Genomic DNA, 72,089 nt, shown 5'->3' with positions numbered 1-72,089 from the left:
CGTGACCACCTGCCCGTCTAGAGACTCTTTCCCTGCTGTCACTTGCCATGACCACCTGCCCGTCTAGAGACTCTTACCCTGCTGTCACTTGCCGTGACCATCCGCCTGTCTAGAGACTGTCCCCGTCACTTACCGTGACTTCCTGCCCCTTCTACCCAGAGACTGTCCCTGTCACTTGCCGTGACTACCTGCCCGCCTTCCCTGGGAGCCACCCGCTTCCTTACAAGGACTGCCCCTTTGTATAGTTGCTCAGAGGTTCCACCTCCCAGACCCGTTACAGTACCATTGCCCTTAAACTGAATGACTTGGGTGAAACATTTGGGATATCCTTCCACAAGCTTCTCACAATAGTTGGTCGGAATTTGGGCCGATTCCTCCTGACAAAACTGGTGTAACTGATCCAGGTTTGTAGGTCGCCTTGCTCACACCTGCCTTTTCAGCTTTGCTCATAAATTTTCAATAGGATTGAGATCAGGGCTTTGTGATGGCCACTTCAAAACATTGACTTTGTTATCCTTAAGCCACTTTGTTAGCATTTTGGCAGTATGTTTCAGGTCATTGTCCATTTGGAAGACCCATTTCTTACAAAGCTTTAACTTCCTGGCTGATGTCTTGAGATGTTGCTTCAGTATTGTCACATGATCTTCTTTTCTCATGATGCCATCTATTTTGTGAACGGCACAAGACCCTCCTGCAGCAAAACAACCCCACAACATGATGATGCCACCCCCGTATTTCAGTTGGGGTGGTATTCTTAGGCTTCCAAGCTTCTCCCTTTTTCCTCCAAACTAACGATGGTCATTATGCCCAAAAAGTTAAATTTTAGTTTCTTCAGACCACAGGACATGTCTCCAAAAATTAAGGTCTTTGTTCCTGTGTACATTTACAAACATTAATCTGGTTTCTTTATGTTTCTTTTGGAGTAATGACTTCTTCCTGGCAGCGTGGACTTTCAGCCTATGTTGATACAGTACTCGTTTCACTGTGGATATTGACACAATCTTATCAGCTTCTGCCATCATCTTCACAAGGTCTTTTGCTTTTGTCCTTGGGTTTATATGCACATTTTGGACCAAAGCTCTGGGACACAGAGCCCATCACCTTCCTGAGCGGTATGAATGCTGGACATTCCCATCTTGTTTGTACTTATGTATAATTGTTTGTACAGATGAGTGAGGCACCTTCAGGTATCTTGAAATTGTAACTAAAGCCCCCGTCTCACATAACGAGATCGCTAGCGAGATCGCTGCTGTGTTACGGTTTTGGTGACCCAACAGCTACCTCACCAGCGATGTTGGTATGTGTGACACTTTGCAGCAATCAGGCCCCTGCTGTGAGGTCGCTGATCGCTCCAAAGTGTCCTGGACCATTTTTTGGTCGTTGCCCTCCCTCTGGTCAGCACACATCGCTGTGTGTGACCAGCGGGAGCAGCGATCAGGCTGGTAACCATGATATGCATCGGGTTACTAGGGGCACACGCGCTCCTAGTAACCCGTTGTTTATCATGGTTACGAGCCTGCTAAAGTAAGCAGTAACCTCCCGCTCACGGTAGCAGGCTCATAACCATGATAAACAACGGGTTACTAGGTGCGCGTGTGCCCCTAGTAACCCGATGTTTATCATGGTTACGAACCTGCTAAAGTGAGCGGTAACCTCCTGCTCACCGTAGCAGAGTGATAACCATGATAAACAACGGGTTACTAGGTGCGCGTGTGCCCCTAGTAACCCGATGTTTATCATGGTTACCAGCCTGCTCCTGCTTCAGCAGGCTAGCAACCAGAAGCAGGACATCGTGGAAAGATGCTTTCCACGATGTCGCTGCTCCCCTGATCGTTGGTGAGCCTCCCTGTTTGACAGCTCACCAGCGACCACATAGCGACGCAGCAACGATCCCTGACAGGTCGTATCGTTGTCGGGATCGTTGCAGCGTCGCTAATTGTGACGGGGCCTTAAGGATGAGCCAGACTTGTGAAAGTCCACATTTCTCTTCCTGATATCTTGGCTGATTTTTTTACACTTTCCCATGATGCTACACAAAAGAGAAGTGTGTTTCAGGTGTGCATTAAAATACATTCACATCCTAATTTTTTTTTGCTCTTAATCCTGATTATTTATATCTATAACGCCACTGCTTAACACTAGAACTACCGGAGGGGTCATTTTGACCCTTTTGCTATTTATTTTTCCTATAATTTCTAAAATTTTAACAAATGAGTTCTGAGTTTTTGTGACTTTTATTTATTCATGGTAGTGTATATTTTAGGACACAAAAATGAATTGTAATTTTTTCAGGGGCCCTGATTTTACAATTCATACCTATAAGTACTGAAGGGGTCAATTTGACCCCATACATAAAAGTAGTAGTAGGCAAGTCACCTAATATTACAGAGTACAGAAATCACAGTGCTTCTCCCTAGTTGTAGAGTGTAATTGTGTCTTTGCATATCAGGGGTGATTCAGCATTTTGTTTTGTCTAAACTAGTCTGAACATGTTTGATCCATGTTTCTTCTAGCGATTTCTGTCTGCACTTCAGTAGCAAACATTACAGTTGAAGCTACAACTCTGCATGTTTGTACAGTGTCGTTTTATTACTTCTGCGATCTTACAAGTCCCTTTTTGCGATGTATATTTGAAGCATGAGTAAGCAGAGGGGTCTGACAAGTGATGAAATTTTGAAATGTCTTCAGAATTTATCTGAAAATGAGTCAGAAGAAGAAAATCAGGAACAAATCGACTCAGAGTCTGATGAAGAATATTTTCCTCATGATATTTCCGAAGAATCAGATTCAAGCAGTAACAGTGATATAATTGACGATACCGAAGATTCTGGAGAGGATGATGGACATCCTACTACGTCAACAAGATGTACGGCCACACCCCAATTGCGTCGAGGTAGAGGAAGAGGGACCCAACCACAATATTTTGGATATGGAGGGAGAAAGAAAGGTACAGTGGACATTCCACCTGCTGTGGGTCATAAAGAGACTTGTCGCGATGGAACTGTGTGGGAAGTTGTCCCAATTGCTTCTGCATCTACTGGCCGACTGTCCCAACCAAACATTCTATGAGAAACAGCTGGACCCACCCCTTATGCCAAACGGGAGATCATCAATGGGAATGTATCAAGTGCATGGAGGTTGCTAATTGATGAACCTATACTTCGCCACATAAAAAAGTGTACAGAAATGGAGGCTCATCAGAAACTTGAAGATGATAAATGGACAGTTTCTCTAATCGAGCTTGATGCATTCACTGCAATATTATATGCGAGTGGCGCATGTAATGCAAATGGTCTTTCTGTAAAAACCTTGTGGTCAAGTACTTGGGGTCCTCGCTTTTTTCAAGACACTATGCCGAGAAGTAGGTTTGAAGAATTGATGCGATTTGTACGATTTGACATCAAATCCACCCGATCTGATACATTGAAGAATGACAAGTTTGCTTTATTTTCTGAAGTGTGGAATCACTTCATTGGAAATTGTATACTGTGTTACAAACCTGGACAAAACCTGACAGTTGATGAACAGCTTTTTCCAACTAAATCAAGATGTCCTTTCACCCAATATATAGCCAATAAGCTGGACAAATTTGGAATAAAATTCTGGCTGGTAGCTGACGTAGAATCCAAATACCTCTGCAACGGGTTTCCATATTTGGGAAAAGGTGAACAACGACCGGCTGAGATCGGTCTCTTGCACAACACATTGTTCTCAAACTAATGGATCCATTTTTGAACAAGGGAAGAAATGTTATAATTTTTTCACTTCATTGAAACTTGCCAATACACTGAAAGCCAAGAGAACAAGTACTGTGGGAACGATGAACCGTGCAAGAAAAGAGATTCCATTGTCGTCACTGCATTCTTGGTCTTCTATCCTTTGGATTACGATATCGGAGAGAATGAAGACACAGGACAGGATGTTTGTGTCTAAACATACTCTAAACTTTATTACAAAACACAGGGCTAATATACACCCTGAAGGCAGGAAACGGATTTGCCATATATGGTTCGATTATACAGTTTAGCTGAACAAGCGAAAAAAGCTAGTCTCTGTATGCTTTAAAATATTTAATTAGACGTATCTGGTTAGCAAGGCCATTTTATCTTCTTGCAAGAACACATTATTGCTACAAGAAGAAACATCTGGCCAAGGAGTACATGTTATCTTCTTAGCAAGGACACGCTATTGATACAAGAAGGAACATTTCACCTTTCTGTTGTTTTGACCTAAAATAACTGTCAGACTTATATAGCATAGATGGGGCCTTTAAACTTGAGGGACTCCATCTTCTGCTATAACACCATCTTTGGCAAAAAACCTACGAAAAAATACATATGAGACTACTCTGATGAAGAATGGTGACATCACTCTTACAGTTTACCAAGGTAAACCAAATAAGAATGTCATTTTGCTCAGTAGTCTTCACCCAGATGTAGCAGTTGGAAACGACAAGAAAAAAAAAACGGAAACGGTAAAATTTTACAATAAAACAAAGGTTTTAGTTGACACAGTAGACAAGATGGCTCGAAAGTACACCACAAATTCTGGAAGCCGCCGATGGCCTGTTCAGGTGTTTTGTAATGTACTTGATTTAGCAGCTATAAACGCAACAATACTCTATAAAACAGCAACTGGGAGTCAAATTAGCAGACGGGAGTTCATTCTTCAGCTGGCATTAGACCTTCGCAAGAATTATTTGGAATCAAGAAGTGGCCCATCATCTGCAATGTCTGAACCACAAACAAAAGGACAAGAAATCTGCAAGCGTCCAAAATGTGGAGTTGGAAGATGCAACGAAAACAAAACAATTAAAACTTGCTCAAGCTGTAACAAATTAGTTTGTGGAAAATGCACTGGGAAAGTGGAAGAAAGTACTGTTTGTGTTAACTGTTGTACACCGCATGCTATGACCATGTAAAAGGAAAATGCGTTTAAACTGCTGTACTTGATCTTAACACTGTTCCTACTAAGTTAAAATGAATGTTCTTTAATTTGTTGGCAAAAAAAAGTTATTTTTACTCCAGAGTCAGTACTTTTGAATGGGGGTCAAAATGACCCCTAATGGTAGTTATAGGTATTATGAAACATGCGGTAGTTCTAGTGTTAAAACCGTGGTCAGACGTGATGTGATATTACTTCTGTTATAATCGTGACATTTTTTGGAGCATGCCAAATATTACCCTCCATTTAAAGTCTGCAAGTTATGTGTTGTTCAACATATTCACACTTGGTTGCTGACCAATGCCACATCTATAAGGCCACTGCCTAAAACCATGGTCATCAGACATTATCCGATATCACTGCTATAATAATCATGACATTTTTTGGAGCGTGCCAAATATTACCCTCCATTTAAAGTCTGCCAGTTGTGTGTTGTTCATCCTATTCACAGTTGGTCGCTGACCAATACCACATTTATAAGGCCACTGCCTAAAACCGTAGTCATCAGACGTTATCCGATATTACTGAGGAGATAATCGTGACATTTTTTGGAGCAAGCTACATATTACCCTCCATTTAAAGTCTGCCAGTTGTGTGTTGTTCATCCTATTCACACTTGATCGCTGACCAATACCACATCTATAAGGCCATTGTCTAAAACCCTGGTCATCAGACGTGATGCGATATTACTGCAGTTATAATCGTGACATTTTTTGGAGCGGGCCAAATATTACACTCCATTTAAAATGGGCAAAGCGCTTGGCAAGGGACAGTGAAGTGGACATAATGGTGATGGTGCACGCAAAGGCCTATGCCGTGGGCAAGCTGAAATTATGCCTGCTGAGTGAGCCCAACAAGCACCCACATCATGGTCACCCTATCTTCCTGTCCCACTTTGTAGGGGGCAGCGGAACCCCACTCTTAAAGCCAGAGCAGTGTGAAAAGGTTATTGGTTGAATAGCAGATAATGCTTCCAGTCACTTTGCCACCACCACCGTCTTTCACACAGTCCAGTCTCAGTAGCCATGAGTATGGACCACATATTCCTCACACTGATCCTCCTTACTCCCACTATGCCGAGTGCCCAGAGACAACTGATCCCACACTTGAACGCTCAGAAGAGCTGTTTACTTTCCCATTTAAAGATTTGGGCCTCTCTCCTGGCCTGTTTCAAGTGGGGCAAGAATAGATCACATGTAGCTATGCCCAAATATTTGAGCAGCCATGGTTACATGAAGGCGACGGTCAAAAAGTGCAATTACTGTCGCAAGAGGTGGATGATGATGATGAGACACAATTGCCAGCGAGTCAGAAGGAGGCCCAGGGTGCATACGGGGAAGACGAGGTGGTGGACGATGAAGTCACTGACCCAGCCTGGAAAGTTGCATGCATAGCAAAGACAGCAGCACAGAGGGGGAGGGAGGCGTAACACCACAACAGGCAGGAACAAACAGTGGGGTGGCCACAGACACAAGGCGGGAAATGATTCCCCGGAACATGAACACGAGGAAAGTTGCCAGACCAACTGTTAGGTCTTCCAGAGTCTGGCTCTTTTTTAAAGACTGTCCAGCTAACCCCAGAAAAGCTATTTGCAAAATCTGCCATGCCAGCATCATCAGGGGCAGCAAAACTACCAGCCTGACCACCACCAGCAAGCTCAGGCACATGACAGCAAAGCACCCAACTAGTTGGCCCGAATGCCAAAGTCCAGAAACAGTGTCTAAGGGTGACAATACTGCCTGTACCGCTGTTGTGCGTGCACGCCAATCCTCTATCCATGGTGCAGGCGAAGATGCCTCCCGCCCTGCACCTGTAGTTTGACACTCACAACCACCACCATCAACAACCACGTCCACATCCTTGTACCAGCGCAGCGTTCATTTGTCCCTGCCCCAGTCCTTTGACTGAAATATGCAGACAACCACCCACAGGCCATAGCACTAAACTGCCACATTTCTAAAATGCTTGCACTTGAAATATTGTCTTTTAGGCTCGTGGAGACGGAATCTTTCTGCAACCTCATGGTGGCGGCCATCCCTCGGTACTTGGTTTCCAGCTGCCACTGTTTCTCCCGGTGTTGTCTCCGCCTTCCACAAGCACGGGTCCCACAACATTACCAGTGCCCTCCCCAGTGCACTTACTGGGAAGGACCGCCTAACCACAAACACGTGAACAGGTGAATGTAGCCAGGGACGGTATGGAGCCAGTCCACAGCTTTTTTTGCTGAGAGTTGTATTTAGCTCGGTGAAAGGTCTGGCATAGAGGGATACCATATCTATTCTGGGTGTCATTTCTCCGTCACCAGGTTCGGACATTGACACACACAACCATGCCTGGCTGTATGTTCAGCGGTGAGAGCCACAGATCAGGCTGCTGTGTTACAGCTTTCAAAAACTCTGCAGCGCTGGGCGGTTTGTCAATTAAGCATTAAGCATGTTATCTTCAGCACAGCCTGTTGCCACTTGGCCAAGACAGTGCTGCAGTGCTGTCAGCTTGTGACTGATGTGGTCATTTCGGAGATGGAGGAGGAGGTGCATGAGCTGAACAATGTGATTACATTGTTGTTAAATTGCTGACGCTGTTTTTTATACTAAAGAAAGATCCTATTGTTTTGGGTTTTTTTATGTATTTTTTTAAGACAAATGCATTCACCGGGAAATGTCATTTTAACATTTTACAACATTAGCTGGCAATGTGGTGTGTGACACATCATCAGACACTTCCTGTTTTATTTATGATGGAGGGACTCTGAAAGTCATAAAGCCTATTTTTATAGGGACATCAGACGGCCCTTACTATCCTTAAAAGGCCAGCAGTCGGCCCTAGCTATTGTTAGAGAGCCATCAGCCGGCTATGCTTTGTTGTTCCCATTATTAACAAATGGGTCTCCTATACTGTTATTGCGTATCCAGTGACTGCAAGGGCTGCCAGAAATTTGGACGCAACCCAATACCCCTTTGAAGAGACATAGAGGAGGGTCTCAGTAAAAAAATGTTCCCATTATAAAGGATCGGGTCTCCTATAAGTGGTAATGCCCATGCTGTGACTGCAAGGGCTGCCAAAATTTGGGAAAAACCCCATTAAGAATTTAAAGACACATAGAGCAGGGCCACAGTAACAAGGTACGACATGTTCCCATTAGAAAGGAGAGGGTCTGCTATACAGTTATAGGGTATGCAATGAGTCCAACGGCTGACAATTTTAGGAAAAACCCTACTAAGAATTTAAAGACACACAGAGCAGGGCCACAGTAACAAGGTACAACTTCTTCCCATTAGAAAGGAGAGAGTCTGCTATACAGTTATAGGGTATGCAGTGAGTCCTACGGCTGACAATTTTAGGAAAAACCCCACTAAGAATTTAAAGACACATGGAGCAGGGCCACAGTAACACGTACGACATGTTCCCATTAGAAAGGAGAGAGTCTGCTATACAGTTATAGGGTATGCAGTGAGTCCAATGGCTGACAATTTTAGGAAAAACCCCACTAAGAATTTATAGACACATGGCCCCGGAGCTGGGCTCACTGAGTGACAGGACACTGCTCCTGAACTCAGCTCCGGGGCCCGCTCGCTGGTGCGGCTCATTATCCCTGGCTCCTCAGCGTCAGCTGTCAGAGAATTAAAGCTAGGGACACATAGGACATGTGAGTATAAGGATTTTATTATTTTATTCTTATTTTTACAGGTGGACACTGCGGGAGCAGACACTACTACCCTCATCATGGTCCCCTGCTGGTGCTGCTCATGGGTGGCACATGGTTGCCACATGTGACACACGAGACACGGATATCTCTGGTACCGGTTTTCCGGTACCGGAAATATACGGACATGTGAAACCAGCCTAAATTGGCTGCGAAAAATCCTCTGAATAAACAAACTGCTCAATCGTCAGGTGAAATGATCTTTTGGCATGCACACAACATTATCATTCTTGGCACAAGACTTGTGCTGCCGAGAACAATGACAGCCAATGAACAATCGTCTAATACAGATCATTCAGAGTGTATCTGAAGCGCAGTATTCCTGTGTAAATTGTCTATTAACCCCTTAGTGACTGAGACAATTTGGACATTAATGACCAGGCCAAATTTTTGAATTCTGACCAGTGTCACTTCATGTGGTAATAACTCTGGAACGCTTCAATGGATCCCGCTGATTCTGAGACTGTTTTTAGTGACATATTGTATTTCATGATAGTGGTAAAAAATTTTGATACGACAATTTGGTGAAAATTTTGAAAATTTTGCAATTTTCAAACTTTTAATTCCTATGCCTTTAAACCAGAGAGTTATGTCACACAAAATAGTTAATAAATAACATTTCCCATATGTTTACTTTACAACAGCACAATTTTTAATACATATTTTTTTTTGTTAGGAAGTTAGAAGGTTTAAATGTTTTCCAGCGATTTCTAATTTTTCCAACAAAATTTACAAAACTATTTTTATAGGGACCACATCACATTTGAAGTGACTTTGGAAGGCCGATATGACAGAAAATACCCAAAAGTGACACCATTCTAAAAACTGCACCCCTCCAAGTCCTCAAAACCGCATTCAAGAAGTTTATTAACCCTTCAGGTGCTTCACAGGAACTAAAGCAATGTGGAAGCAAAAATGAACATTTTACTTTTTTTCACAAAAATTTTACTATAGCCCCAAATTTTTTATTTTCACAAGGGTAACAGGATAAAATGGACCACAAATTAGTTGTGCAATTTCTACTGAGCATGTTGATTCCCCATATGTGGGGGAAAACTATTGTTTGGGCACACAACAAGGCTTGGAAGGGAAGGAGCACCGTTTTGACTTTTTGAACGCAAAAAAGACTGAATCAAGAGTGGATGCCATGTCACATTTGGAGAGCCCCTGACATGAAAAACAGCAGAAACCCCCACAAGTGACAGCATTTTGGAAACTAGCCCCCTCAAGGAATAACACATTTAGATGTGAGAACAAATTTTTTTTTTTTTTTACAAAAACACTGCTTTAGCACCAAATTTGGACCCAACAATTTGTTCTGCAATTTCTCCCGCATGTGGCAGCATTCTATATGTGGATATACACTACTGTTTGAGCACCCGGCAGGGATCAGATGGGAAGGAGCGCTACTTGGCTTTTAGAACGCAGATTCCTTTTGAATAGATTATGGGCTCCATTAGCTGAGCCCCTGAGGTGCCAAAACAGCAGAACCCCCACCCCCAGGTGACCCCATCTTGGAAACTCCACTACCTAAGGAATTCATCTAGGGGTGTAGTGAGATTTTGAACTCATGGATGCCTCACAGAATTTTATAACATTGAGACATGGAAATTTGTTCTCAGTAGAGATCTGGGAGTCAGAGATGCATCCAGGGGTCTTCTCCATGCTGTTCTCCTTCCATTCAGCACTTTTACCATCCATTTCATCATTTTCAGTGCCCCCCAGACCTCCTTGTAGGGTCTTCTGGAAAAATGCTTTGATTTCTCATTGACGCTCATTATACTCGTTACTTGAAATGAGCACCCAAGCATTAGAAATTGTTTAGGTCGAGTAACGAGCATCTGAGCATTTTAGTGCTCACTCATCTCTAATTTTTACCTGAGGATTTTCAGCATTTTATGTAATGCAATGCAATTCTGACTTTAAACTCTGAATGTCCACAAGAAAATTGACATGTTGAGGATTTCAAACACGCACTGCTGGTCAGTTTACGCTATGTAAAAAAAAATTAAACAGTGGACCCCAGGATGGGGGACATTATACAAGGAATGGGCCTAGGATGGGGGTTATTATACCAGCAAGGGGCCCAGGATGGGGGACATTACACCAGGAAGGGGTTAAGGATCGGGATTATTATACCAAGATGGAGGTCATTATACCAGGAAGGGGCACAGTATACCAGGAAGGGGTCCAGGATGGGGGAAATTATACTAGGAAGGGGCTGGGAATTCTGTGACATGGTTATACAATGGAGGACATTATAACAGGAAAGGGTCCATGATGGTGTCAGGATGGTGTACATTATTACAGTAAGGGGCCCAGTACAGGAGACATTACACCAGGAAGCCCCCATGATGGGGGACATTATACCAGGATGGGTGACATTGTTACACGAAGGTACCAGAATGTGGAACATTATTACAATAAGGGGTCAAGGACAGGGGACATTATACCAGGAAGAGGCTCAGGATGGGGGACATTATTACTGGAAAGGGCTCAGGATGGAGGACATTTTACCAGAAAGAGTACAGGACAGGAGACATTATATAACCCCTGGCAAAAATTATGCTTGGTCTGAAAAAAATTCCCCTTACTGAGTACCACATTTTTAATCTTGATTTCTTTTAGTGTTTCTTAAAGCCCTAAAGTTGCCATTTGAAATGACTTTAGTTTTGTGCCATGTCTGTGATCTGCTTTTTTTCAACAACATTAAACAACTGAATGAACATCCTCCGAGCCCGGTGATTCCATAATTTTTTCCAGGGGTTGTAATAGAAGAGGCAAAGGATGGAGGAAATTATACCAGGAAGAGGTGTAGGTGGAGGTGACGCGCCCCCTGGGCCGTGGGGTACCAGGTGCCGGGCCTATGGATGCCGGTATGGGGGATATCACGGTGGCTGGCCCGGTCCGTGACCCAGGGTGGTCAGTAAAAGGGGGAATATGTATAGGGGATTTGGAAAGTTCGTGATGCCACCTGTGGAATGCGGCTAAGGGGTGCCGCCTCTCTGGAGCCGTCCTCTGGAGCTGGTGTTACGGCAGCAGGGATGGTGTGGCTCTCCACAGGTAGGGCTAGCTCCAGGGCAGCGTGGGGTGTAATGGATTGTGGTGCAGGGGAGAGACGGCAGGATGGTCCCGGAGGAAAGGACACTCACACGGGGGTAAGCTTCTGTACCTTTACTGGTGATGTTGCAGGCACGGTCCAGGGTACTCCGGACAAGGGCGCACTTTTGGACTCTCCCTAGTGAGCGGGTATAGGGCCTCCTGATCCGTGGCTTTACTCGCTAAGCTTCTGACCTGCCTAGAGCTAGGCCTAGCTTGGTTGCTGTCTCTCTTTTGCACCTGCTGACCTGGTGGTAGGGCCTACTCTTGCAGATCACTCTCCCTGGATGCTGGGGCCTCCGTGACTCCTAGCCCTGGTACTGCAATCAGTATTTGGTGAACCTGGGACCTGTAGTCCTCCAGGGGTTCCGGTGGTTCCTACTGGGTATTGAGGGTCCCTGTAGGCGCGGACCCGGTGTCCGGTATATATCTCGGGGTGAGCCTGGTAAGCTCCTCTGCCCCCTTGGCTACTTCTTCCTTCTCCTCTATCCTTCGGCCACACTCAAGGCCCTCACTAGGCCTTCACACGTGCTGTAGGCCTTGGCTCGCCTAAGCACAGCAGCCAGCTTGCTGCCTCTTCGCTGCTCTCTGAGCGTCAGCACGCTCTCTGCTCAACTCTGAGCTCTGTCCCTCTCTGTGTCTGAGAGACTCACTAACTAGACTGAGCTGCCTGGCTCCACCCTCCCTTTATATATCCCTGAAGGGCTCCCTCTGGTGGTCTGAGGTGGTAGGGTGGAGGTGTGTGAATGTGTGAGGGCCTCTTGTGGAGAAGTCCATCCATGCACCCTTCTGGGTTCTGTGGCACCAGTGCACAGCAGGGCGCTACAGAGGGACATTATTACAGGATGGTGGTCAAGATGGGGGACAATATTAAAGAAAGCGGCCAGGATGGGGAATATTGCAAAATCATTGCAAAATGAGCAGAAATGCAGACATGTATTGCACACTTAGGTATAGTTGTGAGAAGAACCAAATTTGTTTATATTATGTGATGTATTGGAATTTATGAATGTGTCTATCATAATGCAATGGCAATCTGAACTGTGGGTACAGTATAGAAAGTATAGAGTAGTAAAGGCACAGACAAGTGATGCGAACAAAGGATGATTATTTCCTCCATCAACAGATGACTTATGAAATAATAATAATAATAATGAAACAATTTATATAACATAACCATTATATCCCTAAATGTATTACACTGTAGTAAAACAGGTAACCTTTCCTAAGGCTAGGGTCAAACAAGCATATATGTCTCATCCAAGGGAATTGGGTCGATTAGACAAATCACACTCTGATAAAACTCTAATTAGAGTTTTATCAGAGCATGATCATAGTGTGTTCTAATTAGAGTTTTATCAGAGCATGATCATAGTGTGTTCTAATTAGAGTTTTATCAGAGCATGATCATAGTGTGTTCTAATTAGAGTTTTATCAGAGCATGATCATAGTGTGTTCCGATTCTGTTGGATGAGAAGATGGAGAACAAAATTTCTCCATCTTCTCCATTATGTCAGTCCATGAAAATCGGACTGCACTCAAATGTAATCTGAGTGCAGTCCAATATTTTCTTTCGACTCATAGATTTGCATTGCCAAGTGCGCTCCGAATTTTGGATCAAACTAGGACATGCAGCAATTGTTTTCCTCGGACCAGCTCTGTCTGAGAAACAAATCCGACATTTGCACTGCCCTATACAATAATAATGATCTAAGTGCGATCCTATGTTTTGTTGGATCACACTAGGACTGATAATACGGTTGTCTGCTCTGTGTGCAGAACTCTTTAGTGTCATTCATAATGCGCACATCAGTACCGGCCACGGAGGGCGGACCAGGATCCTAAAGGAGGTGAACCGTAAGTTCAAAAATGTCACAACGGAGTCAATAGTTATTTATCTGCGACTCTGCCAGCCATGCCAGAAAAAACAGAAGATTACCAAAAAAGGCCTTGTTGTGAAACCCATCCTACACAGTGAAATGAATTCTCGTGCTCAAGTCGATGTCATTGACATGCAATCCAATTGTGATAATGATTTCAAGTTCATATTCGTCTATCAAGACCACGTCACTAAATTTGTTCTTCTACGTGCTTTATGCACCTCCTTGACATTTTTTGCACTTTTGGTGCCCGTGTATTCTGCATTCTGATAATGGGAGGGAATTTTGTAACAAGGTCATACAGAGTTTGTGCGCGATGTGGCCTGATATGAAAATAGTGCATGGTAACCCAAGACACAGCCAGTCCCAAGGCTCCGTGGAGAGAGCAAATCAAGACATTGAAAACATGTCGTCAACGTGGATGGAAACAAATAAGACACCCAAGTGGTCTGAGGGCCTTCGCTTTGTACAAGCAATGAAAAATAGAGCATACCATGAGGGAATAAAATGCTCGCCCTATGAAGCTATGTTCGGAGTACCAATGCAGATGGGTCTAGCTACCTCCAAAATTCCTAGTGATGGGATCAGAAATCTCTCTTCAGAAGAAGATCTTGAAAAAATGTTTGTTGGTTTGCAAGAGGAACCTAGCGATCCGACATCACCAACAGAAGCCGAAGGGTCAGATGAATCTAACTTTCATCACACGTCAGCACCGACAGCAGCAGAAGCTTCGGATGAATCCAACTGTCATCAGCTGTTCACAACGGAAGGAGAAGCTTTGGACTTATCCAACTGTCCGCACACCTTAACAGCATATGAAACTCCACCAATTTTGCCATCAAAGAATAATGAAGACCTAAAAGAAAAAAGTGTCGAGTCAAAGCCTTCTAAGAAAGATGGAGAACTTCATGATGATCAGCAACCTGACGTTTTGATTTCGCATACAATCAATAGAAGAATTGGTGCGGTCAGAAGAGTTCGAAAAGCTGCAAGAGAAGGACTTGAAACACAGGCCAAGAAAATGTTGAAATGTTCCAGTCAAAAATTACCGAACCTAACATTGGACAGAACATCAGAATCAGAATTCCAGACGTCGACCGTTCAAAAATGGACCCTAAGTCGATCATTGCGATTATTATAAAAAAAGAAGATGACTTCTACCAAGTGGGGACTACCGCTGGGATCCTAAATGCAGTAGGAACTCCCCGCCCACTAGGGTCATCCCGCCCTCTGGCCGGACCCCCCTTCTCCGCCACTTAAAGATCACTACTTACCGGAGGCTACCAGAGGCTTCCCAGGTCTCGTCGGCCGGCCGCATCCTCCTTCTTCCGGGTCATATGACTGCATATGTCACCACGAAAGTGACAGGTGCATAAGTCATGTGACACGAGTGTCACATGACTTACGCATGCGTCACTTGCGTGGTGACGTATGCAGTCATGTGACCCGGAAGGAGAACGCGGACGACGAGACCTGGGAAACCTCCGGTAAGTAGCAATTTAGGTTTATACCTGTCTGCTCTGCACACTCGCACCATCCATGCCTTCCGATGATGCATGAAACATGCATTATCGGAAGGCACGGATATATCCGACAGATATCGGGATTATCCGTATCCGTACAGCCCGTTATCCACTCGGATAACGGGTCTGGACGGATCTATCCGCTTATCCCTAGTCACAATTACAGAATTACATAGTTTTGAAGTTGCGTTATTCTTGTATTTGCGGTAATTTGTCATTTTTGAGAAGTATTTTCCTACATAAATGTTTTCTATTTGCATTTTCCTATTTGTATTTGTTCATTTGCATTTTGAAGAATAAAAATATTTCTAACGATTAAGGCCTTCATCAGAGTCGGAAATTGCTGGTAAGAGTCAGAATTCTGTGACTCAAAGTTACTTTTACCAACACATGCTGGTAAATGTAAAGATTTACCAATTCGCCCACGTAAAAGTCCAAAATCGTTCACTTATATGGAATACATCTGACTTTTACCAACGCTGTTGAGAAATGTTAAGATTTACCAAGACTTCACCGGTAAAAGTCCAATTTTACTTTTCATTTTGAGCTTTTACCGACGGCCTCGGTAAATGTCCAGATTGACCGGTAAATCCTAGGTTTTACCGGCCTTCTGACTTTTACAGTAACATATATAATGTATATATAATCTATATAGTGGACAACCCTATACAATCTGACTGTGCCCAAACAGTGGTGACATTGTCAGACTGTGTAGGGGACTCGTTATTGACAGATTTCAATTAATTCCTACATTTCCAGGAATGATAAAAGAGGAATGGAACGCTGCTGAGTTGCACTAAAATATGCTGCAGAATTGTTTTTCCATAGGGAATACATGTGGCCTTTGTGTTACTGTTAATTGCCGGCTGCAGAATGAGTTAAGTGAGATACTGTCAGTGAACTCGTTTTTGCTGGCTGACGCAGAGTTTGTAAATGTTTTATCTGTCTTTTTCTGAGCTCCTCTCAGTTTATTTATGACCACAGACCTTATCAAAATTGAATGTGCAGGGAATCAAAAATCCGGTGAAAGCCAAGCGATGCAAAATTTTTAATAAAACCCAATTGTTAAAATGATTTTTAGCCTAAAATACATGTGTTTAAGTTAAAAATCAAAACTGTCCTATAAGATGAACAAGCTACGTTTTTAACAACTATAGATTTGACATTTTTGCACAGATGAGATCTAACAAGCCAGGAACAGCAATGTACAGAAATTATTTGCAAGTCTCTGTCTGCTACTATAAAATCATACAGCTCTAATTTTTGTGATCCAAATGCTTCTCGGTAAGATGGTAATGCTGTCCTATACGAGATGTAAAGCGACCAACAGTTCAGAACTTACAAGAATATCTTCATTTTCATGGGGGAATTTCAGCTTCAGATTGCCAGCAGCGATCAGCACAGCCTTTACTGCACGCATCCCATAATCATAATGGAACTGGGACGAGAGCGGCTCCGAGCACAGCCGGTAAGTCATTACCATCTTCACCGAGAGAGGTTTAGCGTGCAGAAAACCGTAAGAATAAAGGCAGATCTCCGCAATCAGAGCATAGTTGGGGACCATCATTGCTACAGTCCGGAAAAGAACCTGAAATGCGCAAACCAGATGGGTCAGTCAACAAATGAAACTAAATTACTGTAAACTAGGCATAGAGCCGGGGAACCCATTATGTCCATTTACACTATCCTCCACCCCAGACCTAAAAGTGATGTGTCTATTCCACATCAGAGGAAAGTCAGTCAAAGTGTGGTTAAAGGGGTATTCCCATCTCCAAGATCCTGTCCAAATATGTAATAGGTATAATAATAATAATGTTTGCAAATATCTCCAATTAGAAATGTAGTATAGTTCTTCTGATTAGCTATGTTGCTTACCCCCATGTGCAGGACATTGCAGTAGCTTAGGTATCCATGGTTACGACCACTCATAGTAACAGTTAGTTACTTGCTAGTGGTTGTAACCATGGATACCTAAGCTACTGCTATGCCCTGCACATGGGTTAAGCGACATAGCTAATCAGAAGAACTATACTACATTTCCAATTGGAGGTATTTGCTATTAATATTATTATTACATCTATTACATATTGGGATAGAATCTTGGAGATGGGAATACTCCTTTAACACTTTCCAAATCTCTCTCCACACCTCTGCTGTGTCCATTTTGGAAAATAGGAGAATGGAACATTAATATTAAGGAGCTTGCAGAAATGAGGGCATCAGGTGTTGTGATTATACATAGGAAATGTACAATCTCATATAGGTTTGGGGGAGAATAATCCCTTTGATGAAATCTTATGTTTCTTTTGTAAACCTAGTATTTACTTGAAAGTTTGTGAACCCCTCAAAAATTTCTGTATTACTGCTAAATTTGACTTAAAGCTACATCAGTCTGTGAGGTCACAAAGGAACTCAAGGTAACCTCTAAGCAACTAAAGGCCTCTCCTCACATTAGCTAATGTAATTGTTCATGAGTCCACCATCAGAAGGACAATGAACAACAATGGCGAGCATGGCAGGATTGCAATGAGAACGGCAATGCGATTTAAAATGTCACTGCTAAAACTCACCTGGGCACATCAATAGGTAACTGGAATAATGCTTTGTGGAAGGATGAGGCCAAGATAGAGATTTTAAGTGAGAAGCTATATGTTTGCAGAAAGAAAATACTGCATTACAGCATAAGAAACCTCCTATCATCTATGAAACACAAAGATGGTAATCGTAACATGCTTTGGGCCTGTTTTGCTGCACTTGGCCAAGGACGGCTGCCATCATTGATGGAACAATGAATTCTAAAATCTATCAGCAAATGCTAAAGGAAAATATCAGGATATCAGTTTGACTCGCCCCCTGGGCCGTGGGGCACTCGGAGCCGGGCAATAGGGGAACGATGGGGGTAGTAGTGGCGACTCGGTCCGTGGCTCAGGGCGGTCAGGCCAGTGGTAGTCTCTTTGTAAGTTTTAAGTGATGTCCGACTACGCCACCCGTGGATTGCGGTTATTAGGGACCGCCACTGCAAGGCAGACCGCTGGGGCTGATGATGTATGCAGCTGGATTTGTGTGACTCCCCACGGGAAGAGTGCGGCCACAGGGCAGTGTAGTGGATGGTGGGAGTGATGGTGGTGAGAGTTCCGGTACCAATAGTGCTGGAGGCGCAAAGGAGCACACAGACAACAAGTTACAGTCCAGGGTCTTTACTCACAGTTCATTTGTTCCGGGTCACTTCTGTACAGGTAGTGACCACCCAAGCTGTGCTGCGTCCACCAGGTGTGGGACTCAGTCAACTCCCAGGCAGCTCAGAAGCATGGCTCAGCACCCCCTTCAATCCTTCCTCTGGCCTGTCTCACCAGTGACCCACTTTTGTCCAGCTGCCGCGGACTTGTGCGGTTAAACGTGGATCCCGCTGTCCGCTGTCCTTTATGGTGCTTTCCTAGCAGGTTTGATGAGGTGCTGCACCAATAAATGGTCACAGCCTCCGGTCTTTGGCTGAGGGTTGTTTCTCCTCCACCAACTTGGGATCCGGCACCCTTAATCTGCCTGACCCTTCACCCTGTATTCTCGTGGGTTCTTAGGGTCCCTTCCACCTTCTTGTTCCTGAGCCCTTCTGTTTCTCTCTCTCTCTTCTTCTTCTTTCCTGTTCCTTCTTCTTCCCCTTTCTCGTGGAGCTGGGCTGAGAGGAAACCACAGCTCCCCTTCACCTCCTCTCTCTCTCCACTCCACTCTCTTCCTTGGCCTCTCCCTAGGCCCACTCTGGAGCAGAGCTTCTACAGAGCCTCTACTCCCAGTCGTCTCCTCTCTTTGCACAGACTGACTGAACCCTGACCTAAGATGGTGCCCACCTTTTATACCTCCCTCTAGCCATGAGCCCAGGTGACCAGCAACCTATGAGCTCCTATCTACGCTCAGGAACCGTCCCCTATCTGCTCCTACATCACCGGGTATTCCTCCCCCCTCCCCACTCCAGCCAGGGACATGGTCTGTCGTACCTGCATTTCTGTCTAATGGGAGTACCGTTGAGCTGTCCCTCGGAAAAGGGGTGAGTGTGCTGTATGCAGCTAACTGAGCCCTGGTCCATACTCCATCCTTACCCGGGAGTGGAATACCACACCTCTGGCAGAGGTGCAATACCCCTGTAGCGGCCGAGCCCTCGGGGCGCTACAAGTTCATGTACTGAATCTCAAGAAAACGTGGGTCATGCAGCAAGACAATGGCCCAAAGACACAAGTCGTTCTACAAAAGAATGGTTGAATAAACAAAGTTTTGGAATGGCCGAGTCATAGTCCTGAGCTTAATCCTATAGAAATGTTGTGGAAGGACCCGATGCAAGGCACTGGGACTATTTACCTTGAGGTTATCCGGCAGCTCAGAACGTCCCGCGGAGCCAGGATTCATGGTAATGGCTACGAAGTAATTTGGGTTAAGCTTCAGTTCTGTTCCTTTGAAGTTGAACATGTCCATCTTCGTCTGGATGGCTCTCTGGATGCGGAGAATCTGTTGGGCCACCACGGACAACACCTCCAGCTCAATACGGTTAAACTCATCAAAACACGCCCATGCTCCCGATGATGCCAGCCCTTGGAAAAACTAAAAAAAAGTATATACAGTACAGACCAAAAGTTTGGACACACCTTATTGACGCGCCCCCTGGGACATATTCCTTTTTGAGGGGAATACCCGGCACCGGATCAGATGGGGGGTTGTAGTCTCCGAGCGGCTGTGACCCGGCCCGTGCCCAGGGCGTCAAGCTCAGTGTTATGTGGCAGTCCTACAGATGTTATTAAGAGTTCTTTTGTGTCGACTACGCCACCTGTTGTGATGCGGTCACTGTGGCCGCCGCTGCAGCAGGGTCCGCTGAGGCTGATGGTGGGTGCGCAGCTTGGTGGAATAACCCCCAACAGGAGGGGTATAGCCTCAGGGGGAACAGGTGCAGAGGATGGGGGTTGTGGTGGTGCAGTGCAGACGGCAGTGAAGACAGAGTCGGGTTGTGCAGTTAAGGGTGTTTACTTACTGCAGATGTTGTACTGGTCACTCCAGCTCCGAGTGACCACCCGAGCCGTGCTGCGTCCACCAGGTCCTGGCTCCAGCCAACCCCCAAACAAGTCCGGAGCGTGGCCCTGAGCTCTCCTTCTGTCCCGTTCACTGGCCGTCCCCACCAGTGATCCACCTAGGTCCAGCTCCCTCGGGCCTTCTGTTGGGACACCCTTGGCCTTGGGTTCCCTGACCCTTCATGTGGTGTGCCTTCGGGGTGGATGTGGTGGGTGACCGTGGCAAACGCTGCCCACGGTCTCCGGTCTCTGGCTGGGGAATGTTTTTACCCCCACCAGCTTGGGTTCCGGTACCCTGATGCCGACTCTTCACCCGGGGTTTTAATTTGGGATCTTAGAGTCCTGTTCTTCTGTGCCTCTGGGTCTCTCTCTCTCTCCTCTCTCACTCTGGGTCTTTCTTCTCCTCTGCTCCTGACTTGTTCTCTGCATCTGACCCTGTTCTTAGTTGGTGCCCACCTTATATACACCCTCTATGTGTGAGCTCAGGTGACCAGCACCCAATGAGCTCCTAACTTTACCCAGGCTGCTCCCCCTATCTGCCCCTACACTACTTGGGATGTACCACCCCCCTCCCACTCCAGCCAGGAACAGACTCGGTCGTACCTGCACATTTCTAAGTGGGAGTACCGTCGGTCTGCTCCTCGGAAATGGGATGTGTGTAGTGCATGCAGCCTACCGAGCTCAGTTCCACACTCCTTCCTTACCCGGGAGTGGAATATCACACCTCTGGGTTGAGGTGCAATACCCCTGTAGCAGCCGAATCCTCAGGGTGCTACATTCCCCCCTGGTAAATCACAGCACGTCCTCGGGCTGTAAGACATAAAACATCACCAAAACATACAAATTTTTATAAACATATAAAACATATAAAACATTATATAAATAACATATCTTAGCAGATAAAACTTTCTCGTCGTCTCTTGTTTCTGGTTCCTCCTCCGGACACTGTGCAACGTGTGTCCGGGAAAAGTGCGACAGTCTCTTAGAAAAACAGGTTTTCTATAAAACCGGTAGGGGGCGCTTTAGGACGCGCAACTATATACAGGGGAAGTTGGCCGCTCTCAGTCCTCGGCCAGGTAAGGAGGGAAAGGGAGTGGCTGCTCACAGTCCTCAGCCTGTGGGATTAAGGGGTTAACGGGTGAACAGTTCACTCAGCTGGTCCCAACGGGGACTATATTAGCAACAACAGTTTCAGTTTCTTTATACCCCGATCGGGTAACTATTTACAGCACCTGCTCTGCCGCACTCAACGGCGTCTTCCTCCTGCTCTTTGCTTATAGCTGGTGGTAACTTCAGACCCGTCCGGGTCCTCTTGCTCCTCCTCCTCGCACCGCAACTCCTCCTCCGTCAGGCGGTGTACGTGGAGGGCGTAAGGTCCTTTGGCACACTTGTGCCGGGTGAAGGTGACCTCGTCTCCGATGTAGAGGTCACGACCTCTATGCCCCTCCGGCAGATGGGACTCAACGTCTCTGCGCGTTACAAAAACGTCGCCGGGGGTGTTGTGGTCTCTGATGAAGCCCCACCCATGCTGTTGGTTGAACTTGATCACTGTCCCGATGGTGCGGGGACAATGCGCTGCACGGGGGTCCCTCCTGGTCCGGCTCTTCTGCTCGGCGCTCCGTACTTGGGCCTGTTGTTCCCGGACCCGCCTCTCTCTCCGCTCCCTCGCAAACTCTTCGAGCTGCTGTCGGCAACACTCAGCACGCTCTGCTGCAGCTGCCCTGGTTTCCTGAGTGAACCCCATCAGGTCTTCTCCGGTGGGGTCCCACTCAAATTGGGCTTCTTCCAGAGGAGGCGAGATCCTTTTCACGGGCTTCGGAGCCGGAATCAGGGGTGCACACATGGCCCCAACCCTCCTCTGGTGCTCCAGTTCGTAATACTTCTGGGGCCAGATGAAGGGCTGCCCGTCCGGCCACGTGTGCTGGGCAAACAAGTCCTCTCCCAGATGCGGCACCCTTGGTTTTACGGGTGCGGGCGCGGTGGTGGTGGCGCCCGGGTTGCCCAGGCCTTGCGGCCAGGCCTGGGGCACCTGGAAGGTGAAGGGCACCGTTAGGACGGCGGCGCCCTGGGCTACCTGGCCTTGCGGCCAGGCCGGAGGCTCCGCGGAGGTAGGGGGCGCTGTTGGTATTGCGGCGCCCGGGGGTACTAGGCCTTGCGACCAGGCTGGTGGTACTTCCTGCTTGGTCACGCTCGGGGTCGAGGCGTGTGACGTCACAGGGGTCGCGGCGGCGGCTTCCGGTTGGGGCCTAGTCTGCGTCGGTGACATGGCGTTTTCGGGCACAGCAGGGGGACTTTCGGGCTCTGCGACGGGGAGCTGGGGCAGGTAAGCGGTGTCCCGGCTTGGGGTATAGACGTCCCCTTTACCTGCCTCCATGCGTTCGGCTCCCTTCTCGGCGCCGTCTCCGGCCTTTGGTCCTCCCGCGCCATCCTCAGAGGCGGTCTGTCTCCTCATCTTGGCTGGCGTGCTCCGGGTCTTGGTTTCAGCTTGCTGGGCCATCTCCCGGCTCCATTCCGCCAATATCTCGCGCTGTACCCGAGCCATCCTCCGTGCGAGGCCCTCCAGGGCAGTCTGTGCACACTCCCGGTCTCGGGGGAGCTGTGCAAGGACCTCCACTAGGCCTAGTGGGGTCGTGGTGTCTAGCAGGCTCCTGACCAACGGGTCGGTGCTGCTCTGCTCTTCTTCCAGCGGGCTCCTGGCCAGCGGGCCGGTGCTGCTCTGCTCTCTGGACATCTCCGGGTGAGCTTTTCTGCTGCTCCTCTCCAGGCTTCCTGCCTCCGGGTGCGCTCGCTCCAGACTGCTCCAGGCGGCACCCATCTTCGTTCTTTTCTTTCGTCTCCTCCCACTTCGAGGGCGGTCCCGGGGCCACTCGGTGACTGTCAGCTCCAGGGGTAGTTCTTTCACGCTGACAGACACCTCCAGCATCACAGTCTCTGTTGGTGGGGGCGGTTTCCACTTTTGGCGCCATTTTCTGTCCCGGCCCACGATGGGAGGCGGCCTCTTGCCCTCCTTTGGCACGCCCATAATGGCGTCCGCTGCTCTTCCAAGGCGGGAAATCTTCGGATTTGGCGGGAAGCGTCGCCCAGTGGCGGGAAACTCTGCAGATGGCGGGAACAAGCTGGAAATGGCGGACAATCGGCGGGAAACGACCTGTGATGGGGTCCGATGGCGTGGACCCTCCGGAACCGGCGGGAGACTTCTTTCTGAGGTAAACTTGCACTTTTCTTCAGGCACGCAGTACCCGGTTGTTGTGGGCACGTAATCCTGCCGACTACGCCAAAGTTGACGCGCCCCCTGGGACATATTCCTTTTTGAGGGGAATACCCGGCACCGGATCAGATGGGGGGTTGTAGTCTCCGAGCGGCTGTGACCCGGCCCGTGCCCAGGGCGTCAAGCTCAGTGTTATGTGGCAGTCCTACAGATGTTATTAAGAGTTCTTTTGTGTCGACTACGCCACCCGTTGTGATGCGGTCACTGTGGCCGCCGCTGCAGCAGGGTCCGCTGAGGCTGATGGTGGGTGCGCAGCTTGGTGGGATAACCCCCAACGGGAGGGGTATAGCCTCAGGGGGAACAGGTGCAGAGGATGGGGGTTGTGGTGGTGCAGTGCAGACGGCAGTGAAGACAGAGTCGGGTTGTGCAGTTAAGGGTGTTTACTTACTGCAGATGTTGTACTGGTCACTCCAGCTCCGAGTGACCACCCGAGCCGTGCTGCGTCCACCAGGTCCTGGCTCCAGCCAACCCCCAAACAAGTCCGGAGCGTGGTCCTGAGCTCTCCTTCTGTCCCGTTCACTGGCCGTCCCCACCAGTGATCCACCTAGGTCCAGCTCCCTCGGGCCTTCTGTTGGGACACCCTTGGCCTTGGGTTCCCTGACCCTTCATGTGGTGTGCCTTCGGGGTGGATGTGGTGGGTGACCGTGGCAAACGCTGCCCACGGTCTCCGGTCTCTGGCTGGGGAATGTTTTTACCCCCACCAGCTTGGGTTCCGGTACCCTGATGCCGACTCTTCACCCGGGGTTTTAATTTGGGATCTTAGAGTCCTGTTCTTCTGTGCCTCTGGGTCTCTCTCTCTCTCCTCTCTCACTCTGGGTCTTTCTTCTCCTCTGCTCCTGACTTGTTCTCTGCATCTGACCCTGTTCTTAGTTGGTGCCCACCTTATATACACCCTCTATGTGTGAGCTCAGGTGACCAGCACCCAATGAGCTCCTAACTTTACCCAGGCTGCTCCCCCTATCTGCCCCTACACTACTTGGGATGTACCACCCCCCTCCCACTCCAGCCAGGAACAGACTCGGTCGTACCTGCACATTTCTAAGTGGGAGTACCGTCGGTCTGCTCCTCGGAAATGGGATGTGTGTAGTGCATGCAGCCTACCGAGCTCAGTTCCACACTCCTTCCTTACCCGGGAGTGGAATATCACACCTCTGGGTTGAGGTGCAATACCCCTGTAGCAGCCGAATCCTCAGGGTGCTACATTATCATTTAAAGATTTTCTGTATTTTCATGACTATGAGAACTGTACATTCACACTGAGGGCATCAAATTATTAATTAACACATGTGGAAAAATATATACGTAACAAAAAAGTGTGAAACAACTGAAAATATGTCTTATATTCTAGGTTCTTCAAAGTAGCCACATTTTGCTTTGATGACTGCTTTGCACACTCTTGGCATTCTCTTGATGACCTTCAAGAGGTAGTCACCGGAAATGGTCTTCCAACAATCTTGAAGGGGTTCCCACAGATGCTTAGCACTTGTTGGCCCTTTTGCCTTCACTCTGCGGTCCAGCTCACCCCAAACCATCTCGATTGGGTTCAGGTCTGGTGACTGTGGAGGCCAGGTCATCTGGCGTAGCCCCCCATCACTCTCCTTCTTGGTCAAATAGCCCTTACACAGCCTGGAGGTGTGTTGGGGTCATTGTCCTTTTGAAAAATAAATGATGGTCCAACTAAACGCAAACCGGATGGAATAGCATGCCGCTGCAAGATGCTGTGGTAGCCATGCTGGTTCAATTTTGAATAAATCCCCAACAGTGTCACCAGCAAAGCACCCCCACACCATTACACCTCCTCCTCCATGCTTCACGGTGGGAACCAGGCATGTAGAGTCCATCCGTTCACCTTTTCTGCATCGCACAAAGACACGGTGGTTGGAACCAAAGATCTCAAATTTGGACTCATCAGACCAAAGCACAGATTTCCACTGGTCGAATGTCCATTCCTTGTGTTCTTTAGCCCAAACAAGTCTCTTCTGCTTGTTGCCTGTCCTTAGCAGTGGTTTCCTAGCAGCTATTTTACCATGAAGGCCTGCTGCACAAAGTCTCCTCTTAACAGTTGTTGTAGAGATGTGTCTGCTGCTAGAACTCTGTGTGGCATTGACCTGGTCTCTAATCTGAGCTGCTGTTAACCTGCGACTTTTAAGAACCAAGAATATAAGACATATTTTCTGTTGTTTCACACTTTTTTGTTAAGTATATAATTCCACATGTGTTAATTCATAGTTTTGATGCCTTCAGTGTGAATGTACAATTTTCATTGTCATGAAAATACAGAAAAATCTTTAAATGAGAAGGTGTGTCCAAACTTTTGGTCTGTACTATATAATCAAAAGATGTCAGCAGAACATCGGTTGGAGTCAGTTTATTATCTGCAATGGAGCAGCTTAACATTGTATGTACCTTTGACATTGCTATGTAGTCCAAACCATCAGAGCAGTTAAAGACCACACACTGCACGGCCAGCACCTTGGCCAAATCTTTGGTGGTCTCAGTTTTTCCTGTGGCGGCCGGACCTTCTGGAGCTCCACCAAGATTTAGATAAAAAGCACCGATCTACCAATGAAACATGAAAGAACTGGTATGAAATATCAATAAACTTTCTAATAAGTTTCATGCATCATACAAAAGTCAAAAAGATTTCTGAGCATAACCCATCACATCATAGCAGAGTCCGCTAGCATCTGTCAGTGAGCGGAGTGATGACCAGGCGTGGGGAGTTGCCCAGGTACTCATAGGCGGACTTCACATTGCAGTTAATGATTCGCACTCTCGCATTCTCATTCTCCCAGTAATAGCGGAGTTGGGCAAGCCACTGGAAGTCTGTTTCATGAGAAACTCCTGAGCAATGTAGGAAAAGATAGTCAACCTCTAAGACACTGCAGAATCACGAGGGAGAGTTTCTAAAGGGAAGGCAAATGCACATACATTATAGGACAAAACTCCTAGTCACCGAATTCTGCTTTTTTCATTTAGTCTCATTGCCCACGGTGTATAACATCCGGACTCTCAGCCCCCAGTTTATAAAATCCGGCCTCTCGCCTCCCCCGGTGTATAACATCCGCCCCTCGCCCCTAGTTTAGTATAACATCCGTCCCCTCGCCCCCCCCGCCAGTGTATAAAATCCATCCCCTCAACCCCACTGTATAACATCCAACCCCAAGCCCTCCATTGCATAACATCCGGCCCCCAGGGTATAACATCTGGCCCCCAGCCCCGGTGTATAACATCTGTCCCCTGGCTCCCTCCCCCTGGTGTATAACATCTGGCCTCTCGCCTCCCCCGGTGTATAATATCCGTCCCCTCACTTCCAGTGTATAACAACCATCCCCTCGCCCACGGTGTATAATATCCGTCCCCTCGCCCCTGGTGTATAATATCCGTCCCCTCGCCCCGGTGTATATTATCCATCCCCTCGCCCCAGTGTATAATATCCGTCCCCTCGCCCCGGTGTATAATATCCGTCCCCTCGCCCCTGGTGTATAATATCCGTCCCCTCGCCCCTGGTGTATAATATCCGTCCCCTCACCCCGGTGTATAATATCCGTCCCCTCGCCCCTGGTGTATAATATCCGTCCCCTCACCCCGGTGTATAATATCCGTCCCCTCGCCCCGGTGTATAATATCCGTCCCCTCGCCCCGGTGTATAATATCCGTCCCCTCGCCCCGGTGTATAATATCCGTCCCCTCGCCCCTGGTGTATAATATCCGTCCCCTCGCCCCTGGTGTATAATATCCGTCCCCTCACCCCGGTGTATAATATCCGTCCCCTCGCCCCGGTGTATAATATCCGTCCCCTCGCCCCTGGTGTATAATATCCGTCCCCTCGCCCCGGTGTATAATATCCGTCCCCTCGCCCCGGTGTATAATATCCGTCCCCTCGCCCCTGGTGTATAATATCCGTCCCCTCGCCCCTGGTGTATAATATCCGTCCCCTCGCCCCTGGTGTATAATATCCATCCCCTCGCCCCTGGTGTATAATATCTGACGCGCCCCCTGGGACATATTCCTTTTTGAGGGGAATACCCGGCACCGGATCAGATGGGGGGTTGTAGTCTCCGAGCGGCTGTGACCCGGCCCCGTGCCCAGGGCGTCAAGCTCAGTGTTATGTGGCAGTCCTACAGATGTTATTAAGAGTTCTTTTGTGTCGACTACGCCACCCGTTGTGATGCGGTCACTGTGGCCGCCGCTGCAGCAGGGTCCGCTGAGGCTGTTGGTGCAGGTGCAGCTTGAGATGGTATAACCCCCAACGGGTGGGGTATAGCCTCAGGGGGAACAGGTGCAGAGGATGGGGGTTGTGGTGGTGCAGTGCAGACGGCAGAGAAGACAGAGTCGGGTTGTGCAGTTAAGGGTGTTTACTTACTGCAGATGTTGTACTGGTCACTCCAGCTCCGAGTGACCACCCGAGCCGTGCTGCGTCCACCAGGTCCTGGATCCAGCCAACCCCCAAACAAGTCCGGAGCGTGGCCCTGAGCTCTCCTTCTGTCCCGTTCTCTGGCCGTCCCCACCAGTGATCCACCTAGGTCCAGCTCCCTCGGGCCTTCTGTTGGGACACCCTTGGCCTTGGGTTCCCTGACCCTTCATGTGGTGTGCCTTCGGGGTGGATGTGGTGGGTGACCGTGGCAAACGCTGCCCACGGTCTCCGGTCTCTGGCTGGGGAATGTTTTTACCCCCACCAGCTTGGGTTCCGGTACCCTGTGCCGACTCTTCACCCGGGGTTTTAATTTGGGATCTTAGAGTCCTGTTCTTCTGTGCCTCTGGGTCTCTCTCTCTCCTCCTCTCTCACTCTGGGTCTTTCCTTCTCCTCTGCTCCTGACTTGTTCTCTGCATCTGACCCTGTTCTTAGTTGGTGCCCACCTTATATACACCCTCTATGTGTGAGCTCAGGTGACCAGCACCCAATGAGCTCCTAACTTTACCCAGGCTGCTCCCCCTATCTGCCCCTACACTACTTGGGATGTACCACCCCCCTCCCACTCCAGCCAGGAACAGACTCGGTCGTACCTGCACATTTCTAAGTGGGAGTACCGTCGGTCTGCTCCTCGGAAATGGGATGTGTGTAGTGCATGCAGCCTACCGAGCTCAGTTCCACACTCCATCCTTACCCGGGAGTGGAATATCACACCTCTGGAGTGAGGTGCAATACCCCTGTAGCAGCCGGATCCTCAGGGTGCTACATTCCCCCCTGGTAAATCACAGCACGTCCTCGGGCTGTAAGACATAAAACATCACCAAAACATACAAATTTTTCATATAAACATATAAAACATATAAAAAACATTATATAAATAACATATCTTAGCAGATAAAACTTTCTCGTCGTCTCAGGCTCCTGGTTCCTCCTCCTCCGGACACTGTGCAACGTGTGTCCGGGAAAAAGTGCGACAGTCTCTTAGAAAAACTGGTTTTCTATAAAACCGGTAGGGGGCGCTTTAGGACGCGCAACTATATACAGGGGAAGTTGGCCGCTCTCAGTCCTCGGCCAGGTAAGGAGGGGAAAGGGAATGGCTGCTCACAGTCCTCAGCCTGTGGGATTAAGGGGTTAACGGGTAAACAGTTCACTCAGCTGGTCCCAACGGGGACTATATATATGTAGCAACAGTTTCAGTTTCTTTATACCCCGATCGGGTAACTTATTTACAGCACCTGCTCTGCCGCACTCAACGGCGTCTTCCTCCTGCTCTTTGCTTATAGCTGGTGGTAACTTCAGACCCGTCCGGGTCCTCTTGCTCCTCCTCCTCGCACCGCAACTCCTCCTCCGTCAGGCGGTGTACGTGGAGGGCGTAAGGTCCTTTGGCACACTTGTGCCGAGTGAAGGTGACCTCGTCTCCGATGTAGAGGTCACGACCTCTGTGCCCCTCCGGCAGATGGGACTCAACGTCTCTGCGCGTTACAAAAACGTCGCCGGGGGTGTTGTGGTCTCTGATAAAGCCCCACCCATGCTGCTGGTTGAACTTGATCACTGTCCCGATGGTGCGGGGACAATGCGCTGCACGGGGGTCCCTCCTGGTCCGGCTCTTCTGCTCGGCGCTCCGTACTTGGGCCTGTTGCTCCCGGACCCGCCTCTCTCTCCGCTCCCGTGCGAACTCTTCGAGCTGCTGTCGGCAACAGTCAGCACGCTCTGCTGCAGCTGCCCTGGTTTCTTGAGTGAACCCCATTAGGTCTTCTCCGGTGGGGTCCCACTCAAATTGGGCTTCTTCCAGAGGAGGCGAGATCCTTATCACGGGCTTCGGAGCCGGAATCAGGGGTGCACACATGGTCCCAACCCTCCTCTGGTGCTCCAGTTCGTAATATTTCTGGGGCCAGATGAAAGGCTGCCCGTCCGGCCACGTGTGCTGGGCAAACAAGTCCTCTCCCAGACGCGGCACCCTTGGTTTTACGGGTGCGGGCGCGGTGGTGGTGGCGCCCGGGTTGCCCAGGCCTTGCGGCCAGGCCTGGGGCACCTGGAAGGTGAAGGGCACCGTTAGGACGGCGGCACCCTGGGCTACCTGGCCTTGCGGCCAGGCCGGAGGCTCCGCGGAGGTAGGGGGCGCTGTTGGTGATGCGACGCCCGGGGGTACTAGGCCTTGCGACCAGGCTGGTGGTACTTCCTGCTTGGTCACGCTCGGGGTCGAGGCGTGTGACGTCACAGGGGTCGCGGCGGCGGCTTCCGGTTGGGGCCCAGTCTGTGTCGGTGACATGGCGTTTTCGGGCACAGCAGGGGGACTTTCGGGCTCTGCGACGGGGAGCTGGGGCAGGCAAGCGGTGTCCCGGCTTGGGGTATAGACGTCCCCTTTACCTGCCTCCATGCGTTCGGCTCCCTTCTCGGCGCCGTCTCCGGCCTTTGGTCCTCCCGCGCCATCCTCAGAGGCGGTCTGTCTCCTCATCTTGGCTGGCGTGCTCCGGGTCTTGGTTTCAGCTTGCTGGGCCATCTCCCGGCTCCATTCCGCCAATATCTCGCGCTGTACCCGGGCCATCCTCCGTGCGAGGCCCTCCAGGGCAGTCTGTGCACACTCCCGGTCTCGGGGGAGCTGTGCAAGGACCTCCACTAGGCCTAGTGGGGTCGTGGTGTCCAGCAGGCTCCTGACCAACGGGTCGGTGCTGCTCTGCTCTTCTTCCAGCAGGCTCCTGGCCAGCGGGCCGGTGCTGCTCTGCTCTCTGGACATCTCCGGGTGAGCTTTTCTGCTGCTCCTCTCCAGACTTCTTGCCTCCGGGTGCGCTCGCTCCAGACTCCTCCAGGCGGCACCCATCTTCGTTCTTTTCTCTCGTCTCCTCCCACTTCGAGGGCGGTCCCGGGGCAACTCGGTGACTGTCAGCTCCAGGGGTAGTTCTTTCACGCTGACAGACACCTCCAGCATCACAGTCTCTGTTGGTGGGGGCGGTTTCCACTTTTGGCGCCATTTTCTGTCCCGGCCCACGATGGGAGGCGGCCTCTTGCCCTCCTTTGGCACGCCCATAATGGCGTCCGCTGCTCTTCCAAGGCGGGAAATCTTCGGATTTGGCGGGAAGCGTCGCCCAGTGGCGGGAAACTCTGCAGATGGCGGGAACAAGCTGGAAATGGCGGACAATCGGCGGGAAACGACCTGTGATGGGGTCCGATGGCGTGGACCCTCCGGAACCGGCGGGAGACTTCTTTCTGAGGTAAACTTGCACTTTTCTTCAGGCACGCGGTACCCGGGTGTTGCGGGCACGTAATCCTGCCGACTACGCCAAAGTTGACGCGCCTCCTGGGACATATTCCTTTTTGAGGGGAATACCCGGCACCGGATCAGATGGGGGGTTGTAGTCTCCGAGCGGCTGTGACCCGGCCCCGTGCCCAGGGCGTCAAGCTCAGTGTTATGTGGCAGTCCTACAGATGTTATTAAGAGTTCTTTTGTGTCGACTACGCCACCCGTTGTGATGCGGTCACTGTGGCCGCCGCTGCAGCAGGGTCCGCTGAGGCTGTTGGTGCAGGTGCAGCTTGAGATGGTATAACCCCCAACGGGTGGGGTATAGCCTCAGGGGGAACAGGTGCAGAGGATGGGGGTTGTGGTGGTGCAGTGCAGACGGCAGAGAAGACAGAGTCGGGTTGTGCAGTTAAGGGTGTTTACTTACTGCAGATGTTGTACTGGTCACTCCAGCTCCGAGTGACCACCCGAGCCGTGCTGCGTCCACCAGGTCCTGAATCCAGCCAACCCCCAAACAAGTCCGGAGCGTGGCCCTGAGCTCTCCTTCTGTCCCGTTCTCTGGCCGTCCCCACCAGTGATCCACCTAGGTCCAGCTCCCTCGGGCCTTCTGTTGGGACACCCTTGGCCTTGGGTTCCCTGACCCTTCATGTGGTGTGCCTTCGGGGTGGATGTGGTGGGTGACCGTGGCAAACGCTGCCCACGGTCTCCGGTCTCTGGCTGGGGAATGTTTTTACCCCCACCAGCTTGGGTTCCGGTACCCTGTGCCGACTCTTCACCCGGGGTTTTAATTTGGGATCTTAGAGTCCTGTTCTTCTGTGCCTCTGGGTCTCTCTCTCTCCTCCTCTCTCACTCTGGGTCTTTCCTTCTCCTCTGCTCCTGACTTGTTCTCTGCATCTGACCCTGTTCTTAGTTGGTGCCCACCTTATATACACCCTCTATGTGTGAGCTCAGGTGACCAGCACCCAATGAGCTCCTAACTTTACCCAGGCTGCTCCCCCTATCTGCCCCTACACTACTTGGGATGTACCACCCCCCTCCCACTCCAGCCAGGAACAGACTCGGTCGTACCTGCACATTTCTAAGTGGGAGTACCGTCGGTCTGCTCCTCGGAAATGGGATGTGTGTAGTGCATGCAGCCTACCGAGCTCAGTTCCACACTCCATCCTTACCCGGGAGTGGAATATCACACCTCTGGAGTGAGGTGCAATACCCCTGTAGCAGCCGGATCCTCAGGGTGCTACATATCCGTCCCCTCGCCCCTGGTGTATAATATCCGTCCCCTCGCCCCGGTGTATAATATCCGTCCCCTCACCCCTGGTGTATAATATCCGTCCCCTCGCCCCTGGTGTATAATATCCGTCCCCTCGCCCCTGGTGTATAATATCCGTCCCCTCGCCCCGGTGTATAATATCCGTCCCCTTGCCCCTCAGTGTATAACATCCAGCCCTCGGACATGTATAACATCTAGCCCCTTGTACCCCCAGTGTATAACAACTGGCCCCTCGGCCTTGTTGTATAACATTAAGACTCCCGCCCCCCACCAGTGTATAACATCAATCCCCTCGCCCCTGGTGTATAATATCCATCCCCTCGCCCCTGGTGTATAATATCCGTCCCCTCGCCCCTGGTGTATAATATCCGTCCCCTCGCCCCGGTGTATAATATCCGTCCCCTCACCCCTGGTGTATAATATCCGTCCCCTCGCCCCTGGTGTATAATATCCGTCCCCTCGCCCCTGGTGTATAATATCCGTCCCCTCGCCCCGGTGTATAATATCCGTCCCCTTGCCCCTCAGTGTATAACATCCAGCCCTCGGACATGTATAACATCTAGCCCCTTGTACCCCCAGTGTATAACAACTGGCCCCTCGGCCTTGTTGTATAACATTAAGACTCCCGCCCCCCACCAGTGTATAACATCAATCCCCTCGCCCCTGGTGTATAATATCCATCCCCTCGCCCCTGGTGTATAATATCCGTCCCCTCACCCCTGGTGTATAATATCCGTCCCCTCGCCCCTGGTGTATAATATCCGTCCCCTTGCCCCTCAGTGTATAACATCCAGCCCTCAGACATGTATATCATCTAGCCCCTCGTACCCCCAGTGTATAACATCTGGCCCCTCGGCCTTGTATAACATTAAGACTCTCGCCCCCCACCAGTGTATAACATCAATCCCCACGCCCCCCGGTGTATAACATCCGCCCTCCCATGCTGTGTGCTGTTACTAACATATGACAGAACGGCTGGTGGTGCAGAGCTCTCTGATACCAGCGCGGTCCTGTAATAGGAGCCACCGGGGTAACAAGTCTGGATATTAAATTTCTTCCCTCCTAAATCTTCCCCCATCACATGTGAGTGATATTATTAAGGAGTAGAAGGAACTGCAGCAACTCAGGAGACCCCGGAACATTACAGAGCGGGGTCACTGAGTGCTGAGGAGCAGAGGGCAGAACGCTCTCCTGACTCCATTGGTAACAACATCACCACAAACACTGCGTCCCCGCCAGGAGCTTTATGGCCGAGCAGCTGCATGCAGCCTTACATCACCAAGCACGATGCCGAGCGTCAGATGGAGTGGTGTGAAGCCACCACCACAGGACTCTGGAGGAGACCTGTTCTGTGCAGTGACGGATCACACTTCTCTATCTGGCATCTGATGGACGAGTCTGGATTTGGTGAATGCCAGGAGAACGTTACCCTATTAACTGCATTGTGCCCGCTGTACAGTTTGCTGGTGGGGGTATGGCCTTGTTTTTAGGGGTTGGTCTAGGCCCCTTAGTTCCAGTGAAAAGATATCTTAATGCTTCAGCACAAGACATTTTAAACAATTGTAGCTTCCAACCCTAAGGGAATAGAAGAGCAGAACTGTTTCACACACGTTCTCAACCTCAACCCCACTAAACACCTTTAGGATGATTAATTAGAAAAAATACTGCACAATGGCAGCATAAATATGTCACCGCAACATAGGGAAGAACAATGTCAGTCACACATCAATTACATTGCCATATGTCTGCTCAGGCTTAGAATGGCTGACCATTCAGAGAATTACATAATACCTACAAAGAAGCCGAACAAAAGGTCATTAAAGGAATTGACATAAAAACCCTTTATTAGTACATCCATGGTTATGGAAGGACACCGCACAGAGGAGGGCACACACACCATTGATAGAAAATATTACACACCGCACCTAGGCCATCCAAAACACTGACTATAAAGAATATCAATTGTGCCAATGAGTCATATACAGGGGACGCCGACACCTACAGATGCCAAAACATTCCTATATAGGGACCACCATCTCAATATGCAGAAATGACTACTGCCCCATAGACGTCATTGTAAGTACACCCCAAGATTGCTTTACTGTGACAAGATCAATTGTGTCCTATGAAAACTCAAAGAAAAGAGGGGGGAATATAACATAGATATGGAAAGAACATAGGAATGGGGTGAAATGTATGAAGGTGCTCTGCATATTGAGCTGTGATATCTGTAGAGGGACGGACTCCATATTAACATCCTGTATATGGATTTAGAATAGGAGGCCATAAAAGCCCCTGTAGGTGTAATGTGGAGGGGGCACAATACCTTTCTCCATGTAGTGTATGATAAATAGAACATGGTATTGGAAAGTTTGGTGCCAGCCATGATGTTTGCACAAACCTGTTTGGATCATTTCCATGCCCACGTCACGAGCGTGCCCCTCTATGGTGACGAGAGCCCCCAATGTGGTGCGAGTCTGCTGGGACAATTTGCCTCCTCGCACAAGCTCCACAATATCATTTAGCTGGAGCTGCAGATTATCATAGGAGTTTTTCAGGCCCTACAAGAAGGATGTAACGGTGAAATCATCTGCAGAAACATTCATAGAACATACATATTGCAAGGGGGCTGAAATCTATACAGATTATAAGCTGCAGACTAGATTGAGAACTCCACAATATGCAGGCACTTTATAATGTACACAACAATTTTACAACATATCTTTATAGAAGTTGGAGATCTGGATTGAACCCAGAGCTCCAAATACCCAGATGTACCTCTATAAAACCCTGCCACAAACAGCATGGAAAACTCAATGCAGATGGATTTATTTTATGCTGGTATTATGGGAAATCCCATACAATGTCTTCCCTTATTGGTAGATATGACGAGAGTAGAGATGAGCGAATGGATTTGCAGGACTCTGGTCCAACAGTCGGGTCAGTATTCCACGGCCGCAGGACCAGAGCTCCATGAACCGGCATCTCCGGCTCCTCTTTTGATGTCGATGTCATAGTTGTGGTGTGAGGCACAAATGACATCACGCCTGGCCGGCTAATCAAAAGAGGAGCCAGGGATGCCGGCATGTAAAAGGCGGTTAGCAAGGCTCCCATCCAACAGCCACAGACTACTAACCTGCTCTCTTAGACCAAGGTCCTGCAAATTTAGTTGCTCATCTCTAGACAAGATGCATGAATCAATGCAAAATCCCAACAATACTATGGAGCCTTTTGGGTACCTTCAAGATATTGAGCCGCTGTACAACTGCAACCCCCAGGAGAAGACCCCTGGGCAAGAACAGTACATGGGCTCTTTGCAGTCTAATAACGTACTGTGAAAGAAGCTACTTGCATTTTTTGATGTGAATGTGGGTCCCCTTACCTCTGTTGCACCAGTGGTATATCCGCCCCTGGAAACTCCTATAAGCTGCGTCCCTAGGTATGACAGTCTATTAGCAGGAGAACTCATGAAGTCTGTCTATGAATGTATATATATGTATTTCTCCCAGAAAATTATTACAATTACACATCTTGTTGTTCACATGTTTATTTCATTTGTGTGTATTGGAACAACACAAAAAGAAGATATTGGTCAACAATTTTGGTTCTCAAGTCCTCAGACAGTTCTCTTCTCCTCTTTCTGTTCTCCCTGCTTAGTGTGGCATGTAACAACGCAAAGATTGAGACAACTTTTCCCCTTTGTATCGGGTTTCAGGTGTGATTTTCATATTGCCCACACCTTTTACTTGCCACAGGTGAGTTTGAAAGAGCATCACATGCTTGAAACAAAATTGTTTACCCACAATTTTGGAAAGATGCCAACAATTTTGTCCGGCCCATTTTTGGGGTTTTGTGTGAAATTATATCCAATTTGCCTTTTTTATCTCTGTTTTTTTTGTGTTGTTCCAATACACACAAAGGAAATAAACATGTGTATAACAAAAAATACACATGCAATTGCAATAATTTTATGGAAAAATACTTCAAGGGTGCCAACACTTCCAGCCATGACTGTTTCTAGTGAAGCAACCTTGATCAGTAAAGGAGCTTATGCCGTACCTCTGGGCCACTGCCGATAGCTTCATGCCCTTCACTTGTCCAGAACATCTGAGACACACAGAGCACGACCTGTCCCGGCCATTCCCTCACCCAGTCTTTTCTTGCAGTCTCAGGGTATGCCTTTTAAAAAACAAAGTTAAATTACGTTGACAGAAGCATTTAAGAGAGGGACAACCTTACTAGTATTATCTAGCAAATTCATTTCTACCGATTGCAGGTAGAAGATCTGCTACCTGGCTCTATAGCAATGAGATACATCATCCACAAATCATTCACTGCTGCCAAATAATCTTATACAAATATAAAAGTACTAGATTAGTTCCAATTAATGCTTTTGGTCTGTAGGTAGATCCGTACCATTCGTGACCGAGCAATATCATCAAGCACGCTCCTTAACATGACATCTTCCCCTTGGATGAGCCACTTCTCCACGGCCCCCCGAGCCTCGGAGGTGGAGATGGTCTGGATGAGCTCTACGCGTTCCCCCTCGGTGCTGTACATGGCTTTGATGTCCAGGTTAGGAAGGAACTCCAGCTTTGCGATGCCTTCAAAGCCCTTCTTTAGATGTGGTTGGACCCGCAGAGGATCTTTAGTCTCAGAGAGAATTTCTAGCATTTCGTCGTTGGACAGGAAGAAAAAGCTAAAGCGAAAATGCACAATATGATAAAAATGTCATTAAAGTATTGGGTCAGGCGCCATTTGTATTAGTGTCTATGTGAGAAAATAGAAAAGCAAAGCTTTAAAGTAAAGATTCAGTCCCCATACACATTGGATTAAAATAATAAACCAGGAGAAAGACAAGTATAATGGCATACAAAAGTTTATTATAATTTCATATTAAAAGTCCATATATAAATAAGACAGTAAGGTGCTGACAAACAGATCCAAGAAGCAAAAATAATAAGTCGTGAGATAGAGCAAAATAAAAAATAATAATGTGACACTTAATGTATAGAGGGCACAAATACCATAATCCTGCACAATGTTTCTATTGCTGCAGTGTGTATCAAATGCATAATAGGGGTAACTCAGCCCAAAGTATCACACCTAGCTAGGGACAGATGAGGGCCAATATCTACCAGAAAAGGGCTGCCTCAAAGAGTGTGACACTTATTATATGGGGAGTACATATACCATAGTCCTGCACAGTTGCATCATTATTCCAATAAATATCATGTGTAACATACCTGGCGGCGTCCTTGCATGGTGGTCCATCTCCCACTGTGCAAGAGTGCGCACTTGGTCTCCAGTCCAGAATGTCTCTCTGGCTTCCCTCCATGCTGTCTGTTTGTGTCTGTTTCTGCTGCTTAAGGGCGGCGCCCGATCACTTCCTGCTTTTTGTACCTGCTGTGGGTCACACCCCTTGTGCGTTCTCAGCCTATTGCTGTCTGTCACCTGGTATATAGCTCAGCTGCTCCCATCTATCCCTGCCTGAGCATAGTGTTTCATTCAGTGTGTGCTTGCACTCTGAAGGTGCCAGGTCCCGTTCTTTGTCTCCTGCCTTGCGGTATCAGTTCCCGTGTCTGAACTGAGTCCTGTCTATGTCTCCTGCCTTGCGGTATCAGTTCCCGTGTCTGAACTGAGTCCTGTCTGTGTTCTCTTGTCTGCCTATCCTGGAGGCTGTATTTCCAGGCCTGTCTGAACACGCTCCTAGCCTGTTCCTCCCGCCTTCTAGGGGCCGATTACCTAGACCCGCTCCTCTATCTTGTCTGTCCTGTCTGAACACGCTCCTTGCCTGTTCGTCCCGCCTCTCTGGGGGCCGTATTCCCAGACCCGCTCCTGTATCCCGCTGCAGTGTCGGTCTCCTCCGTACACTCAGTTCCAGTCTGAACTCTCTCCTATCCTTTACCTGTTTTGCCTCTATGTCCGTTCCCTTCCTTTTTCTGCAGAGTCTGAACTCGTACCTAACTCCTGCTTGTTGTCTCTGTACTCCCGTTTGTGAGTTTGTGGTCCACTCGCTACTTCACTGCAAGTACCCTGTGGGTATCTGGCTCTGCCTTTCTCTTCCTGTCTGTTCCGTGTGAACAGAGCCCTGTCCCCCCTGCTCTGCCTTGCTTGCCGCTCCGGCGGTTTCCGCTCTGCTCCTGCCTTGTTTGCCGCTCTGCTCCTGCCTTCTTAGCCGCTCTGCGGTTTCCGCTCTGCTCCTGCCTTGTTTACCGCTCTGTGGTTTCCGCTCTGCTCCTGCTTAGCTTGCCGCTCTTGCGGTTTCTGCTCTGCTCTTGCCTTGCTTGCCGCTCCTGCGGTTTCTGCTCTGCTCCTGCCTTGTTTGCCGCTCTGCGGTTTCCGCTCTGCTCCTGCCTTGTTTGCCGCTCTGCGGTTTCCGCTCTGCTCCTGCCTTGTTTGCCGCTCTGCGGTTTCCGCTCTGCTCCTACCTTGTTTGCCGCTCTGCGGTTTCCGCTCTGCTCCTGCCTTGTTTGCCGCTCTGCGGTTTCCGCTCTGCTCCTGCCTTCTTAGCCGCTCTGCGGTTTCCGCTCTGCTCCTGCCTTGTTTACCGCTCTGCGGTTTCCGCTCTGCTCTTGCCCTGCTTGCCGCTCCTGCGGTTTCTGCTCTGCATCTGCCCGCTGCTCCGGCAGCCCCGTCCTGCTCTGCATCTGCTCGCTGCTCCGGCAGCCCCGTCCTGCTCTGCATCTGCTCGCTGCTCCGGCAGCCCCGTCCTGCTCTGCATCTGCTCACTGCTCCGGCAGTCCTGTCCTGCTCTGCTTGTGCTCACTGCTCCGGCAGTCCCGTCCTGCTCTGCTCTTGCCCACCGCTTCGGGCGTTCCCTCTCTGCTGTGTTTGGCTACCGCATCTGCGGTTCTGTTTCTGTGACCCAGTCTGTACTGGGTCTTGTCCTCTCTTTGCTCCAGCCCGTCCTTTCGGCCAGTACCTCCCCGCCTGCATACTCGCCTGTATCCACCCGTCTGCATACCTGCCGTGTTCGCTTATATCCACCAGTCTGTGCCAGCCTAACCTGCCTGTTCCAGTAATCCCTGTGTGGGTCAACCCCCGTGTCCGGAGTTTGACCTGGAGTAGCACCTGGTCCCTCTGCCCGGTTTCTCCCTGGTGCACTGGCGTCGTATGCCGTCGTGCCACCTTGGTCGGATCGGCCAGATACTTGGTCACGCCCCTCCAGGCACTCTCCGGTTCATGGTCCAGTGGAACCACTACTCCCGCACACGCCAGTCAGTCCGGGCGTGTGCATAACATCAAGTACATGGTAAAAGTAAACTCACCCCAAGGTATCACACGTGACTAGAGACAAGGGAGGGCCAGTGTCTGTCAAGAGAGGCTGCCTCGACGCGCGTTTCGCGGGTGCTTTATCAAGAGGCGTAGATAACAAGGGTACAAGGACCTTTTTAAATGTATAACTCCGCCCCTTCAATATATCACATATGTGGTCATGTGACAGTTCAGGATGACCGTCAGCGGAGAGGTACGAGCGGCGCGTACACTGGGAGAGTCAACGCCCCCCGAGGTCCCGCACCGCCCATCATGACGGCGGCGTGACCCGGAAGTGTCAAAAGACTACATCCGGGAAGTGCATCGGCGCCATAGAGATGGGCGACGCGAGAGCAGGGGGAGTGAATCGCCCGCGCACGCGCACAGTACGACTCCGAGGACGGTTCCCCATACAGCACTCTAAAGAAGTACCGCTCCGTACTAATAAAGACTGTCATGCAGTACAAGAATAAAGGGGAATGTGAATAGATCCGGCCACATATACGAGGGATAAGAAATGAGTATACAGACATGAGAGGGAGATGAAATGGAAGAGAGGGGGGAGGAAACAAAAAATGGAAAAATACATATAAATACATGAGGACACATACAACAAAACAGATAATAACAACGACACCATGATAAATAAACCGATATACTGTTGCAAGTCGCTCCTCCATAACGTATACAAATATTCAATTGATCGTTGTTTAGGAGAGTTCTGATGCATCTGATATCCGAACATTAGGAAAAAATTCCAAAAAAAATCCTTAAATAAATCAAAAAAGAAAAAAATGAACAACCATTTATGGAGGAGCTACTTGCAACAGTATATCGGTCCCTATGTGTTCTCCCAGTAAAATAATAACACTCACTTCCAGTGCCGGCGCTGTTCCAGCGGTGTAGGCACTGGCTCTCCCAGGGCTTGTGTGACATTGTTATATCACGCAATCCCTGCAGCCAATCAGCGCTGCTTCACTTTTCCCTCCTTCATACAAATCAAGACATTCGGAGTAAGTGAGAGTTGCTGCTGCTCTTTCACTTCCCCTGGATGTCAATTCTATCCATAGCAGAGGAAAATGAAGCCACCGCTGATTGGCCGAAGGGATCGCAGGGAGCACTGGAAGGGACACCGTAGGAACGGCGCCAGTGGTAAGTATAAGTTTTGTTATTTTAACTGAGGGTAAACATAGGAATTCAAAAGGAGTTGCCAAGTAGCTAACTTAGCAAAGTAGGTAACTTCTCCACAAAGAGAAAATGTATCCCTTGGATGCCCTGTCAGAGGTCACTCACCCATACAAGCAAGTTCTCTCCTGTCTTGCACTGATGAGGGACAAACATCCTTAAACACGTGTCCTGAAAATGGAGTTTCTACATAGTAACATAGTAACATAGTTTGTAAAGCCGAATAAAGACTTGCGTCCATCAAGTTCGACCTGTTAGTTCTGTAATTGCTAAAGTTGATCCAGAGGAGGGCAAAAACCCCAAATGATTTAGCCAATCTTCACCTGAGGAAAAATTCCCTCCCGACTCTGAAACCAGCAGTCAGAATAAATCCCTGTATCAACCTACTATTTTATTTTATTTTTAAGTATATGCTGAAATCTGCCTGGTATCTAGAAATGCATCCAGTCCCCGCTTGAACTGGTGTAGTGAATCCGACATTACCGTCTCCTCACTCAGTGAATTCCATATTCTCACTGCTCTTACCGTAAAGAACCCCTTCCTATGCTGGTGCTGAAACCTTTTCTCTTCCAGTCTTAGTGAATGCCCTCTTGTTACCGTAATATCCCTCCTTTTGAACAAATCCCTGGCAAGATCTCTATACTGTCCCCTAACATATTTGTACACATTTATTATGTCCCCCCTCAACCTTCTCTTTTCCAGGCTGAATAGTCCTAGTTTTGCCAACCTCTCTGGGTATTGCAGTCCCTCCATTCCCTTTATTAATTTTGTTGCCCTCCTTTGTACCTTTTCAAGCTCATTTATATCCTTTCTATATATTGGGGCCCATAACTGAGCACAGTATTCCAAGTGTGGTCTGACCAGTGCTTTGTACAGTGGAAGAACAATGTTCTCCTCCTTTGCAGCTATACCTCTTCTGATACATCCCATTACCCTGTTTGCCCTTACAGCAGCGGCCTGACTTTGGGCACTCCAATTTAGTTTGCTATCAATCAAGATGCCCAAGTCCTTCTCCATCTCTGAATTCCCCAATGATTTCCCATTCAGTGAGTACTGGTGACTTCCATTTTTCCTTCCCATATGTATGACCTTACATTTCTCCTCGTTAAACCTCATTTGCCATTTAATGCTCCACCTACCCAGCTTATCCAAATCCCTCTGTAGGTCTGCACTGTCCTCTTTTGTATTAATTGTTTTACATAACTTTGTGTCATCTGCAAATATTGATATTTTACTATTTATCCCATTGACTATGTCGTTAATAAAGATATTAAATAACATTGGGCCTAGTACAGACCCCTGTGGTACCCCACTAGTGACGCTTACCCATTCTGAGTATATTCCATTTATAACCACCCTCTGCCTTCTATCCCTTAGCCAGTTTGCTACCCACTTGCAGACATTTTCCCCCAGCCCCATCATTCTCATTTTGTATACCAACCTATTATGTGGCACGCTATCGAACGCTTTTGAGAAGTCGAGATACACGACATCCACTGGTTCCCCCTGATCTACTCGAGAGCTAACCTCCTCGTAGAAGTCAATCAGGTTTGTTTGGCAGGAGCGATTCCTCATGAATCCATGTTGGTTCGGGATTAAAAGATTATTAGCATCAAGATGCTCCGTAATCGCCTCTTTAATGAAGCTTTCAAAAATTTTGCCCACAACGGACGTCAGACTCACCGGCCGATAGTTTCCGGCGTCACTTTTCGCTCCCTTTTTGAATATTGGCACTACATTCGCCTGTCGCCAATCAAGTGGTACAGACCCAGTCTCAACAGAGTCCTTAAATATAAGATATAATGGTCTGTCTATCACATTACTTAGTTCCCTTAGTACCCGTGGGTGTATGCCATCAGGTCCTGGTGATTTGTTTACTTTAATGTTACTGAGGCGTTTCTGTACCCCAGCTTGGGTTAGATTTGTCATACTTAGTGGAGGATTAAGTTTGTCACTTCTCATTTCTCCTGTTTGTTCTATTTCCTTTGTGAAAGTTGTCGAAAAAAAATTATTTAATAGATTAGATTTATCCTCATCTTTCTCTATGATTTTGCCTTCCTCACTTTTTATCGGTCCAATATTATCCGATTTAATCCTTTTACTATTTATATACGTAAAAAACAGTTTGGGATTTGATCTACTTTCCCTAGCAATACGTCTCTCTGTTTCCTCCTTCGCTATTTTTATTTGTTTTTTGCAGGTTCTCGTTTTTTCCTTGTAACACATTAGTGCCTCCTTACTGTTTTCCTGTTTTAATCTCTTGAATGCCTCTTTTTTGCTATTTAACGCCCCTTTTACGTTCTTGTTCAACCATATTGGTTTCCTCTTATTTCTGGCCCTTTTATTCCCATACGGTATATATCTCTCGCACTGAGTATTCAGAATTCTTTTGAAGGTTTCCCATTTACTATTCGTATTCCTTTGATTAAGAACTTTGTCCCAGTCAATAAGTTGAAGGTTTTCTATCAGCTGATCAAACTTCGCCCTCCTAAAGTTTAATGTTTTTGTTGTTCCCTTATTGATAACCCTACTGAAGGGCATTTTGAAGTCGATAATATTATGATCGCTATTACCTAGGTGCCCCCCTATCTGTACCTCAGTTATTCTATCAGGCCTATTAGTCAATATTAAGTCCAACACGGCCTTCCCTCTCGTTGGTTCCGGCACTAGTTGGGAGAGATAATTATCCTTAATATTTGTCAAGAACCTTTTTCCTTTCTGAGATCTACAGGTTTCTGTTTCCCAGTCAATATCCGGGTAGTTGAAATCCCCCATTACAATCACTTCATTATGTTTTGCTACTTTGTCTATTTGTCCTAATAGCAGATTCTCATTCTCCTGTTATATTTGGTGGCTTATAGCAGACCCCCAGTAATATTATATTATTATTTTTTGCCCCCTCTATCTCTACCCACATGGACTCGACCCCCTCTTCTCCCTCTCCTATATCTTCCCTTAGTCTGGGTTTTAGACATGACTTTACATATAAGCAGACTCCTCCGCCTTTCCCCTGTTTCCGGTCCCTTCTAAATAAACTATAATCTAATAAATTTACCGCCCAGTCGTAGCTATCGTCTAGCCAAGTCTCTGTTATACCTACGATGTCATACCTCTCCTCCGATATAAGCGCCCGCAGCTCATCTGCCTTATTGGTCAGGCTTCTTGCGTTGGTCAGCATGCAAGATAAAACTTTGGGGTTATTAAGCATCCTATTCTTCTCTAACGATCTAACTGTACTATCCCCACCCCCCTCTCCACCCTCATTATATTCACTTCTCCCCTTCCCCCTTGCTTGCCTCACATCCCACCTATTTCCTTGGTTCCCCCCCCCCCCCGTCTCTAGTTCTGGTTTGGCCTTTTTATCCTAAGTCATGTGACCATACCCTTTAAAGAATCGATATTGACTTTTGAAATTAATACTTACAATAGGTGGCGCTAGTGTCATGGGTATGTCAAATGTAACAGACAGTTGCCCTGCAGTTGGTTGCAGAAGATCTCTTCGTTTGGCAATACAGACACCTTCTTAGCTGTTTCCCTCTAGGACCCATTGGCTACCTCCCACCAGCTAATTGACACCCTGGCCTGGGTGTTTAAATAGTTTCACTTTGCAGCAGGGAGGGGCTGGTGATAGTCACGTTTCCTTGTGAATGCTTGCAGCTCTCAGACTGCTAATTTCCTCTGTGGTGGTAGGAGGACGCCTGGAGTTATCTCTACGAAGTCGGCTAAAGCTAAGCTACTTTCCCCCGTGTCTGTCTACCTTGTAGTCTTTATGAGGCAAAGTAATTTGACCATATAGGTCACATATCAGAAAAACAGAGTCTGTTCAACGTCTCAAATAATGATTCATATAAAGAGAATGACGTACAAGAACATAGTAGTATTAAAAATACAAAGTTTATTATTATCCAAAGTTAAAAAAATGACTTACATATAAACCATAATGGCGCAGATACATTAGTCGTGGGCAAAAAGACAAAGTACTCTAGGACCGATCCAACACAGGATATAGATTAGTAATAAAGAGAACATTAGAGTAAGATCTATATAATCCAACACATGATGTAGATTGATAATCAAAAAGTCGCTGAAATGGGACGGATAGTCCTCCAAATTGTATGATGGCCTCTACATAGCATTCCAAATAGCATGATGGCCTTCAAATAGTATGACGGCCCCCACATAGCCCTCCAGATAGTATGACCGCCCCCACATAGCCCTCCAAATAGTATGTCGGCCCCCATATAGCCCTCCAAATAGTATGATGGTCCCCACATAGCCCTCCAAATAGTATGATGGCCCCCACCTAGCCCTCCAAATAGTATGATGGCCCACAAACAGTATGATTACCCAAGATCCCTCAGATTCATGGGCCTCATAGCAGCCATATGTTTATCTGCTGTTAGCGGTATGCCACTGCGTCATGACTGTACCACATGTGACTGCTGCAGCCAATCAGTTGACTGATCAGCTCATACCATGTACACTAGGATTAGACAGCACCTGGCACAGCTGTGATGGATTTGTTTGGGCATATCAGGTGTACACATAGTGAGGCCAATATTATTCACTAGGTCAGATGTTGAAGCAGGGTAAGACATGGTTCCAGAGGCAACTGAGATGAGGATAGAGAAGCCATGCTCTCCTCTATCGTAGCCATCTCAGAGCTGGACCGGGACCGCTCCCTGCACATAGCCCCGGGCGTCAGCTGTGACAATCAGCTGTCACCCGGGGGCGATCGCGCCCGCACAGCCTGTGTACGGGCGAAATCGCCAGGGCGTATTAATACGTATCTGGTCCATAAGTCCCAGGGCACAGAAAAGTACTAAAACGCCCTATGTCGTAAAGGGGTTAATGTCCATTAAAAAGGCACATATAGAAGTCCTTATATTTAAAGGGGTTGTCCACTAGTTTTGTAGGATAGGGCATCAATGTAAAAGTAGTGGACAACTTCTTAAGTAGTATAAATCCAACTCATTAAGTGGATTCTTTCAGATGAGGTAGTAGAAGTTGGGACAGGACCCTCTAGGACCTGGTAATAGGTGGTCCTTTGTCTGTAGTGTCAAATAGGCAAAAATATAGTGTGAACAGATTATTCAGATAAGGAGCAATGTCTGGTAAGACACTAATGTCAAGGCAGGGCCCCCAGAGAGGTTAGCGTGGGGAACACATAGTTTTACAGGCCCAGTAGAATATTTGTTCTGGAGGTAAGAATTTTGGCTATACTTTGGCTGTATTTGTGCTCCCCTTCCGTTCTTCTTTCTCCTCCTACTCTTTTCGGCAATGGTACTTATCATTTCAGAGTCACTGTTGTCTCAGCTGTGATCCTCTACCAGCAAGTTCTAGAAGATTCTGTTGTTTGCGCAGGAAGATGCATCTTTATCCTGATGGGAGAACTAATGCTAGCGCGGGAATATTTCTGCATAAAAGGCCCAGTTTCACCAAAGTCCGGGGTAGTCCATGCACAGCAAGTCACCAGCGTTGGCCACCCACCCTCTTTTTGTTGCGATGCCTATCAGTTGGCTAAGGCTGGGAGGACTAGGTCCATTTTTGATAGTGACAGTTGATTATTTATTTGATTACTGACTGATTAATTTATTCCATGGTTTTTAATATTTATTGACTTATTAATTTATGTTTTAAGTAACCTATTCTTTATCCAAACTAACCTTGTCTAGTCTTTTTTTATTAATAGGTTAAAGGGAATCTGTCACCAGGTTTTTGTTACTGAATCTGAGAGCAGCATAATGTAGAGACTCTGATTGCAGTGATGTGTCACTTATTGGGCTGCTTGCTGTAGTTTTGATAAAATCACTGTTTTTTCAACAGGAAATTATCACTAGACGACTACTAATCCTGCTGCCAGGTAGTCCTCCATATTCATGAGCTCTATATAACCTCGCCCCCTATCACTGATTGGCAGCTTTCTGCCTATGCACAGTGTACACAGAAATGTGCCAATCAGTGATGTGGGCAGGGTTATACAGAGCTCTGCATTTTTAGATCTGCTAGATCTGCTGCAGGGAAAACTGTGATTTCATAAAAACTGCAGCAAGAAGCCCATTAAGTGATATATCACTGGAATCAGGGTCTCAGCCCCTACATCATGCTGCTCTCAGATGGGGCAGCAAAAACCCAGTGACACATTCACTTTAAGTTAATTGGTTGTATTTTTGTTGGTTCTTGGGAGGGTGCAACCTAAATAAAGACCAGAGTGGCAGCCAAAAATGCACAGTTACAATATTGTCAATAAGAAAAACAAAGGATCGGACATCCAAATATATAATAGGATATCTTTATTGTCAACGCTATCAAGAGAAAAGCAGAACAAATCCACAGATCACAAAAATCTAAAAAACACATCAACGTGTGCAAAATGACCAATCCATGTCCCAAGTCATGGACGGAAAGGACAACCCCCCCCATACTCCAAATAAGAGCAGGGGTTCCCAGGAAACATACAAGGATAGTAAAAAATACTCAATAAGTAGAAAAGACTCAATGTAACAGAGGAAATATGGAATGAAAACAATTATTAAATTGCAGAAAATGGCTTTGATGAAGTATTCATACCCTGTGAACTTTTCCATATTTTTCCATGTTACATCCACAAACTTAAATGTATTTTATTGGGATTTTATGTGATCCAACAACACAAAGTACCAAGTATTTGTGAAGTGTAATGGAAATGATACATGGGTTTCTAAATATTTTAAAAATATCATCCCTAGTAACCATGATATATGAGAAATAGTATTATAACATGAAAGATAAAAGTAATGATTTTTTAAATATATGGAAACCCTAGAATTACATTGGTAATGGGAAGAGCTGGTATTTTATAGTATGTTAGGTTTTTTAATGTATTTTTGACTTATTATTATCTGTCTGTATAATGTGAATAAAAAGAATGTATTATGAAATAAAAAAAAAACAGCACTAGAAGCCGCCATGAAGTTCTGTGCCGTTCCTCTGGACCCTAAACTGTCACCCATGATGCCCACATCAGTGTATCGGGCAGAGCGGGCCATGAGCCGCTGCCTGCACACGACCAACTGCCGTTTACTTTCAACTGTCGGCTGAAGAGATCGGACGGAAGTCTACAGACTGGAAGATATTACTGCAAATGGCGTCTACTGGACACAGAGAAAGCGAGAAGCAGAGAGAAGACAAGAGGACGAGAGAAGAGGACAGTGATACTTCTGGATTCAAGAATATCACAAAGAAGAGGAGAGAGGCCAAAGGCAATGGACTGGAGGATGAACAGCCAACACCTGGATGCAGCAGGGACCCCGGAACATCCAGCCCCTACCCCAGGCTTAACATCAGCAATTTTACCATCCATGATATCTTGGGTAGGGGCAGTTTTGGCCAAGTAAGTTTTTATATATTTTTCTTTATCACCTATACTTGCCATGTTATCTCCATCCGTTGTCTTCTGCAGCAGGGTCGGCATCACCAGCCGGCACACCCGGGAAAGCGCCAGGGCCCTGAGGAAGCGGGGGAGCACACTCACCGTCAGGACACTGGCACACTGTGAGACCTGTGGGGTTGGATGGCAAATTTTGGCCTAGGGGGCAAGCACACAGCAGCGGCTCATGAGCAGCGGCCCATCTTTTTTGCATTTACCTATGGCTATTTCATAAAGGGAGCAGAAGGTACAAGACTTTAAAAACATAAAGCCGGAGTAATGATGGGATAGTTGTGGTCAAATGCCGACTAGATTCTCATCCACTTCTGTCAGTGAGCTGCTCAGAGAGGTGTCTGAGACTAATCGGCATGCGACCTTAACTATGCAAACTCATACTTGTGATCACTACGCTGGAAATACGAAGGAATCGTGACAGTGTGTGCACAGCGCTCTATCACGATTCAGCAATCTGCAGTGACAGAGGGACTACAGGAAGATGAGCTCTGAAAAGTGTGTTAGAAACAAAAGTATGCGGCTGGTAAATTGCATCATGTCTTCAGAATTGATTAAAAATATAATAATATTTTTTAATTTTATAGCACCAACATATTCCGCAGCACTTTACATTTTAGAGGGGACTTGTTCAGAAAATAAAAGACATTACAGAATAACGATGATCACATAAATCAACAGATACCAGGAGAAGAGAGGACCCTGCTCGCAAGCTTACAATCTATGAGGAAAGGATTAATATATTCTTGCCTCTATTGTAAAATAGACAAAACCGTCCACCTATACAGGATAATATGTGACTGCTGTATATTATACTATGTGTACAGACATCAGATGGTATATACAGGATAATATGTGACTGCTGTATATTATACTATGTGTACAGACATCTGATGGTATATACAGGATAGTATGTGACTGCTGTATATTATACTATGTGTACAGACATCTGATGGTATATACAGGATAGTATGTGACTGCTGTATATTATACTATGTGTACCGACATCTGATGGTATATACAGGATAATATGTGACTGCTGTATATTATACTATGTGTACAGACATCTGATGGTATATACAGGATAATATGTGACTGCTGTATATTATACTATGTGTACAGACATCTGATGGTATATAAAGGATAGTATGTGACTGCTGTGTATTATACTATGTGTACAGACATCTGATGGTATATACAGGATAATATGTGACTGCTGTATATTATACTATGTGTACAGACATCTGATGGTATATACAGGATAGTATGTGACTGCTGTATATTATACTATGTGTACAGACATCTGATGGTATATACAGGATAGTATGTGACTGACTGCTGTATATTATACCATGTGTACAGACATCTGATGGTATATACAGGATAGTATGTGACTGCTGTATATTATACTATGTGTACAGACATCTGATGGTATATACAGGATAGTATGTGACTGCTGTATATTATACTATGTGTACAGACATCTGATAGTATATAGAGGATAGTATGTGACTGCTGTATATTATACTATGTGTACAGACATCTGATGGTATATACAGTATAATATGTGACTGCTGTATATTATACTATGTGTACAGACATCTGATGGTATATACAGGATAGTATGTGACGGCTGTATATTATACTATGTGTACAGACATCTGATGGTATATACAGGATAGTATGTGACTGCTGTATATTATACTATGTGTACAGACATCTGATGGTATATACAGGATAATATGTGCCGGCTGTATATTATACTATGTGTACAGACATCTGATGGTATATACAGGATAGTATGTGACTGCTGTATATTATACTATGTGTACAGACATATGATGGTATATACAGGATAGTATGTGACAGCTGTATATTATACCATGTGTACAGACATCAGATGGTATATACAGGATAGTATGTGACTGCTGTATATTATACTATGTGCACAGACATCTGATGGTATATACAGGATAGTATGTGACTGCTGTATATTATACTATGTGTACAGACATCTGATAGTATATACAGGATAATATGTGACTGCTGTATATTATACTATGTGTAAAGACATCTGATGGTATATACAGGATAGTATGTAACTGCTGTATATTATACTATGTGTACAGACATCTGATGGTATATACAGGATAATATGTGACTGCTGTATATTATACTATGTTCACAGACATCTGATGGTATATACAGGATAATATGTGACTGCTGTATATTATACTATGTGTACAGACATCTGATGGTATATACAGGATAGTATGTGACTGCTGTGTATTATACTATGTGTACAGACATCTGATGGTATATACAGGATAGTATGTGACTGCTGTGTATTATACTATGTGTACAGACATCTGATGGTATATACAGGATTGTATGTGACTGCTGTGTATTATACTATGTGTACAGACATCTGATGGTATATACAGGATAGTATGTGACTGACTGCTGTATATTATACTATGTGTACAGACATCTGATGGTATATACAGGATAGTATGTGACTGCTGTATATTATACTATGTGTACAGACATCTGATGGTATATACAGGATAATATGTGACTGTTGTTTTTATACTATGTGTACAGACATCAGATGGTATATACAGGATAGTATGTGACTGCTGTATATTATACTATGTGTACAGACATCTGATGGTATATACAGGAAAATATGTGACTGCTGTATATTATACTATGTGTACAGACATCTGATGGTATATACAGTATAGTATGTGACTGCTGTATATTATACTATGTGTACAGACATCTGATGGTATATACAGGATAGTATGTTACTGCTGTATATTATACTATGTGTACAGACATCTGATGGTATATACAGGATAGTATGTGACTGCTGTATATTATACTATGTGTACAGACATCTGATGGTATATACAGGATAGTATGTGACTGCTGTATATTATACTATGTGTACAGACATCTGATGGTATATACAGGATAGTATGTGACTGCTGTATATTATACTATGTGTACAGACATCTGATGGTATATACAGGATAATATGTGACTGCTGTATATTATACTATGTGTACAGACATCTGATGGTATATACAGGATAGTATGTGACTGCTGTATATTATACTATGTGTACAGACATCTGATGGTATATACAGGATAGTATGTGACTGCTGTATATTATACTATGTGTACAGACATCTGATGGTATATACAGGATAATATGTGACTGTTGTTTTTATACTATGTGTACAGACATCAGATGGTATATACAGGATAGTATGTGACTGCTGTATATTATACTATGTGTACAGACATCTGATGATATATACAGGATAGTATGTGACTGCTGTATATTATACTATGTGTAAAGACATCTGATAGTATATACAGGATAATATGTGACTGCTGTATATTATACTATGTGTACAGACATCTGATGGTATATACAGGATAGTATGTGACTGCTGTATATTATACTATGTGTACAGACATCTGATGGTATATACAGGATAGTATGTGACTGCTGTATATTATACTATGTGTACAGACATCTGATGGTACATACAGGATAATATGTGACTGCTGTATATTATACTATGTGTACAGACATCTGATGGTATATACAGGATAGTATGTGACTGCTGTATATTATACTATGTGTACAGACATCTAATGGTATATACAGGATAGTATGTGACTGCTGTATATTATACTATGTGTACAGACATCTGATGGTATATACAGGATAATATGTGACTGTTGTTTTTATACTATGTGTACAGACATCTGATGGTATATACAGGATAATATGTGACTGCTGTATATTATACTATGTGTACAGACATCTGATGGTATATACAGGATAGTATGTGACTGCTGTATATTATACTATGTGTACAGACATCTGATGGTATATACAGGATAATATGTGACTGTTGTTTTTATACTATGTGTACAGACATCAGATGGTATATACAGGATAGTATGTGACTGCTGTATATTATACTATGTGTACAGACATCTGATGGTATATACAGGATAATATGTGACTGTTGTTTTTATACTATGTGTACAGACATCTGATGGTATATACAGGATAGTATGTGACTGCTGTATATTATACTATGTGTACAGACATCTGATGGTATATACAGGATAGTATGTGACGGCTGTATATTATACTATGTGTACAGACATCTGATGGTATATACAGGATAGTATGTGACTGCTGTATATTATACTATGTGTACAGACATCTGATGGTATATACAGGATAATATGTGCCGGCTGTATATTATACTATGTGTACAGACATCTGATGGTATATACAGGATAGTATGTGACTGCTGTATATTATACTATGTGTACAGACATATGATGGTATATACAGGATAGTATGTGACAGCTGTATATTATACCATGTGTACAGACATCAGATGGTATATACAGGATAGTATGTGACTGCTGTATATTATACTATGTGTACAGACATCTGATGGTATATACAGGATAGTATGTGACTGCTGTATATTATACTATGTGTACAGACATCAGATGGTATAAACAGGATAGTATGTGACTGCTGTATATTATACTATGTGTACAGACATCTGATGGTATATACAGGATAGTATGTGACTGACTACTGTATATTATACTATGTGTACAGACATCAGATGGTATATACAGGAAAATATGTGACTGCTGTATATTATACTATGTGTACAGACATCAGATGGTATATACAGGATAGTATGTGACTGCTGTATATTATACTATGTGTACAGACATCTGATGGTATATACAGGATAGTATGTGACTGCTGTATATTATACTATGTGTACAGACATCTGATGGTATATACAGGATAGTATGTGACTGCTGTATATTATACTATGTGTACAGACATCTGATGGTATATACAGGATAATATGAGACTGCTGTATATTATACTATGTGTACAGACATCTGATGGTATATACAGGATAGTATGTGACTGCTGTATATTATACTATGTGTACAGACATCAGATGGTATATACAGGATAGTATGTGACTGCTGTATATTATACTATGTGTACAGACATCTGATGGTATATACAGGATAGTATGTGACTGACTACTGTATATTATACTATGTGTACAGACATCTGATGGTATATACAGGATAGTATGTGACTGCTGTATATTATACTATGTGTACAGACATCTGATGGTATATACAGGATAGTATGTAACTGCTGTATATTATACTATGTGTACAGACATCTGATGGTATATACAGGATAATATGTGACTGCTGTATATTATACTATGTGCACAGACATCTGATGGTATATACAGGATAGTATGTGACTGCTGTATATTATACTATGTGTACAGACATCTGATGGTATATACAGGATAATATGTGACTGCTGTATATTATACTATGTGTAAAAACATCTGATGGTATATACAGGATAGTATGTAACTGCTGTATATTATACTATGTGTACAGACATCTGATGGTATATACAGGATAATATGTGACTGCTGTATATTATACTATGTGCACAGACATCTGATGGTATATACAGGATAATATGTGACTGCTGTATATTATACTATGTGTACAGACATCTGATGGTATATACAGGATAGTATGTGACTGCTGTATATTATACTATGTGTACAGACATCTGATGGTATATACAGGATAGTATGTGACTGCTGTGTATTATACTATGTGTACAGACATCTGATGGTATATACAGGATAGTATGTGACTGCTGTGTATTATACTATGTGTACAGACATCTGATGGTATATACAGGATAGTATGTGACTGCTGTGTATTATACTATGTGTACAGACATCTGATGGTATATACAGGATAGTATGTGACTGACTGCTGTATATTATACTATGTGTACAGACATCTGATGGTATATACAGGATAGTATGTGACTGCTGTATATTATACTATGTGTACAGACATCTGAATGTATATACAGGATAATATGTGACTGTTGTTTTTATACTATGTGTACAGACATCAGATGGTATATACAGGATAGTATGTGACTGCTGTATATTATACTATGTGTACAGACATCTGATGGTATATACAGGAAAATATGTGACTGCTGTATATTATACTATGTGTACAGACATCTGATGGTATATACAGTATAGTATGTGACTGCTGTATATTATACTATGTGTACAGACATCTGATGGTATATACAGGATAGTATGTGACTGCTGTATATTATACTATGTGTACAGACATCTGATGGTATATACAGGATAGTATGTGACTGCTGTATATTATACTATGTGTACAGACATCTGATGGTATATACAGGATAATATGTGACTGTTGTTTTTATACTATGTGTACAGACATCAGATGGTATATACAGGATAGTATGTGACTGCTGTATATTATACTATGTGTACAGACATCTGATGGTATATACAGGATAGTATGTGACTGCTGTATATTATACTATGTGTACAGACATCTGATGGTACATACAGGATAATATGTGACTGCTGTATATTATACTATGTGTACAGACATCTGATGGTATATACAGGATAGTATGTGACTGCTGTATATTATACTATGTGTACAGACATCTGATGGTATATACAGGATAGTATGTGACTGCTGTATATTATACTATGTGTACAGACATCTGATGGTATATACAGGATAATATGTGACTGTTGTTTTTATACTATGTGTACAGACATCTGATGGTATATACAGGATAATATGTGACTGCTGTATATTATACTATGTGTACAGACATCTGATGGTATATACAGGATAGTATGTGACTGCTGTATATTATACTATGTGTACAGACATCTGATGGTATATACAGGATAATATGTGACTGTTGTTTTTATACTATGTGTACAGACATCAGATGGTATATACAGGATAGTATGTGACTGATGTATATTATACTATGTGTACAGACATCTGATGGTATATACAGGATAATATGTGACTGTTGTTTTTATACTATGTGTACAGACATCTGATGGTATATACAGGATAGTATGTGACTGCTGTATATTATACTATGTGTACAGACATCTGATGGTATATACAGGATAATATGTGACTGTTGTTTTTATACTATGTGTACAGACATCAGATGGTATATACAGGATAGTATGTGACTGCTGTATATTATACTATGTGTACAGACATCTGATGGTATATACAGGATAGTATGTGACTGCTGTATATTATACTATGTGTACAGACATCTGATGGTATATACAGGTTAATATGTGACTGTTGTTTTTATACTATGTGTACAGACATCTGATGGTATATACAGGATAGTATGTGACTGCTGTATATTATACTATGTGTACAGACATCTGATGGTATATACAGGATAGTATGTGACTGCTGTATATTATACTATGTGTACAGACATCAGATGGTATAAACAGGATAGTATGTGACTGCTGTATATTATACTATGTGTACAGACATCTGATGGTATATACAGGATAGTATGTGACTGACTGCTGTATATTATACTATGTGTACAGACATCAGATGGTATATACAGGAAAATATGTGACTGCTGTATATTATACTATGTGTACAGACATCAGATGGTATATACAGGATAGTATGTGACTGCTGTATATTATACTATGTGTACAGACATCTGATGGTATATACAGGATAGTATGTGACTGCTGTATATTATACTATGTGTACAGACATCTGATGGTATATACAGGATAGTATGTGACTGCTGTATATTATACTATGTGTACAGACATCTGATGGTATATATAGGATAATATGTGACTGCTGTATATTATACTATGTGTACAGACATCTGATGGTATATACAGGATAGTATGTGACTGCTGTATATTATACTATGTGTACAGACATCAGATGGTATATACAGGATTGTATGTGACTGCTGTATATTATACTATGTGTACAGACATCTGATGGTATATACAGGATAGTATGTGACTGACTACTGTATATTATACTATGTGTACAGACATCTGATGGTATATACAGGATAGTATGTGACTGCTGTATATTATACTATGTGTACAGACATCTGATGGTATATACAGGATAGTATGTGACTGACTACTGTATATTATACTATGTGTACAGACATCTGATGGTATATACAGGATAGTATGTGACTGCTGTATATTATACTATGTGTACAGACATCTGATGGTATATACAGGATAATATGTGACTGCTGTATATTATACTATGTGCACAGACATCTGATGGTATATACAGGATAATATGTGACTGCTGTATATTATACTATGTGTACAGACATCTGATGGTATATACAGGATAGTATGTGACTGCTGTATATTATACTATGTGTACAGACATCTGATGGTATATACAGGATAGTATGTAACTGCTGTATGTTATACTATGTGTACAGACATCTGATGGTATATACAGGATAATATGTGACTGCTGTATATTATACTATGTGCACAGACATCTGATGGTATATACAGGATAGTATGTGACTGCTGTATATTATACTATGTGTACAGACATCTGATGGTATATACAGGATAATATGTGACTGCTGTATATTATACTATGTGTACAGACATCTGATGGTATATACAGGATAGTATGTAACTGCTGTATATTATACTATGTGTACAGACATCTGATGGTATATACAGGATAATATGTGACTGCTGTATATTATACTATGTGCACAGACATCTGATGATATATACAGGATAATATGTGACTGCTGTATATTATACTATGTGTACAGACATCTGATGGTATATACAGGATAGTATGTGACTGCTGTATATTATACTATGTGTACAGACATCTGATAGTATATACAGGATAGTATGTGACTGCTGTGTATTATACTATGTGTACAGACATCTGATGGTATATACAGGATAGTATGTGACTGCTGTGTATTATACTATGTGTACAGACATCTGATGGTACATACAGGATAGTATGTGACTGCTGTATATTATACTATGTGTACAGACATCTGATGGTACATACAGGATAATATGTGACTGCTGTATATTATACTATGTGTACAGACATCTGATGGTATATACAGGATAGTATGTGACTGCTGTATATTATACTATGTGTACAGACATCTGATGGTATATACAGGATAGTATGTGACTGCTGTATATTATACTATGTATACAGACATCTGATGGTATATACAGGATAATATGTGACTGTTGTTTTTATACTATGTGTACAGACATCTGATGGTATATACAGGATAATATGTGACTGCTGTATATTATACTATGTGTACAGACATCTGATGGTATATACAGGATAGTATGTGACTGCTGTATATTATACTATGTGTACAGACATCTGATGGTATATACAGGATAATATGTGACTGTTGTTTTTATACTATGTGTACAGACATCAGATGGTATATACAGGATAGTATGTGACTGCTGTATATTATACTATGTGTACAGACATCTGATGGTATATACAGGATAGTATGTGACTGCTGTATATTATACTATGTGTACAGACATCTGATGGTATATACAGGATAATATGTGACTGTTGTTTTTATACTATGTGTACAGACATCTGATGGTATATACAGGATAGTATGTGACTGCTGTATATTATACTATGTGTACAGACATCAGATGGTATATACAGGATAGTATGTGACTGCTGTATATTATACTATGTGTACAGACATCTGATGGTATATACAGGATAGTATGTGACTGCTGTTTATTATACTATGTGTACAGACATCTGATGGTATATACAGGATAATATGTGACTGCTGTATTTTATACTATGTGTACAGACATCAGATGGTATATACAGGATAGTATGTGACTGCTGTATATTATACTATGTGTACAGACATCTGATGGTATATACAGGATAATATGTGACTGTTGTTTTTATACTATGTGTACAGACATCTGCTGGTATATACAGGATAGTATGTGACTGCTGTATATTATACTATGTGTACAAACATCTGATGGTATATACAGGATAATATGTGACTGTTGTTTTTATACTATGTGTACAGACATCAGATGGTATATACAGGATAGTATGTGATTGCTGTATATTATACTATGTGTACAGACATCTGATGGTATATACAGGATAGTATGTGACTGCTGTATATTATACTATGTGTACAGACATCTGATGGTATATACAGGATAGTATGTGACTGCTGTATATTATACTATGTGTACAGACATCTGATGGTATATACAGGATAATATGTGACTGTTGTTTTTATACTATGTGTACAGACATCTGATGGTATATACAGGATAATATGTGACTGCTGTATATTATACTATGTGTGCAGACATCTGATGGTATATACAGGATAGTATGTGACTGCTGTATATTATACTATGTGTACAGACATCTGATGGTATATACAGGATAATATGTGACTGTTGTTTTTATACTATGTGTACAGACATCAGATGGTATATTACAGGATAGTATGTGACTGCTGTATATTATACTATGTGTACAGACATCTGATGGTATATACAGGATAGTATGTGACTGCTGTATATTATACTATGTGTACAGACATCTGATGGTATATACAGGATAATATGTGACTGCTGTATATTATACTATGTGTACAGACATCTGATGGTATATACAGGATAGTATGTGACTGCTGTATATTATACTATGTGTACAGACATCTGATGGTATATACAGGATAGTATGTGACTGCTGTATATTATACTATCTGTACAGACATCTGATGGTATATACAGGATAGTATGTGACTGCTGTATATTATACTATGTGTACAGACATCTGATGGTATATACAGGATAGTATGTGACTGCTGTATATTATACTATGTGTACAGACATCTGATGGTATATACAGGATAGTATGTGGCAACTGTATATTATACTATGTGTACAGACATCTGATGGTATATACAGGATAATATGTGACTGCTGTATATTATACTATGTGTACAGACATCTGAAGGTATATACAAGATAGTATGTGACTGCTGTATATTATACTATGTGTACAGACATCTGATGGTATATACAGGATAGTATGTGACTGCTGTATTTTATACTATGTGTACAGACATCTGATGGTATATACAGGATAGTATGTGACTGCTACATATTATACTATGTGTACAGACATCTGATGGTATAAACAGGATAGTATATGACAGCTGTATATATATTATATACCGTTTTGCTGGGGATTCGGAAGTAGGCCCCAGCGGGACCAATGAACGAGCGCCAGAACGCAGTGTGAATACACCCTTACTGATTACACCTGGACCTGGCTACAGAACATCACATATTATCATGTATAGCAGTATATATAATGTATGATGTCCTGGATCCAGGCTCAGGAGCAGTCAGTGTTGGAGTATGTATACAGTCTGCAGTGGCTCTGGGACTTTCCTGCAGATCTGGCTACAGACAGCGCGACCTGATGAAGCTGCAGTAATAACTCATGAGACCTCAGAGCATCGCTGACACAAGACACTCAGGATCCAGCCCTGACCTCCTGCCCTGGCCCCTGCTGACCTCTCTCCGGTGAAGACCCAGCAGGCCGGCGTGCTACTGAGTTTAAGAGATAGGGTCACACAGCCGGCAATACAGGGATGGCCGGACCAGCACTTATATACAATTAAAGTGCTGGCTGCTGTCTTCTTGGCAGCCGACGGCTCAAAGCCTCTGCTGGGGAACTGGCCCGGGGGGCATTTGCCCCTCTTCCCCCAGGCCCAGCCCACTCCTGCCTGTGAGTAAGCGGAGTTTGGTGCCAAAGCCCGTGAGAGGGGCCCCCCCGCTTGCTCAGGGCACCGGCACTTGCAATACTTACCTCTCCCTGTTCTACCACAGCTCCGGTGTCTTCGGCGTCTTCTGACTCTGTGATGTTGTGACGCCTCACGAAAGCCCTGCCCTGGGAGATGGGGGACTCGGAGCCGGGTCCTATGTTGTAGATGGGGTGCAGCCGTGGCCCGGACCCGCTCCGTGCTCAGGGCCGTCACATTAAAAAGGGATGATACGGGCTTATCCAGGTTGAGTGGCTGATCTCCACTACGCCACCTGTGGCACCTGGTGAAGGCCACCAGCGCTGCTGTAGTCCTCTGAGGCGGGATGTTACGGCAGCCGTCGTTGTTACTACTCCCCACAGGCGGAGCAGGGCCTCAGGGCAGAGAGACAGGATGGAGGGGGTAGTAGTCTAGGAGTTCTTGTGCCGTGTAGTGCGGAGTAGTGCCGAATAAAGAGTCCGGAGGCCATAGGGGTTAAATTCCAGGGTTTTTACTCACGTTGAAGAGTACAGCTGCAATGCTTCTCCCTGCTCCTCGCGGAGTTCTGCGGTCACCAGGAACGAGGGTCCAACCACCTCCGAGTAATACAAGTGTTTAATCAGGACCCCACACCAGAGTGTTCCTAGACTTCAGACTGGGTCCATTCCTGTCTGCGTGTGTAGATAGGCCAGGTCTCCCTCTGAACTCCTCTCAGAAACAGGGTACGGGTGGCAGCTTCGCTCCTTCCATTACCCGGTGGGATCCTCCGGGCCTACCGGGCTTTCCCGACCAGGACGTGGAGTAGCAAGGTCGGGTGTCGGTACCCCTCTTGCAGCCGGAATCCCTCTGAATAGATCAGCATAGCGAGGACAGGTGGCGTACACCGCTCCGTCTGCATCCTCCCTGGGATCCATTTGCGGTGGAGCTACACTCTTAAGCTCCGGGCCTTCTTGGTCATGGTCCTTGACCGGGTTGAGACATACATTATCTGCAACCTGCCCCTCGACCCAAGGCCAAGGTACGGGAGCTGTGTCTCCATCAGCTGCAGGTCCACACAGGATCCACGCTCAGGGTGGGAGATCACAGTAGAGGACAGTCAAAGAACCATTGCAAAGGACAGACTGCCAAAAGACGACGGCCAATGACCAAGATGGCTGTGTATTAAATATGAATTATTGTCACTAAAATGTGAGTCCTCCACCCTCACCCACTAAATGGTTCCCCTATCTCTTGGTTCCCCAGTCTCTCGAGTACCCAAGAGGGAAGCACCTAGTGCATTCTAGCCCCCTCTGGTGGGAGAAGTGTGGTGTTGGATGTGGAGGTGGGGTCCTGACCATCACACTGTTCTTACCTCAGAGGAGGAACACTACACTCCATTAAAGAAGTGCAGTATCCCTGTGGCAATCGAACCCTCAGGGGCGCCACATTGTCATAGGACAGAGGGAGCGATGACGTCACTACAGAAGCACCCTCTGTACTGAGAAGTGCTCAGAGCCAGAAGACGCTAACACTGAGGAGTCCGAAGCAGAGCAGCGGCCAGCGAGGAGAGGTGAGTATTTGATTTTTTTTATGTATGGAGCAAACTATGGGGCCCATTATGTATGGAGCATTACATGGTGCCCATTCTATATGGAGTATTATATTGGGCCCATACTGTATGGAGCAATATATGGTACCCATTATTCTGTATGGAGCATTACATGCGGCCCATCATTCTGTATGGAGGACTATGTGGTGCCCATAATACTGTATGGAGGACTATCTGGTGCCCATAATACTGTATGGAGGACTATGTGAGGCCATTATACTGTATGGAGGACTATGTGGTGCCTATAATACTGTATGGAGGACTACGTGGGGCCCATTATTCTGTATGGAGGACAATGTGGTGCCCATAATACTGTATGGAGGACTATGTGGGGCCATTATACTGTGTGGAGGACTATGTGGTGCCTATAATACTGTATGGAGGACTACGTGGGGCCCATTATTCTGTATGGAGGACTATGTGGTGTCCATAATACTGTATGGAGGACTATGTTGGTTCCATAATACTGTATGAAGGACTATGTGGTGCGTATAATACTGTATGGAGTTCTATACTGTCTGGTCTGCACTGTGCGTTGCGAGGATTCGCCGGTTTCTGAGTTATTGTAGAATTTACAATAGATATCACTCATGTAAGTGAAATCTTTGGCATTGTACTATACCTATATTTCTCTACCGTATCTGTGCATCATGAATGGTGGTATGTGTTAAAGGGGCCCACTTAGACTTTTTCACCCGGTGCCCATGGAAACCTTGGGTTGGCCCTGTTCTGTAGATATATATTCATTGAGGTGCTCTTCTATGGGATGACTGAAAAAACATCCAGACGCTCCCCTGAGCTCATGATTATTTCACATATTAGCTCATCTATTCTATAAATGGGTATTCTGATTCATTGAAGAGCTGATCTCTGGGATCACATCTGTGGGGAGTTGGGGGGACAAGGTTTATTTCCGTCCATGCCCTGGTCCATATGACGCGCCCCCTGGGCCGTGGGGTGCACGGTGCCGGGCCGGTCGGTGCAGGGGATGTCACAGTGGCAGTGACCCGGTCCGTGACCCAGGCCGGTCAATAAAAGGGGATTATAGTTTTTATAGTTTAATGTTCATGACGCAACCTGTGGTATGCGGCTATATGGAGCCGCCGCTGCGGTGCAGATCCCTTGGAGCTAATGGTGATGCAGCAGAGTTGGTTCAGCTCTCCACAGGTAGAGCTATGCTCCAGGGCAGGATATAGTGATTTTATGAGGTAGATGTTGCTGGTGCTGTGTAGTGCAGGGCTGGTGATGGTTATTCAAGGACACAGTGGGGTGCAGTCTTCAGATTTTACTCAGTTATCACGCTGCTCCTGGTTACAACTGCCAGCTTATAACCACCCACGTCGCCCTGCGTTCACCAAGGAAGGGGTTCAGCAATCCCTCTTTCAGGAGTACTTAAACGAAGTACTAAAACGGGACCCCATTCTATGTGCCTTCCTTTTTCAGGAGTACTTAAACGGAGTACTTAAACGGGACCCCGTTCTATGTGCCTTCCTTGGTCGTCTTCCTGCACTGGCTCTCACCCTCCTGCCCTGCGCCTCACAATCAGTGCCCCAAGCCGGTAGCCTCGGATCTTGTCGGGCGACCTGCAGTCCCCTGGACCTTCTGTGACCACCTTTTTGGCGATGTAATTGTGGTGGTTGGCAGCTGCACCTTGCAAGTACAGCAGCCTCTGGTTTCTAGCTGAGATTTGTAGTTCTCCACTAGTTAGGGGCCGGTCCCCTCTTCGGCTTGATCCCTCCACTTCCTGGTAAATTCGCGCGCACGGGTGGCATCCGCACTTCCCGTGCCCCTGGGATCCCCCCTGTTCCTCTTGGAGCCTTCCCTCTGCTCCCATCCTCTCTCTCAGTCTGTTCTCCTGGGCCTCCCAGACTAGACCAGCTCCTTCCTCCTCTCCTCCTGAGCAGAGTTCCTCCAGAGCTCCTGCTCCCAACTATCTCTCTCTCAGACTGACCACACTCTCTCAAGATGGCTCCCCTTTTTATACACCTACTGAAGTGCTCCCCTAAACTACTTCTTCCACCCACACCCACTACATGGTTCCACCCTCCAGCTAGAGACCAGGGACTGTGCTCTCCCTTAGGAGCAATCTCGCCCTTCCCTCTGAAGTGGAGTCTAATGGATGCAAGTGTGTGGGTCCCGGGCAGTACTCCATCCTTACTTGAGAGTGGGATACCACACCTCTGGGTGAGATGCAGTACCTATGGGGCGCCACACATATATGCTCCTATCAGGATACAATATATACATTGCCCTCTATGTTTCAGTAAACTTTAAATCAGTTGCACATTGATATAAGACCAATACTGACTCCAACCAGCTCAAAGTGCCATCCAGTGTTTGTCCTATTTGTTCCCATATGGTGATAATGGAATACCCTTTAAGACCTCTCCATAGAGCATTCATGGAGCAGATAATGCATTATGCCGATAGATTAGCTTTGCTCAGCTATAAGGTCCAGGTTACTGTGACGCCTCCCCTCACGGGGACTCGCTCGCTAGCCCACCCTGAGAGTTGGGGTACTCGGAGCCGGGCCTCCGTGTAGGGTGGTTGCAGTTGTGACCTAGGCCCGGTCCGTGCCCAGGGTTGTCACATAAAAATACGGGCTAGGAGGGATGATGGAAAGGTACTCGACTACGCCACCTGTGGTGTCTGGTGATTGCCAACAGCGCTGCAGCAGTCCTCTGAGGCGGGATGTCGTGGCAGCAGCAGATGGTACTACTCCCCACAGGCGGAGCAGGGCCTCAGGGCAGCGAAGAGGGATCAGGAGAATAGTAGTGGGTTGTATGTTGTGGTGTGGTGTCGCGCTAGAATAAAGGACTGGAGGCAATGGATGCAGTCTTCCAAGCTTTACTCACGTTGTCAATGGTCAGCTGCAAGGCTTCTCCTTGCTCCTCACGGTGCGCTGCGGCCACCAGGAAAGGGGGTTCGGCACTCTCCGGGTAGTTCGGGTGCATCAATCAGGAACCCCAGCACCAGAGTGTTCCTAGAAACTCCCACTAGGTCCTCTCCTGTTCGTGTGTGGTGCGTGTAGTAAGGCTGGGTCTCCCTCTGGTTACTCACAGAACAAGGGTACGGGTGGCGACTCCGCTCCGTCTGTTACCTGGTGGGATCCACCAAGCCTCCGGAGCTTTTCTGACTAGGACGTGAAGTAACAAAGTCAGATAACGGGTGCCGGTCCCCTCTTGCAGCAGGAGTCCCTCTGACTAGGCCAGAATGAAGAGTACAGGTGGCGTAAACCGCTCCGTCTGAATTCCCTGGGATCCTTTTGCCTGTGGAGCTTTACTCCTCCGCTCCCCTCCAGGCCTTCTTAGGTAGGGACCTTGACCGGGTGGAGACAGCTGTTAACTCTAACCCGCTCCTCGCCTCAAGGCCAGAGTACGAGGACCGTGTATCTTCAACAGCTGCAGGTTCTAGCAGAAAGCCAAGTTCAGCGATGAAGATCTCAATCAAAAGACCTTGAACCTAAGATGGCCGTTTATTAAATATGTATTAGCAAGTGTAACCTCCTGGTGTGTCCTCCATCCTCACCCACTACTAGGTTCCCCCTATCTTTGGTTCTCCCCATCTCCTCTTATCCTGGCTGGGGCAGCACCCTGGTGCATATAAGAACCCTACAGGTGGGAGAGGTGTAGTGTTGAATGCAGAGGTGGGGTCCTGACAGGTGCTCCATCCTTACCTCGGAGAGGAGATACCACACCTCATTAAAGAGATGGAGTACCCCTGTGGCGACAGAACCCTCAGGGGCGCCCCATTACCATCAGACTCACACACCACTCAGCCCACCCGTTTCTTGTGCAGTGATAAACCAGCTGTTCACCTCCCATACACATTTTCTAAGCATTCCCTATTTCTTTCTTCAGGTGGTCCTGACATCAGTCCCCAGCCGAAACATCTTTATGGCTGTAAAAATGATCAAGAAAAAGAAGGTGAAGGAAAACATCCTTATGAGAGAGCGGCGGATACTCCTGGCGGCCCGAGACTGCCCATTCTTATGTCACCTCTATGCCGCACAGCAGTCTCGGAAGCTGGCGTATTTCATCACGGAGTATCTGTCCGGCGGCAGCCTCGAGGCTTTGATTGACATGTGCGGCTGCCTGAACATCGACAGCGTAAGGTGAGTATGAGGAAGATATACCAAAAAGAAAGCAGAGGGGTGAAAATAAAAGCAGAGGTGGAAATGTAGCTGGGAGAGGACTGGCAGGTCATGTAGCCCAGGAGGGAAGGAGGTATCAGTGATGACATTGATACTACACTCTGTTCTCTCCATCAGATTCTACACAGCAGAGATTGTATGTGGTCTCCAGTTCCTCCACGGACACAACATCGTCCACCGGTAAGCACAACTTTCCTCCTTCTCTCTGTCCCCTCTACATGCTCAAAAAATTGCCCCCAACTTTCCTGGGCTCCAGTCTGCCTAGTCCACCTGATCTTCCAGTGACCCATTTTCCATCTCCTGTATCATGGGGCAGATTTCTTATTATGTTTTCTTATTTCATTGCAGAGATATTAAGCCAGTAAACATCATGTTGGATGCCGATGGCCACATCCGTGTAGTTGACCTGGGGCTCGCCCAAGATGGGGTCACCTCCTCCAATAACATCTCTGGAGTGACGGGCACTTTCCACTTCATGGCCCCTGAGGTGCTTCTCAAAAAAGGATATGGCACAGCAGTGGATTGGTGGAGCCTGGGGATTGTGGTGTCCAAGATGGCAACAGGACGCTCCCCATTTTACACTGGCTCCGTCAGCAAAATGGCTTACACAGCGATAACCAGAGGAGAGCCTGAAATTCCATCTTGGCTTGATGCTGACTTGAAAGATCTTATCAAGAAGCTGCTGTGCAAAAATCCTGAGAAGCGCTTGGATGTGTGCGGTAACATCAGAGAACATCCATTCTTTACCAACATCGGCTGGGAGGATCTAGAGAAAAGGAGAGCAAAGCCGCCATTTATACCATTCAGGCCAGTTCTGGAGAACCATCATCTGCAGTGGCCGGAGGATAAGAAAGCCTTTAACCCCGTGGCCGGATTCAATTATGTGTCATCAAGCTGGGCCCGGTAAGATCATCCTCTGTGAGGATAAATCCCATCAAATGTTCTTCTCACCTTGTGGCCATTATGACCATCTTTGTCTTCTCCCACTGTTTCTGTCAATGACTATGTCTCTGTCATTCTTAGGTGGATGAGAATATCTGGGCTGTGAAAGAATCCACGACCATCTGGTGAGTGACCGCTGTACACACAGGACACCGATCATTAGATGTGTACATTATATCTGATGTTACATAGGGGAATGGTTCATTATAATGACCATTCCTCTAAGATAACAGAAGATCCTGAAGATAGAAGTTATTGAAATGTCTTCCTCCTTATGTCTTGCAGGATGAACCCGTGCCAACTGCCCAGAATTTCTTGCCTCCTGACCCGTACCTCACGTCTCTGCTGCTGTTTGTCACCTCGGCTGCCCTAGAACATCATGTCTCTCATTAACACCTTCATGTCGGACCACTGCCATCGTGTCGCTGCACCAGGCCCTTGACTTGGCCTCCTCCAATCCATGGCTGGCATCTGAGATCCCTCCAGCCCGAAGGTCTTCTGCGCCCCAGAAGCGGCCTGTGCTAAGTTTCCATCTGGTGAGCTCAGGAACAATAGTATAATATAGGCCATTATCCCTGAACTTACCTCAGCGCAGGCCGGGTAAGTACTGCACCCATCATCCGTCACATCCACAGTACATGATAGGTGTAGACCCTACACTACACTACAGGTATAGGCACACACACATAGACACATAGGACGTAGATAGAGATTTCGGCTTTTGATCCTGGGATTTAATCTGATTGCCATATTTGGGGTCAGGAAGGAATTTTCCCCCCTAATATGAGGATAATTGGCCCATTCCTCATAGGGGGTTTTTGCCTTCCTCTGGATCTACACGGCCTTAAATAGGTTTAGTAATATATCAATAAGTAGATTCACACATAAGTAGTGCAAAAAAATAAGTTTAAAAAAATAAAATTCAAAAATAGTTTATTTTACACAAACCAAAAACATTTTTAGTCTAAATTAAAAAATGTAAATATATATTTTAAAAATCTCACTTCCACTACACACAGGGAGGTACGAGCCTTTGATCCTGGGATTTAATCTGATCGCCATATTTGGGGTCAGGAAGGAATTTTTCCCCCGTCATGAGAATAATTGGCCCATTTCTCACGTGGGGTTTTCGCCTTCCTCTGGATCAACACGGCCCATAGATAGGTTTAATAAAATAGAAGAAATAAGTAGGTTCTTATATTTATAATGAAAAAATATCTAAAAAAATAATTTATTTTTTTGGTTTAAGAAAAATTATTTAATATAAATATAAAAATAAATTAGTCCAAAAATTGAAAATAATTAAATATTTAAATAAAAAATGTACACTTACGTATCACACATTAGCTATGAGCCCTTGATCCTGGGATTCATCCCGATCGTCATATTTGGGATCAGGAAGGAATTTTTCACCTTCTTCTGGATCAACACGGCCTTAAATAGATATAAACTGACAGTTATATAAGTAATTCCCAGATTAATGGCTTATTATAAATACATAAAAACATTTTAAAGTATAGGCAGATTTTCAGATAATGTATAATATATACCGTAGCTCTGAACTTAAATAAGGAAAAGATAAATAGTTTAATACATTTTTTAGAAATTAATTTATTTTCGGTCTCAGCCCTTGATCCTGGGATTTATTCTGATCGCCATATTTGGGGTCAGGAAGGAATTTTTCCCCCTGATATGAGGACAATTGGCTTATTCCTCACAGGGGGTTTTCGCCTTCCTCTGGATCAACGCGGCCCATAAATAGGATTATTCTGATAGAATAATTTACACATATACATGATACTATAACATATAATAACCCCATCTATAAATAAAATCTTTCGTTTACCCCCTACATCGTTGTTCTTGTCTTTATTCCATCGGTCGTCCATGTAGTGAATGTGGGTTTCGCCCCTGAGTCTTGATGGGGTCGTACGGTCTCATGTAAGGTTTCTCCATATGGGTCAGAGGTGAAACCCCAATGTGCTGCGGATAAAGACCAAACTGATCCCTTCTGCAGTAAACGAGTACCCGGCAGCAGGTGCTGAATTTCCCTACAGCACCTCCAAAGGAGAAATGAAGTATTACACATGATTCTCTGTAATCACTGGGCTGTACCTGGAAATCATGGAAGTGTTGGGTCCTCCAGGGCAGGAGACGCTGTTTGGTGGTCGTTTTCATTCTGACTAATGGATGAGAATACAGAACTTCAGATTCCCATAAAATGGCATTTGGATATTGGGTTTTCTACAGCTGCCGCTCACTATACACAGAGCGGTGATTGAAACCGCGCAGGCGCCGCCCCTGTGACTGACAGAGAGAGGCTGCTGGGTGACATAAAGTTAATTTCCTCCTGGCAGCGGGGCTCTCAGTGCAGGCACCGCACAGTGTCACAATGCTATTACTTGCAGATTTACCCCATATCCCATATCTGCAGGTTAATAGTGTTATTTTACATGACAGGTTCCCTTTAACCCATGATGTAGTTTTGTCCCAGGTCTCTAAGGCCTCTATGAAACCAACTCAGTAGTAGAGCTCACATCATATGTAGCAGATGCCGGCTGTGCTACACAGCCAAAAACTGCCTGTAACTGCAGCAACCGGAGCTCGCTCCGATCGCTGAGGTTTATCCATCTAAATGCCTTTGTCAATCACTGAATGGCGATTGCAGGGAGCTGATGGGTTACTGACGCGCCCGCTGGGGCTGTGGGGTACTCGGTAGCTGGGCCGGTTGGTGCTGGGGATGTCACGGTGGCAGTGACCCGGTCCGTGGCCCCGGGTGGTCAAATTAAAGGAAAAGTAAAAGGGGAATAAAGTTTTTTAGAGATAATGTTTGTGACGCCACCTGTGGTATGCGGCTATATGGGGCCGCCGCTGTGGTGCAGATCCACTGGAGCTGAAGGTGACGCAGCAGAGTTGGTTCAGCTCTCCACAGGCAGAGATTAGCCCCAGGGCAGAATAAGATTAATTATGAAGGTAGATGTTGTTGGTGCGGTGTAATGCAAGTGATGACGCAGCAATTATTCAAGGACACAGTGGGGTGCAGTCTTCAGGTTTTACTCACAGTTGTTAAGTTCCTCAGGTTACAGTCACCAGTGTGCAACTTCCCATGTCGCCCTGTGTCCTCCGGGGTAGTGATCCAGCAAACTCTAAGGTACCTCAGGAGCACTTGGACGGGACCCCGTTCAATGTACCTTTCCTGGTCGTCTCACAGCGCTGGTTCTCACCCTCCTACCCTGCGCCTCACAATCAGTGTCCCAAGCCAGTGGCCTCGGGCCTTGTCGGGCAACTTGCAATCTCCTGTACCCTATGTGGCCACCTTTTCAGCGATATAATTGTGAATATTGGCTGCAACACCTTGCAAATGCTGCAGCCTCCGGTTGGCTAGCTGAGCCTGGTTGTTCTCCACTAGTCTGGGGCCGGTACCCCTCTGCGGCCTGATCCCTCCACGTCAGCATGAATTCGGGCGCACGGGTGGCTTCCTGCGCTCACCGTGCCCCTGGGATCCCCTCTGTCTCTGGAGCCTTTCTCTCGCTGCTCCCGTCTTCTCTCACTCTCCTCCTGGGCTTCTCTTACTAGGTCCGACTCCTCTCTCTCCTTCCTTGCTCTCCTGAGCTCCCACTCCCAACTGAGCTCCTCACTGTACTGTCCGCTTCTAGATGGTTTCCCTTGTCTTTTATACTCTTTCTGTCTGTGCTCCCCTGAACTTCTTCCTCCACCCACCTCCTGTACCTAGTTCCACCTCCAGCTAGGGACCAGGGACTGCTCTCCCTTAGGATCAATGTCGCCCTTCCCTACTGTAGTGAAGAATATTGGATGTGGGTGTGTGGGTCCCGGGTAGTACTCCGTCCTTACCTGAGTGTGGAGTACCACACCTCTGGGTGAGATGCAGTACCTCTGTGGCAACTGGACCCGCAGGGGCGCCACATTACCATGGCAGCCGGTAAGTATAGTGTAAGCAATCGAACAATTGCAGGTTGAGATCCCCTAGTGGTACAAAAAAAGTAGAAATAAAAAAATGGGAACCTGTCACGTGAAAAAACAGGGTTAATCTGCAGGTTAATAGCGTTCTGAACCTGTCTGGCCCTGGCACTTAGAGCCCCGCTGCCGGGAGGAAATTATGTGTATTCCTCCTGGCAGCGGTCAGCTTCCAGTCATAGGTGCGGTGGCGCGGGTTCAGTCACTGCTCTGTACATAGAGAGTGGCGCCTCCAGCACTGACTGTCGTCCGGTCGTACTGCTGAGCTGCTGTCAATCAATGCCGGGGGGTGCGGTTACACCAATGCCGGGAGGAATAAAGCTTCCTCCTGGCAGCGGGGCTCAAAGTGCGGGCGCCGAGCAAGTTCAGAGTAACCCCACATCTGCAGGTTGATAGCGTTTTTTCACATGATAGGTTCCATTTAAAAAATAAAACTGAATAAAAAACTGCACCTCCTTTGTCCCCATTCAAAAATGGAAAAATGGAAAAAAAAATTGATATCGTCATGACTAAAAAGTCCGATCTATCGAAATATTAAATTATTCAGACAATATGTTAAACATGAAGAAGGAAAAAAAAAGTTATGGCTCTGGGAAGAAGGGGAGCAAAAAACGAAAACGCAAAAATGGAAAAACCCAAGGTGGTGAAGGGGTTAAAAGCATCAGCTCCCAGCGAAAAATAACCAAGACCTGACTCAGCTCCATGAGCGGAAAGATGCAGGTCTCAGAATATGGAGGAACAAACAATTTAAGGGTCTGAATTTTTTTTTAACCACTAAAATATAAAGAAACGTCATAAGGGTATGTGCACATGTTCAGTAATTGCAGCAGAAAAACCCACTGCAGATATTGGAGTATTGTTTTCCGTCCTATAACAGAACCCAGAGGGTCCCCTTGCTTCCATTTGCATCAGACATACTGATAGGGAATGTAGATTGTGAGCCCTAATGGGGACAGCGCCCAGAATGTCTGTAAATTGTCTGAATTGTAAAGAGCTGCAGAATATGTTGGCGCTATATAAATAAAAAGATTATTATTATTATAAAGATTATTAGTTATGCAAAGGGTTGAAAAAACGCAGCATGTGAACATAGCCTAATAACTGTTCTTAAAAATAAACTATTATCACTTCTATTTTTAAAGCTTTTTACTCTGCGGCATATTTTCCACACCTGCCTAAAACTTTTGTACAGTACTGTATATGAGATGCTTTTACAAAAAGATGCAGTATTTTTTGATAGTATGATACAAATCACTCTTGCTATGTGACTCCCTATTTCTTAATTTAAGAATCCATGTAGTAATTTGCATTTCGACCTCTAGATGGTGACACCT

The sequence above is a fragment of the Phyllobates terribilis genome, unplaced genomic scaffold (assembly GCF_046119375.1).
Source record: "Phyllobates terribilis strain yellow unplaced genomic scaffold, ASM4611937v1 Scaffold_139__1_contigs__length_4784569, whole genome shotgun sequence".
NCBI classification, from domain to species: Eukaryota; Metazoa; Chordata; class Amphibia; order Anura; family Dendrobatidae; genus Phyllobates; species Phyllobates terribilis.
Note: the sequence above shows the minus strand (reverse complement) of the source record.